Here is a 69,886-nt window from a genome sequence, read left to right on the forward strand (position 1 = left end):
CAGGTCTGTGTGCCTTCCTCCTGGAGTCCCTGCTGATCATCTGCAGCAAAGTCCCTGCTGGTGGCGCCTCCGGCCTTGACTTTCGCCTTTTGGATTATTTGTGTTCATTAGCATCCAAGCAAGAGGTGGCACCCACAACAACCCATCCTCCCAATGCCTGCCGGCCTTACAGAAGGAGGGGGGGAGGGCAGAGGAGGGCAGAGGAGGAGAGAGTCTGGAATCACTGCTTAAAATGAGGTTAAAAACGCCAGCCCCAGCATTCTGTTCTGCTCTTCATCTCTTTCCAGGACACAAGTTGCCAGGAATTGGCTCAAAGACATTTCCAGGAAGACGGCGGTACTGACCCCTGCTCTGACCAGGTGCCCTTAGGGGCACCTGGGGGATCAACTCTCCCTTCCTTTGAATAGCAGCTAATACCAGACACATGACGGCGAGCAAAGGCCACCTGCCTCTCCACGGCCCCAGTGGCATAGGAGGAACAGCCCACGCAGACCAGGGCCCTCGGGTTCTTGGTGGCACCGTGGCAGAGGAAACGTCAGAGACAGAAACAAGACTCCGAGTAGTGATAAAATAAATCGCTTTAATGGGCTGTTTTCTGAGATGCTAAATTTTTTTTTTTTTGCTCTCAGCCTGCCAATTTCCCCTCCCTGAGGTTTGTTGGGGGTGCACTGGCTGAGCCCCCAGCCCCACAGGAAGCGAGGACAGTACTCTGACCCCACGCTCAGTCCCTCCAGGGACCTGGGCGTGCAAGTCCTCCCATTAGCAGACTGGAGTTAGGCGGCAGTCAGTCCAGAGACGCCGCGCTTCTGTGTGTGCAGGGCTGAGGTGGGGGAGAGGGGCTTCGCTTTCTGCTTCAGGTGTTTCTCTGGGGGGAGGGGACAGTCACTTTGGAAATTTCAACTCTGACCTTTACACAGAAAACACGTAGACGCTTTAGTATTATATACAGGGCAGAGGGGAGCGACACAGAGGGAAATTGCACTTAATTACAGTAGTTTACAGTTTATACCCATTGGACAAATTTACTTCTTTAAAAGAAATCTCGAGATCATCTGGGACGGAGCAGGGGAGGGAGTCTGTGGATATTTACAGTGTGTCTGGCTCAGTTCAACAGCGGGCGTCCCCCTCTCCTCGCCTCAGTAACAGATTCAAGTTTTCCCATCGGTTTGTTCGATGAAGGATCCCAGGGTGGACGTGACCGCTTTCTCTCTTCCTCTGTCTCCCGCCTCCAGGTCACACAGGAGGACTGGACATCCCGGGAGAGGCATCAGGACAATACTGCACAGAAAGGAAGCTGGGCTTCAGCCGGCACCTCCTGAGCGTGCGCAGGACGTCGTGTAGGCGCAGGGACCTCTCCCACGTGCTGGGCAGGTCACTGGGCTTCTCCATGACAGCTGCCCGGAGGGTGACGGTGTGGAAAACAGGGTCCTTGTTGCTGGGCACAAAGTGAGTGATGTGTGGGCATCACCAGGCTTGCAGGGGACACTGCAGAGAGAGAGGGGAGAGAGCTCAGCTGTGTGCATTCGGTAGGGTCATGGGTCATGAGCCAAGGGAGCTGCCCCCCAACTCAGGCAGCAGGGAAGGGGGCTCGGTGCTGGTCCCTGTTCTGCAATGCTGGCCCTGCAACATCTACTTCCGTTAGGGAAGTCTTGGAGCTGGCTTTCCTAGACACTTCGGAAGACAGAAGGGAATAGCTGAAGATCTGGTGAGCTTAATCCTGAAGCTGGGCTCCACTTTCTCGGACGGTGATTTTTACAGAGTGCTTGTGTGGTTGCAAAGGCAGCTGGGTGGAAGCGGGGTTTCCGAGTTCCCCAGACCGCCACTTCCCAAACTTACATGGAGCCACGACCGTTCCCAGAGAACCCGTTAAAATGTAGCCTTTTGATTCGGATTCAACGGCCTGGGGCAGGCACAGGAAGCTGCAGTTCTAATAACCTTGATCAGCACTGTGCCAAGGCTGCTGAGCTTGGAGCAGCAAGTCCAGGAGCCCGTGAGAAAACCGCCACTTTCTCCAACTCCCCAGCAGGGAAGCCGCTCGGGAACTGCAAGGTGCGTTCCGAGGTTCCTGACCATGGGGGACCAGGGGAAGGGTCCTGGGGCTGTCCTGCCCAGTGGGCCAGGGGCTGGAGGCCCCGAATGGCTGGGAAGCACTCTGCGAAGAACCACAGCGCCCTCAGGGACCCTCCAGTCCCAGAGCCTGCCCCTCGCTCCTCTGAACATCGTGAACACCGTAGCTCTCCTCCTGACTTGCCTTGGTCTCTTCCCTCCCTTTCGCTTGGGTCAGCCCTGAAGATTCTGTCTTAAGGCTCGGGGGCTTCTCTCAGATTGTTCCCCCACCCAACACACACACACTCCTACCACTATCACCTCATGAACCAGGGCTGCCAACCACAGCCCGACAGGAAGGGACGAGCGTGTCCATTTTACAGATTAGGTAAATGAGGCTCAGAGAGTTGGTGAACTGTCCCAGAGTTCAGAATTGGGAGGCTGTGAGCCAGAGTCGAACAGTTCCCAGCAGCCCCTGGCTGTGTTCCCGAGGTGCTCTGCGGTCAGTGTGCCCCCTACTCAGCGTGGTGCTCTGGGTCAAGCCTCAGGCCTCAGTTTCTCCACCTGTAAAACGGAGGCTGCCGTGGATTAGACGAGGCGATAGACAGAAGTCCTTAGACTGGCGGTCGGCACCGGCAGGCCCTCCTACTCTCGGGGGGCGGGCCCGAGCCGCGTGCTTACGTGAGGAGCGAGGTCGCTGACCCTTCTACATTCTTGAGGCTGTGGTCAGGGCCCCCTAATGCCCGCCCTTTGCCTCCTCTTCCTCCCTCCGCCCACCCCCATTCTCAAGTCTCTCTGCCTGCCACTCTCGGCCTTTCCCAATTTTCAGATTTCAGGTGGAGGAGAGAGAAAATGGCTTGTGACCTTGCAGGTTTCAATAGAAGAGCAAACAAGAAGAGCAGATAAGGCGACGCCAGCGGGATTCTATGGCCTGTCGTTAGGGATGGGCTTCCCAGCTATCACATGTTTGCTCACATAATAAAATGGTGGCAGGGCCCGAAATGTTGTCAAAGGGACTAGAGTTATTTGCCCCCTTCAGAGTCTAAACACAAACATCTGATAAGGGGTACACTGGGGGCCCTCGGAGCTAGGGGCCCAGCACCCCCAGCCCCGCTCAGCCTGGCCCTGAGGATCCCTGAGGATCCCTGAGCGCCTTGGTCTGAGACAGCTGGCAGAGGAGGGCTCCGCCCCATCGTCTGGGGCAGGAGGCCCTACTGTGTGCCAGGGGCCGTGCTGAGGGCTTTGCACACATCCGTGCCTTTAATTCTTCCACGGCTGTCATTTATTCATTTCACATCGCTGGGGCTCGGGGCTGCAGCTGCAAACAAGATCTCCACCACCTCACAGAGGCCACTTCCTAGTCAGGGATTTGAGCAGAGCACAAATAAGCCAGTGTGCCTGTGTGCACAGAGAGGAGCACGCCACAGGGCGGCGAGCGCTGTTAACCTGAGGGAAGAGGGCAGCACCAGGGGAGGGCCATCGGGGCAGGCCTCGAAGGCGGCAGCGTTGGAGCAAGCAGGCAAAGCCGGCAGGAGGGAGTGTCCGGGCCAGAGGCTGCAGGTGCAGGTGCCCCGGGGCCGCTGCGGTGCAGCCAGCCAGGCACGAGAGTGGCGACACTGGCAGCGTGCTGATCACACACCAGTCTCCATTCACGGAAAACTACCAGGAAGATTCACGCAGGGAAAGATCGCTCTGGCCGCTGCAGAGCAAGGGCGGGAGCAGGAAAAAAGTTCAGGGCCACGGAAGGAGAAGAGCAAGACAAGGAGGGACCTGGGCTTGGCTGAGGACAGTCCACCGGAAGTGGTGGGGAATGGTCAGATGCAGGCTGTACGTCAAAGCCCTCCCCTCCCCCAGCCAAACCTGCCAATGCCCTGCCAGTGTGGGGTGCAGCAAAAGACCCAGAGCGACTGAGGGGCACTGTCACTTCCTAAGAAGGGAGCGACTCGGGCAAACCGCGGAGCTCCTATCTCAGCTACATGCGATTTGGAAGGCTTATGAGATCTACGAGGGACTTCAACGCTTCCTGGATTAAAAGAGGACACCCATCTTCCACGAACATGTTGAAATAACCTCGCGCTCGGCACACATACGACCCTGCCACAGATGCACCAGGTTCATGAGTGGGCACTCAGTGGGCAGGACTGGCATGGGGACAGGATTATTGATCCAGAGCCAGGGGACTGAAGGAGACCCTCCCGCCCCCAGGCGTGAGCACAGGTGAGAGGAGGCCGAAGAATGAGCCCTAGGGCCGTGCAGCTCCCACCCGCTGGGAAGTTGAGCTGCCGGCTCAGCGGACGGGCAGCTGCCAGTCGTGCCACAGGAGAACCGGGAGCGGCAGTGTCCCATAACCCAAGGGTCAAAAGCGGGAAGTGACTGGCTGTGTCACAGACGGAGGCTGAACAGGGAGCATTGGATGCAGGGAGGCCGGGGTCAGGGAGTGGGACCCCGTGCGGTTTGAGGACAGAGGCCATCGGCAGGAGGACGTGGCCAAAGCCAGTGCAGGTAACTGTCTTCTGATACTATGAACCCAGGGAAGACGGCGGTAGCTCTGCTAGTGAAACGTGATGACTGTGCCTCCCACGTCACAGATGAGCCAAGTGGGGCTGAAAGAGGCACTGAGTGACTTAGCAAAGCCTGGGCTGTTAAGTCTCTCCTGGACCACCTGCTTCTGCCTTCCGAGTGGGGCAACGTGGGGACAGAAATGCTCCTTGTCATTTGAAAACCTCCCCCACAGGCTCTCCACACACTCAGGGGAAGCTGAGTGGGAGCCGGTTCCGCTGCCTGGGTATTCCCCAAGCAAAGTGGTGACGAGTCCTCTGGCAATGAGTCCTTCCAACAAGCAGGTGCAAAACCATCCTCCTCCTCTTTGGGCAGGTAAAGATGCTCAGACGCTTTGCTGAGGCCGTACAGGTAGAAACTGGGGGACTCTTGTGCTGGCACCTGCCTGACTCCCAGGTCAGTGCTCCTAATCCTCGCCTCACCACCCCGGGGGGAGGAAGGCTGGGGGCGGGAGCTGCCAGGGGTTTATGGTGGGGCTGCTCAACTGTGACGGGTCAGCCCCCTGGCCTGGCGAATCCTCTGGGGGTCCTCTCTTGCCCTCTCCATAAACTAGGAAGTGAAGCAGTGGGCAGAGAAAGTTGTGGCAACAGCAGTCAGCTCAAAGCCTGCCCACACTTGTTCTTACGGAAGTCAGGGCTCGCTGTGGTCTTGTCTCCAGCGGGGAGGGCGTTGCCATGCAAGAGCTCGGGCACAAACCCACTCTGATGGTAACTTGCTCGCACCCCAGCGCCGAGGACGAGAGGCGGGCACAAGCCCTGCAAAGGCCACACGGCAGTGGCTGCAGGAGGATTCTTGGCAGCAGACAAGTCCCAGCCTGGGGTTCCTGAGCCGCCATCCCCAAGGCCCCGAAGGCATGTCTGTGTTGACAACACAGGCACAAGTTCAAATCCTGGCTTTGGCCTCCTGCCTGTATAACCTTGGGTCATTGTTATGGGTGCTTAAAAATAGATCCTGGAAGGTGAGTGGTGGTTAACGGATTTGGAGTAAGAAGGAAGACTACAGCCTGGAAGTACAGCCCCGGAATGTATCATCTCTGTCAACTTGACCACACCTGCTCCTCCCCCATCTCAGATTCTGTTCACTGCTCTGTAAATCAGGCCTAAAAATATCTACCTTGCAGGACGAATGAGAGAGTTGGCCAGGGAAGGTAAGATAGAGAAGCAGTTGGAGTGCTGCCTGGAAAGTGGGAGTCCATCTGAAAATACTGGTTCTGAATTCATACGTCTGTCCATCCCGTATTTCTTGAACAGCTACTATAGCCCAGGCATTTGGCTAAACACAAAAGGGCTCATGTGCTTTTGAGAAGCCCCCCACTGCTTGCTTTGATCCTGGGAGGTAGGTGACAGAGTACTTGTGTGTCAACAGGAAAATGGAAACAGGAGTCTGGAGTCCTGGCCCAGGAGGCGGGACGCACTTGAGAGGCGTCCTAGCCCTCAGCAATGTTATCCTCACAACCTCCTCTGCCCACGGGTGGACCTAGCAACAAGCTAAGTAGCGGAGGAGTGGGAGGAAGGAGAGACGGCTGTCTCCCACGCGATCCCACACAGAAGGGACAGGGATGGGGAGCAGCAGATACCCCATTAGGTACTTCAAACATTTTGTGGAGGTGGGATTGCCCCCATTCATAGGTGCAGACACTGCGTCTCGCCGTGGAGAGGCAACTGCCCAAGGTCACGTGGCAGGGAGTGAGGGAGCTGGGAGGGGCCCAGGGCTGTGGGCTTATCCTGTCACCTTTGCCCACGATGGGGGCTCTCTGACCCCAGCACGGGGCGTGCTGGTTCCCGCTTCGGTACAGCCACCAGTGTTCTGAGGAGCCCTGCCCAGCGGTGTTCCACTCTGTTCAACACAGCGGTCCCCGCACGCATTTGACCAAAGACTCCTTCTCTCTCCGCACCCCAGCTGCCCGTGGATACCCAGCGGTGGTCTTGAGATCTCTTTTGGAAGATCGTACTTTAAAACAAACAAAAGGCAGAACTGCGGGCAGATCTCTTTGGGGTATCATGTCTAAGCCTTAGGAGCAGAGTCTGCACAAACAGTGGACTACCTTTGCCGTCAGGAGCGTGCCCCCCCTTTCATGTCATTCTGCCTTCACTAGTCCTTCTTCAGATTGCAGGAACGAAGTGTCCCGCTTGGAATACAGCACCTGGGCCCAATTTCTACTCCTGTCCTTGATCATGGGAGCCAAGGAGAGCAGCAGGAGTTAGCAGGGGAATTTCAAAGCTGAGTCCTGGACGGCAGGTGCTGTGCAGGCGGAAGGAGCCCAGGATGTGGAGTCAAAGGCCAAAGTCTGGAGGTCCAGGTCTAGAATTTATCACCCGTGTGACCTTGGGCAGGTCACTCACTATCTCTGAGTCTCAGTTTATTTCTTTGTACTTTGAAGGTGGCAATAAAATGATGTGATCGTGTCCCTGAGAAGCATAAGCTGCCAAGTGCTACATGAGTGTTTTGGGTTTTAATCCCTCCTAAGCAAGCATAATCCTCCTCATCAAAGAAATGCTTCTACTGCCGGATCCCTGCCATGTCCGAGCACTTGGGGTGGTTCTAGAAGGCTGCCCGTCAGCTTCAGGATCGGCTGCCACTCCGTGCAACGGAGGGGAGAAGCCAGCCGGGGGCTGCTGGGCAGCGACTCTGAGAGCATCTTGAAGCATTTTGATTAAGAGACCATTTCCTGAATCCAGAGGACTTGTTTCAGCAAGCAAGCATCAAAGTCAACTTGGGAAAGACAGGAATAATTAATCACGGTGCTGTCTGGGGCTGACTGAGCGGCAGATGGATTGATAAACCTTTCAAAGGGGACGGTATTCCCAAGCAGGGCCGCTGCGCCTGGCTGCCCCCCGGATTGAGATTTGTGAGCACAGATAAATGTTTTCCCTGCTCACTACAAAGAGTGGGAAATCGCACGGGAGGCGGAGGGGAGGGTGGTGGGGGGTTGTCCTTTCATCTTCCATTGGGTGATTGGGTGAGAGAACAGGGGCCAGGCAGGTCCCACACACCTCGCCCTCTGCCCCCGACTCCAGAGCCTGGCCCGCCAGGCTGTGTGCATGTTCCAGTGCCCAAGTTGTGCCAGGTGCTTAATCCACCTGGGCCGGCTGCATCTTTAGGAGAAGGACACCTTACAAAGCTCATTTTACAGATGAAAAAACAAAGGTTCAGAGAGGCCAAGGTGACCGAGAGAATGGCAGGACCGAGCCTAGAACCAGCTGCTCCACCATGCGCTACGGCTGGGAGGAGATGGGGGGAAGGGCAGAGCAAGCCCATGAACGAAATGACCCAGAAACACATGGTGGTGGATGGAATGTGATTGGCAGGGCTCAGATGGGAAAAAGGCCATCACTGAGACCAAATCCTGCTGAGAGCCTCTGATATGAAGTTCAAGGCTGTTGCTTACTTATCTAGGAATCGATAAAGGCCAAACAGTTCCCACATTGCACAGACCCCAGCTGCTAAAAGGTCTTATTGTGTTGCTCTGGAACCGTGTTCAGACATCTCGTCCTGCTTTCTAACTTCCTGTTTTCTAACTCAGTGTCCCCCTTGCAGCCCGCCTGCCCAGGAGACAGCGATGAGCCTGGCTGCTGGCCATCTGTTTCTATGGCTTTGTCACCTGGACAAGGAGGTGGGAATCAGTCATCCGGCAAAATGATGACTAAGCCGCTAGATTCCCCACTTTCAGCACACCAGGAAGTGGACTCCAAGCTTCCTGATAAAACACCAGGCGAATGCGGACCCTGGAAAGACCTGGCTGCTTCCTGGGGAGCCCCCATGGAAGCTCCCTCGGAGTAGACAGAGTTCTGGGTCCAGCAGGGGTCCTGGCCGGGGAGGGTCAGCCCTGGGGCTGACTCTCTACTCTCTCACTACTTTGTGGACCTGCAAGGATCCTTCCTGCAAAGCATGGAACTCAGCAGGGGGTCTACCCACCTCCCCCAGACCTCTTTCCTAGTCATCAGTCGATCACTGGGCACTCACTACGCATTCTCAGTGCCTAACAGCTGCACGTCATCCAGGCTCCAGTAACCATCAGACTTCACTGCTCACGTAGCACGCCCGCTAGTCTTTCTGCAAGTAACTCACAGAGCCTTGGGAGGGGGCCCCCAGAGAGACACGCTTGCTGCCTCTGTGCCATGTCCACAGCCTTGAGTCATCACCCCCAGCCCCGGACCCGTCTTGCCCGCATTACCTGTTTGCTGGAAGACATGTTGGTGAGCGTACTGATGCTGCTGGTGTCTGAGACCACCATGGCCGACGGAAACCGGGAAGTATGGGAATACTGGGGGGGTTCCTGCTTGTGTGTGTACACTGTAGAGACAGAGTGGGGACAAAGTCAAGGTGCACATCTAGGCACACACCCCCACACACACCTAGTCCCCTCCCCCTGACCCTCCACATAGCTCCTCTTTCCCTGGGTAGATGGAAGTGGGTGATGGTCACCTGTGCAGGGGTGGTGCAACGTGGCTAAATCTGCGCTCCTTAGTCAAGTGACTCAACCTCAGTCTCCTCATCTATAAAATGGGGATGCTATTTGTTGCCGGCTTACAAGACGCTATGCTTAAAGTACTTTGTACCAGGTTAATAAATAGCCTTGCCTAGTGTAAATGCTCCCCCGACCCTCTATAAAATATAGGTGTCAAGGCTTCAGCAAGTGCCCCGTGGGCACGTGTGGTGCCTTTGAGATTTGAAGCCTAAAGGAGTTCTATGTAACGGGCAGATGTGAATTCCCTGGCCAAGACAAGAATGCCAGGTCTCAGGGCAGCAGCTGTCGACTGAGCAACAATTTCAATCAGACACGGGATAATTGGTTGCATCATTCTGAGCTGATGCAGTTTGCATAAAATGGTACCAAAGCTTTATGACATCACAGCAGCTTTATGACATCACAGAGACGTAAGACAATGGCCCAAAGAAGACTGGATTGAGAATGAAATTCTGGGAGCACAGAATTTGAGTTTCAGTGGTTTTTAGTGCTTCTCCACAAGTCTGGAGCTTCTGCATGCCTGGGAGCTGTCCCTGAGCCTCGTGCAAATTCCAGTCACATGACCAAATGACAGATGCACGTGGGCGCTTGGTGTGACGCAGGGCCCAAGGGATCCCAGGACACGGAGCCCACCGAGGAGTCCTCCAGTATCGACCAACTGGGCTGAAGGTCACGGGCCTGCCTCTGCTTGCCCTTCCCATGCAGGGAGGCTGGGCACTGCCTGGTCCACGGCCTCAGCTGTCCCACCTAGGCCTGGCCACCGAGGGAGACTGCCCGGGGCAGTGGGCAAGTGGGAGTCACACTGCCAGGCTGCGGCAGATCTCAGAAGCTGCAAAAACGTGACTGGAATGCGAGCCGGGGCTCAGGAAGCAGCTCCCCTGCCTGCACGGGGGACTGAGCCCTAGGGACGAAGACAGACAGAATCTGCTGTGCTCCCTCAGCGTGCTACCTGCTGGAGTCAGGAGTCCAGTCTGGCCCCAGGCTAACTCCACACCGCACACTTCCCTTTGGTCCCGAAGAAGAGGAGAGCACAGGATGTCCGCCTGCTCCAAGGCTCCTTCCCAAGCTCCTAGGCTGGGGTGGGGGCCATGGCTGGAGGACCAGGGGCCTGGGGTTCAGGATGGAAGGCAAAAAACAGGTAGACAATGGGGAGGTGCAGAAATGGGGAGCAGCCTCTGTGTCAGGAGCAGACACCCAGGATGACACACAGGTGGCGTTTTGCACCTAGGTCCAGGGCTCCTGGTTAGAGATGTGTGTGGTGGATAAACTGGAGGGCAGAGTTACTCTAGAAAGTCTTCTATTTTAGGCAGGCAAACAGGATGCCAATTAAAGGGCAACCTTGATTATCTGGAAGTAGCTTTTTGCAGATTGAATTTTGGATTCAAAAAGCTAAGTTGAGGCTCGTTGGGAAAGGGTGCTTTGGCCTATTGGTGATGTCTCTTCCCTGGGTGCTGGAATGGCAAACTGGCATGTGCTCCACCTGCCATCTGTCTCCCAGCCCTTTACAGGTGGGCCCATGCTGCTGCCACACCAAACCTTGCCCTGGGCACCTGAGGCTAGGCAAGAGGACTAGAACGGGCACAACAACATGGAAGAATTACGGTTGAGAAATTGACTGGCTTGGTTGTTGGCAGGGAGCAAGCCTGCTCCTTTCTGAGGAAATGCACAACCAGGGAGGGAAGTGGCGGTGAGGGGGGGAGGGGCTCCATCCCCTGGCCCGCTCGTGTCCTTACTGTGCGAGTTCTGTAGCTGGGTCACAGCAGCCATGAAGGGCTGCTGGGCCATGTGGCTGCCGGGGCTCTGCTGCATGAGGGGCTGCTGGTGGGGGCTGTGCAGCTGCTGGGAGAACTGCACGGGCTGCAAGGCTGCCAGGCTGCCGGCCACACTGTTGATGACGGGGACGCTCTGGGCTTGGGACGAGTTGAGGCCTGTGGGAGCAAGAGGGAGAGGTCAGCAAGGCTGCATGCGAGTCTGTGGAGCGGGGAGCGGCTGGTGACACCGCCGAATGCTGGGCTGAGTGCCTGAGCACACCATCATTTGGGAAGGGACTTCAGGGGCAGAGACGCAGAGGCTGGGAGAGATCAATCAGCTTGCTACGAAGTCACGGGGAGCTGTGGCACGGACCTGACCACAGCCTGAGAGTCTCCCAGAGGCATCCTGTGACCGCCCAGACTCAGCCCGGGGAAAGCTGACTCTACCTGCCCACTGCCCCCATGCCACACTGGGCAAAGCTGAAGCTGGGCACCCTAGGGCACAGCGCACTGCCCGGATCTATGTTTCCAGTAGAGGGCAGGAGGGTGCAGGCACCTGCAAATTGATTGACAGCAAAACTACTCCCACAATCCTGGGAGTCTGGAGACTCTCATTAGGAGGCTGTGCCAAGACCCTGGGAAAGGTTTTGAGTCCCTCAGGAGCTGGGAACTCAATCTGGGCCTCCAACGTGGGCCCCCAAGTGTGCACATTGGCAGGAAGCTGGAATCAGGAGCAGAGCTGGGACTGGAACCCAGGCTGTCCCATTCAGGATATGGGAATCCTGAGTGGCATCTTCACTGCAAGACCCTGCCCCTGAAATGGGCAGATCGCATCTGGTAGCATCAAGAGGCCCAGGTCTTGGACGGGGGAAGCAGTAGATTACAGGTTGGCCCTTGGCAGTTGCAGGCTTGCCATCTCTGGCACTGTGGCTATCCCCTGAGCCTCTGGACACTGCACACCGCCCCCATGAGGACTGGGTCCCCTGGTACCCAAGCCTTTTATCTTCTCCCTGGGCAGGACCCTGGGGAAGGCAGCTGAGGTTGGGTTGGAGTGAGGACTAGAGGACCAGGAGATGAGAAACTCGGACCGCTGTCCAGGAACTGCCAATGTTCCTTTGTTCTTGCTTTCAGGAAAGGGGCGAGGGGTGGAGAATGGGATGAAGAAAGAAATCCAGGAGAAGGCCTCTGTCTGGGCAGATGCAGAGGGACACCTCGAGAGCCTTCGTGAAAGGGAGCCGGCTGCACCAGCAGCTCCCAGGGAAGTCCACTCGCTTCCCCCCAGCCAGCATCTCCTGGCACCCTGCTATCCTGTTTCACTTCCACACCTCTCACTTAGCATCTCCCTGTCCTAGGAGCTAGAACTTGCTGGTCTCCCCCCCCCCCCCCCAGAAGCCATGGCTGCTGCCCTGTTTAGAAAATGTCTGTCAAGAAGAGCAAATTAGGGTCTGGTGCTGTGGCACAGCAGGTTAACACCCTTGCCTGAAGCACTGGCATCCCCTATGGGTGCTGGTTCAAGACCCGGTTGCTCCACTTCCAGTCCAGTTCTCTGCTATGGCCTGGGAAAGCAGTAGAAGATTTGGGCCCTTGCACCTGTGTGGGAGACCCAGAAGAAGCTCCTGGCTCCTGGCTTCAGATCAGCACAGCTCTGGCCATTGCTGCCATCTGGGGAGTGAACCAGCGGATGGAAGACCTCTCCTCTGCCTCTCCTTCCCTCTCTCCGTCATTCTGACTTTCAAATAAATAAATAAATCTTTAAAAAAAAAAAGAAGAAGAAGAGTAAATTATCCTGCGCAGAGCACATGGCATTTGAAGACTGAGTTTTTTGGGTTTTAGTTTGCTTGTTTAGATTCATTTTATTTGAAAAGCAGAGTGACAGGGAAAGAGGGGAGAGACAGAGAATTTTCAATCAACTGGTTCAATCCCCAAATGGCCACTCTAGGGTGGGGCTGGGCCAGGCCAAAGCTAAGAGCCAGGAACTCTATCCGGGTCTCCCACATGGGTGGCAGGAGACCAAGTACTTAGGCCATCATCTGCTGCTTTCCCAGGCACATTAATAGGGAGCCAGATCGGAAGCAGAGTGGCCCGGACTCAAATCGGTACTCTGATGTGGGATGCCAGCAACGCAGGCTGCAGTTCAAACCCGCTACACCACAGTGCTGGCCCGGAATCATCCGGGAGAGCTCTGAAAGAGACACACACTCTTGGGCACCGCCCAGGACTTGATGAGTCAGCACCTTCCCTCTCTTCCAGGATCCAGGCTGATGTCATCCTGGCTCAGCAGGGGTGTGGGTGTTGGCCTCTTCCTTTGTTTTTGGGGGCTGGGTGCCTGCTTCAGTAGCCTGCCACCCAGTCCAGCAGGAAAGCAGAGAGTGAGGACTGGGCACCGCCAAGTGATGTGCTGTCCCTGTCGCTTCCTCTGTGGGCCCTGCAGAGCTGGGGCAGGACCCCTGAACCCCACAACTTCTGAATCAGCGAAATGAGGATGCCACAACCAACTCTCCATCCCAGCACCTCACAGGCGGGGCCACTGTGTCTCCACCAAGCTCCTCACCCTTCATTCTCTGTCCACCCCAAGCATGTATGCAACACACACCCGCCCCTCTGTGGCTGGGACACACTCCAGTCTGGCCCATCTGCAGCAGGAGATGAAGGTCATTGTGAGAAGGCAGGGAAGCAGGGGTGGGGGAAATAGGAGGAAAAAACTAAAAACTAAGGACCAGCCGCAGGGAAAATGCTAGTCAGATGATGCCTAAAAAAGAAAGAACAGGTAACTGTGCCTTTCAGTGTGGGGGCCGGCGCTGTGGCACAGCAGGTAAAGCCGCCGCCTGCAGTGCCAGCATCCCCTATAGGTGCCGGTTCGAGTCCCGGCTGCTCTACTTCCAATCCAGCTCCCTGCTATGGCCTAGGAAAGCAGTAGAGGATGACCCAAGTGCTTGGGCCCCTGCACCCACATGGGAGATTCAGAAGAAGCTCCTGGCTCCTGGCTTCTGATAGGTGCAGCTCCAGCGGTTGTGGCCAATTGGGGAGTGAACCAGTGGATGGAAGACCTCTCTCTTTCTCTCTCTCTGCCTCTCCTTCTCTCTCTCCATAACTCTGACTTTCAAATAAATAAATAAATCTTAAAAAAAAAAAGCTTCTTGTGGGAAAAAGGAAGGTAAGTGGGGCACTCTGCGGGTTTGTGGATGGCGCTGGTTGTAGAAATACAGAAGTGGGATAGCTTATCCATGAGCCTTTTACTCGAATCTTCCAGAAGGCAAGCACGCTGTTTTCAGGTATCCTGGTACTACTAAGGTTACCACATTCCATATACCAGGGCCCCAGAGAAAAGGCAGTAAATTCAAAATCATTTTGTATTTTGTGAGTCCTCTAAAGGCTTCTCCATTCCCATTCTCCTGCAAAACCATCAGCAGAGTGCGTCCACTTCCAAGCAGCTAGGGGCAGAGCGAGAGCCACACTCACTCATTGAACACACTTGCGTGTCTCCTGTGTTCACTCCATTCTGCCCTAACACATGTAAGTCATCCTTTTCAGCTGCGATCTAGGCGCCATCTCAGGGACAGCAGAGGGAAGGAAAGGAAAAGGCGGGACGGAAACAGAGACAGCGCCACCGGCACCAGACACGAGGGAGGCCAAGAGGACAAGGAGGCAACACCAGGCCCAAAGCAAGAGACTCATGTCATGGGCCAGCGGCAGGCCTCCCGCAAGCCATTTCGGGACAGTTTCCAAGGGTCACGGTGATGCTTTCCAGAAGCCAGGACCTGCCCTGAGCTGTCATAGCGCAGCTGAAAATACACCGAACACTCATGGACACTGAGGCTCTCAGAGAAGGGGCAGGTGTCACAGCACAGCAGGCTGACCACAGCTTGGAACGCCCACATCCCAGATCAGAGTGTGGGTTCGAGTCCCAGCTGTTCTGCTTCTGACCCAAGTCCCGGCAAATGCACCCGGGAGGCAGTGGATGACAGCTCAAGTCCTTGAGTTCCTGCCACCCAGGTAGGAGACCTGGATGGAGTTCCTGGTTCCTGACTTCAGCGTGGTCCTGTCCCAGCTGTTGCAGCCATCTGAGGGGTGAATCAGCAGATGGAAACTTTCTCTCTCCCTCTGCCTTTCAAATAAATAAATAAATCTTTTTTTTTTTTTTTTTTGACAGGCAGAGTTAGACAGTGAAAGAGAGACAGAGAGAAAGGTCTTCCTTTCCTTTCCGTTGGTTCACCCCCGAAACGGCTGCCACGGCCAGCGCGCTGCGCCGATCCGAAGCCAGGAGCCAGGTGCTTCCTCCTGGTCTCCCATGTGGGTGCAGGGCCCAAGCACTTGGGCCATCCTCCACTGCACTCCCGGGCCACAGCAGAGAACTGGACTGGAAGAGGAGCAACTGGGACAGAATCCGGCGCCCCTACCGGGACTAGAACCCCGTGTGCCGGCGCCGCAGGCAGAGGATTAGCCTAGTGAGCCGCGGCACTGGCCTAAATAAATAAATCTTTAAAAAAATCAATAAGCAACCTCTTAGAAAGACAGCAACAGCTGGAGCCTGCTTCAGCCTCCCCACGGCCTGCACCGGCCCGTCTGCGGTGGGGCACAGCCCTGGTGCAGAGCAGCAGGGAGGCCCCAGCCTGCTCACCTGTCTGCAGGCACGTGTGCAAGCAGCCTAGTTGTCTTTAAAGTTTTCAAAGCCCAGAGACACTACGACAGCCTCCCTTGGGTCCTCCTGCAGTGCAACTTCAGCTCTGCTTATGGAGTCTGGAACACCACGCAAACTCCCCATTTAGGAGGAAGCCCGTCACACCTTGCTCCATCTTTATCAGCACGAAGAACCTTCTGGAAAATACACTGCATGCCGAGGGACAGGAATGAACACAAAAGCAGACAATGCTTTACACATTTATAGATTCCCTGTCATGTGATTACCTCAATAGGTCATTCTACAAAATAGGTATTTACAGGGATGGTGCTGTGGTGCCGCAGGTAAAGCCGCTGCCTGCGATGCCAGCACCCCTTATAGGCGCTGGTTTGAGTCCTGGCTGCTCTACTTCCAATCCAGCTCCCTGCTAATCAACCCAGGAAAGCAGCAGAAGATGGCCTAAGTGCTTGGGCCCCTGCACCCACGTGAGAGACCTGGAAGAAGCTCCTGGCTCCTGGCTTCGGATCAGTCCAGCTCCCTCCAATGCAGCCATGTAGGGAGTGAACCAGCGGATGGAAGACCTCTCTGTCTTTCCCTCTCTAACTTTGCCTTTCAAATAAATCTTAAAACAAACAAACAAACAAACAAAAAAACCAGTTATTTATTTGAAAGGCACAGAGACACAAAGAGCGACAGACAGAGAGGTCTCCTTCTATCTGCTGGTTCACTCCCCAGGTAGCAGCAACCAGGCTGGGCTGGGCCAGGCTGAGGCCAGGAACCAGGAACTTAATCCAGGTCTTCCAGGTGGACAGCAAGACCCAGCTACTTGAACAATCCCAGGGTGCACATCAGCAGAAGCGGAACTCAGGAGAGCAGAGCTGGGACTTGAACCCAAGCCTCTGATATGGAGCTCGGGCATCCCGGATGGCATCTAAACCCCTTTGTCCGCCCCTCAACAACCCATTTTACCAATAAGGAAATTGAGCCACATGACGGTTCAGTGATTCGACCCATGACACACAGCTATTGAACCGTGACTGAGATTCCAATCTATCCCATAATTTTCTCTTGTTTTAGGCTAAACAATCCAAGTATTGCTGAGGGGAGAGGTGAGAAACTAAAGAAGTTAAATCAAGTGCACGAGTCGTGGGTGAGATCCAAGGGGACCTCCCGCACTGCTTCCCACCACGCCAGCTGGCTCCCCGCTCTTCTCCCGGCCGCCGCATGTTCTGACCGATGAGGAACTTACTTTGTGCAATGGCCATGACTCCAGAGAGGGGGGTCATGATGAGGTTCTGAGACTGCTGGGGGTTATGGTGGGAGAGGCTGTGGATGTTTGTCAAGGTGCTGACGGGGGGCAAACCTCCTCCGGAGACTGAGATCTGCTAGAGAGAGGAAACAAGAACGGCGTAAGTGGACCAGAACCACCCAGGACACTTCCCGCGTGGCACAGCTAACTCCCTGACTCACGCGTTCACTCACTGACCATCAGTGAGCACCACAAATGCTCATGCGCTCTCGCGGCGTGCGGCCCCTGTTCTGCCTTCTGCGCGTTACGGGTGCTAGAGACGCATAACTGCTAAAAATAACTGCAGACGTGGGCTGGGGTGCCCCAGTGAGAGCAGGTTAGGGGCCAGCAGGAGCACGGGGATGCTCTTGCTGCTCCAGGATGCGCTACTCGTGCGTGAACTGAAACCACACCGCAGTCCCACGCAGTGGTGGAGACTTCTGTCGGTCCCATTTCACAGAGGGGTAAACTGAGGCTCAGAGTAGGCATCCGTGCTGCCAAAGATTCCGTAACTAGGCAATAGTACACCCGCTATTCAAACCCAGGTCTGTCTGACCCCAGAACATAAGTTTTGATCGGTTATGTAGGACTACTAAGGGCTGGGGACACCAGCCATGACTGGGGATCCTTTTCCAGATTTGTAAATGCAAATCCACCCCTCCCCCTTTGTTCATTCAAGGAACTGATGATGTAATGACAAAGCTATTACATGAGTCTTGAACACCCTCCACTCAGTTTCACCATTATATATATATATATATATTTTTTTTTTTTGACAGGCAGAGTGGACAGTGAGAGAGAGAGACAGAGAGAAAGGTCTTCCTTTGCCGTTGGTTCACCCTCCAATGGCCGCCGCGGCCGGCGCGCTGCGGCCGGCGCACCGCGCTGATCCGATGGCAGGAGCCAGGAGCCAGGTGCTTTTCCTGGTCTCCCATGGGGTGCAGGGCCCAAGCACCTGGGCCATCCTCCACTGCACTCCCTGGCCACAGCAGAGAGCTGGCCTGGAAGAGGGGCAACCGGGACAGAATCCGGCGCCCCGACCGGGACTAGAACCCGGTGTGCCGGCGCCGCTAGGCAGAGGATTAGCCTAGTGAGCCGCGGCGCCGGCCTCACCATTATATTTAAGACACAGTTTAGGAAGGAAAGCTACTGATTTTGTATATTCTCTTTCTGCCCATTTTTTAAAATTTATTCCTACTAGCGTCTTTTCCTCGCTGATTTTGTTTTCATGTTCCCAAGCGCCTGACTGTATCATGAGACTATAATGTTAACAGGGCCCCTCTTTCTTGCTGATAGCAATCTATCTTCATGTCTTAATACATTGGTTAGAACTTTCTAGGTAGTAAAAACAGTAGCAGCTGGGGCTGGTGTTGTGGCATAGCAGGTAAAGCCGCCGCCTGTAGAGCCGGCCTCCCATATGGGCACCACTCTGAGTCCTGGCTGTTCTACTTCTGATCCAGCTCTCTGCTGTGGCCTGGGAAAGCAGTAGAAGATGGCCCAAGTCCTTGGGCCCCCGCACCCGTATAGGAGACCTGGAAGAAGCTCCTGGCTCCTGGCTTCGGGTCAGTGCAGCTCCAGCCATTGTGGCCATCTGGGGAGTGAACCAGTGGGTGGAAGACCTCTCTCTCTCTCTGCCTCTACTTCTCTGTAACTCTGCCTTTCAAATAAATAAAACAAATCTTAAAAAAACAGTAGCAGCTGTAACAGATGCACTTGTTATGTTTCTGACATCATCAGAAATGTTTCAAATGTGCTCTGGTTAATTATAATTCTAAAGATGCTATCATTATTTTATTTTATTTTATTTTATTTTTGACAGGCAGAGTGGACAGTGAGAGAGAGAGACAGAGAGAAAGGTCTTCCTTTGCCGTTGGTTCACCCTCCAATGGCTGCCGCGGCTGGCGCGCTGCGGCTGGCGCACCGCGCTGATCCGAAGACAGGAGCCAGGTGCTTATCCTGGTCTCCCATGGGGTGCAGGGCCCAAGCACCTGGGCCATCCTCCACTGCACTCCCTGGCCACAGCAGAGAGCTGGCCTGGAAGAGGGGCAACCGGGACAGAATTCGGCGCCCCTACCGGGACTAGAACCCGGTGTGCCAGCGCCGCAAGGCGGAGGATTAGCCTAGAGAGCCGTGGCGCTGGCCAAGATGCTATCATTTTATATATACATTATTTTTCATAGTAGTTTCTTTTGTATAGTTTTATTTTTTTATTTAAAAAGTTATGCATTTATTTTCATTTTATTTGAGAGACAGAGAAAAAAATCTTCCATCTGCTGGTTCACTCCCCAAAGGCCTACAACAGCCAGAAGCCAGGAGCTCCATCCTGGTTTTCCACATGGGTGGCAGGGACCCAAGTGCTTGAGCCGTCACCTGCTGCTTCCCCGGGGGCTGAATGAGCAGGAAGCTGGGCGGGAAGCAGAGCAGTCGGAACTCAGACAGGGCTTTCCCACGTGCGAGTTGGGCGTCTCAAGCGGTGGCTTCACCACCACATCACATGCCTGCCCCACGTACAGTTTTCAACTAACTTTCCCAATTATTATTCAGCAACACCCCCCCCCCCCCGCCCCCCGCCCTGACACTGCGGCAAGCACCAGGACCCTTGAGAGGGGCTTTCAGAGTAATCCAGCTTCTCTGTTTTTCTGCCACCCAGGGCTCTTTCAGCTTTGACGGCTAACACCAGCACCCAGGTACCAGATACCCTGCCCTCTGGCCAACCCCACAGCCTCCAAGGTTAATTTGAAAAAAGAAAAGAAAGGAAAAGCCAAACAGGTTTGTTTGTGTTTTTCAAATGAGCATCAAGAAATGAGGTAGAGGTCACATGACCAAGAAAGAATTCCAACCGCATGGAACAGGAGAGAACCGGCCTGTTGGCCAGACTTGTTTTTCAGAGATGTCAGAGTCATAAAAAACAGCAGGGATCTGCCCTCCAACTGACTCCCTTGGGTAATGGAGTCCTTCGGGGATCTCTGGGCTGTTTCAACCTGGAGGCCAACGATTAAGACAGCCTGCACGCGTGGCTTCAGTTTGTCCAGTGTGCTCCCCAAGTGTGCTCCGTAGAGAATGCCGCCCACAGGGCAGGCCAAGGAACCAGTCCTCCAGCAAGTGGGGGCCGGGTTTACTGGAGTTCAAGCCCCGCCCACTTTCTGTGTTGGACTCCACAAAGTCCCAAGGGTACTGGGCACAGACTGGACAGCTGGGAGAGCCCAAAAGCCATCAGCGTGCGTCCCCCCCCCCCCCGACCCACGGGGTTTCTAATCATTGCCCCTGCTTTGCAGCCTGGGAAATGGAAGCTGAGAAAAGTTAAACAAGGCTAGGCTTCTCATCATGAGGCCATGCTACTTGGTACTATGAAACTATCCAATACGTGCTTTTCCTAAAACAAAACAAACAAAAAACTGCAAACCTCAGCCTGACTCCTCCCCACCCCTTTAAAATCAAAATTTACCATTTGGGTACAGAGTATGGAGACTGGGGGAGGGAGCAACAGCACCACAGGGAGTGCTAACAGATTGGCTTTATTTCCACAATTCCCTGCAGGAAGATTCCCACCCCCACCTGACTGAAAGCCAGCCCTGAGACTGTCACTCCAGGAACAGGGCTTACCCCACCACGGAGCCACAGGGCCACCAGCCGTGCTCAGACCTGTCTGTGATGTTCTCACTCTCCATTTCCCAGACAAACAAAGCGATCGCTGCGCCCTCCCACTGGGAAATGACAGAATCAGGACCTGCACACCCGGGTTCTTTTTGAGCCACACTCCTCTCCTGCCTTGCCCGACCAAGCTCACAGGGACGTGTTACACATTAACAGAGAACAGACTCTTGAATTTGGGCATCCAGGGGTAGTGTCACATCATAGGAGCCAGGGTGTTAGGGACAGGTGAAAAGCTGCGCCTGCAAACAGGTTCCAGATGTTTGCTAACGTTTGAGGTGTGCTGGCTGGGTCAATCATCAATCCAGTAATATACGGCCCAGGCTGGGCAGTGCTGAGCAGAACAGGAAGCAAAAGGCACGTCTTCAGGCTGGGTCTGGAGCACCCTCAGCCTGGGGGAGGCAGCCTGCCTCCTGGAAGGAAGAGCAGGAGAGCTCAAAGGGGAAGCCCCAGGACCCGCAGGCAGCAGACCTGTCCCCCAGGGCTCCCTTCCCTGGGAAGCCTGCGTATTCCCCCGTATTCCCCGACCCTGACTTGTTTGGGTCTCAATGTGGACTCTGGAGAAATCGCTAAGCGTGGTCTGCAGCGGACCTGCACTGGTTTTCAGGAAGTGGAATCTCTGTTAAGGTTTGGAAGAAGGCAAGGGGACTCCAAGATGCCCCCCCCCTTCAAAGTGCCCTTTCGATTTTTTTATTTAATCACTATTTACTTATTGAGAGACGGAGTGCTCCCATCCACTGGTTCCCTCCCCCAAATTCTCACAATTGGAGTGGGGGTGGGGGGAGGTTGGGACTGGAGAAGGAGAGGAGGGAGGGGGCTGGAGGCCAGACCTGGAAGCCTCGAACGTGATTCGGGCCTCCCAAGTGGGTGACAGAAACCCAAACACTTGAGCCATCGCCGCTCCCCGCTCCCTCCCAGGCTCTGCATCGGCAGGAGTCAGGAGCCAGAGCTGGGGACTGACCCCGGACTCCCGTCTGGGACTCAGGCGTCTTAGCTGCCCTGCCTTTTCACCTCTGTTTGCAGAGACCACTCCAGAGACAGCAGCTCAGGGCCCCTGAAACCAGGGTTGGCCGGGCCAGCGCTCTCCTCAGAAGCCACACTTTGTTTGTCCTGTGGGCAGCCAGGGACCTGATTGCCTGTGACTCACTATTCCTGTGTTGCCTACACAGCACACACACGTCAAGGTCTAGAATGGCAAGTGCTCTCCACCCCCTCCCCCTCCCCCGCGCCCTCTCGCCTCTGGCTCAGACACTGTGTGTGCGTGCGTGCGTGCGTGCGGGAATGTGTGCAGCTCCACCTCGGGCTTGGGAATTGGGAACCCTCGGCTCCTCCCTCCCCTGAAACACAGAGCATGACCCAAAGAATGAAGTTTTCCATTTCTGACCCTGGCAGGGGTCAAAATGCTCCTGTTTCGCCATAGGAGCAGGTCCTTGGGCGTTGGCACTGTCCCTCCCTCCCCAAGTGGGCCACACGCACATCTGGTGCAGGGCCGTGTAGAGGAACACAGGAGCGTCATTCGGTGACCACAGCACTGCTATTAACATAACAATGCTGCCATTTATTGCGCACTGCCCAGGCGGGCTCTGTGCCGAGCGCTAGCACCCTGGGTCCCCCAACAACACTGCTGCTATTACCTCTACTTTATAGACGAGGAAAAGAGACCTACAGTGGCTCAGCAACCTGCCCAAGGCCGCACAGCTATTAAGTGTCCCAGCTGGGACCCCACGGCACTGTCGCTTCAAAGCCCTGTGTCTCTTTCCGGAAGTGGTGTCCCACCCCACCTGCGACCCTGACTCCTGCTGCTGCTGACTGCTCACCAGTACCAAGGGGGCTCGGTGGGGAGGGAGCATGGTGGGGGGGCTTGTCGCAAAGTGAGGTGCTCCCTGGGCTGTGGAGGCCTTGGAGAGGGGGATGAATGAACATTTTATCAACACAAATGTCATTGGCAGCCCCAAAACAAATAGTGTCCCACCCGGCTTGCTCCTTTATGAGGCATTCAATCAATAAAATGAGAGCAGAGCTCTGTCAGATTTATTGGCTGGGTTCAAACCGAACAGCTCTTCCACCCGCCAAAGGCTGGCTCGGGCTCTGCCTTTCCGTCCCGCCTCTGGCCGGCCCCCATTTTCCCCTGTGGGGCTACAATGGTTCATTGTTTGAGGCAGGCCTTGTGAGAAGTCCTGTTTGTTTTGCCTCTTATCTTATCAGCCCCAGAGCCACAATGGCCCAGGTGTACTCACCATTTTACCATCAGGTGAGAGGAGATTGTGGCCTGGGTCCAGGCTGGCTGGGGAGACTTGCTGTAAAACCGCCTGGCTGGTCACCATGGCGCTGTTGCCATGGTGACTGATGGTTGAGGAGGAAGTGACCTCATTGTTTCCTTGCTGGCTGTAGCGCACTCCTGCAAAACAATACAGACCCCACAGGGAACATTAGTGTCACCTGGACCCAGGAAACTGACTCAGCTCCCCTGTGTTTTCCAGGGTGGATGAGGAGAAAATCAAGTTGCTCTGGGCTTCCCTGTCCACCTGTCCATCAGCTGTCCTCCTCTGGGCTGAAGATGCTACGGTCTCTGCTTTCATTCTAGAATGGAAGCGCCATCCCGTTCACTGCCACGCGCCTGTGCCTCGGCACTTGGTAGCTGCTCACTAAACATCTAATGAATGAACGGGTAAGTTCTGTTTGCCACTGCTTCAGCGCCGTTCTTCCAGGATTTAGGGGCCGAGCTTGGCCTTCCTCTTCCCGGCTGCAGTATTTGATTTTTCCCAAAGCTTTCCAGCAATGTTCCCCTGGCAGCCCCAGTCCTGTGGGACTGCAAAGTAGAGGTAACCAACTTTACAAAGAGGAGGTACTTGTCTGGGGACTCCAGGAAGAACCATGGCTTATGCATCTGTGACACTTACCCCTATTTTTGGCCAATCCTGAGGCTAAGGGACACAGACAGCTCAAGACAGGGACAGGGCTGGGGGCTGTGGCTCTGGAACTCACATCCCTTCAATGGAGTCTCGTTTGGCTGACTTCTTGGACACAGGGAAAGGCATGCCTGCTGGGCGGTGGGGTAGGCAGCACACACAGGTGGGAGGTGGGTACTCAGTTTGTCCTGCAAGGGAGGGCGGGAACCAAGCAGGTGGATGACCTCGCCCTCCTGTCTCCCTCTTGCTCAGGAACCCAAGCAGAGCTCTGTTCTCAGTGGAGGGAACGTGCTGGACAGGGACCGGCAGGAAGCGGAAGGGTGCAGAACCCAGCTCCGCTTTGCAGAGGTTTCAGCATCCTGCTTGACGTGCCCACGACACAGCCCAGGAAGAGCTTGGGGGTACTCGGTGGCATCGCACCCTAAACTCAGAGCTTAGGAAGACAGTGTCCTTGGTTCTTGCCACGGCTTGTCAAACAGGTGTGGGGGACCCAAGCCTCCAAGGAACAGAGACCAAATGCGCTTGGCATGGAGTCATTTGGAAACCTGGGGCAGCTCTTTGGCTATACTTCTCCTTTTGCCCAGTTTTCCAGGAAGAACCATCCTTGAACTCTGTTCCCCACCCTGCCCCGCCTCTTTCTAGAGCAGGTTACAGAAGCCCCCAGGAGCCAGGCCAGCGGCCCTACCCAGCAGCCTCTAACTCACCAAGCTAGAGCTCACTGAGGAGAGATCCAAGCCAGCATCCCCTGGCTTTACCCAAGGTTCTCAGGTCCTAGGACGCCAGAGGGCCAGGGAGAGAACAAACGAACGCTAAAGCAGGCTTCGAACCTGCAAGAGCACCTGGTTTGACTAGGAAGGGGCTTGTTGCTTGCTCTATAGGCTTTTTCTGCTGGTGGGTGTCCTGGTTTGTTGATGCAAGGGGCTCTGGGAGGATAGTGTCAGGACCGGAATTCACTGGTTATTGGCCTTGGGCACTACAATGTGGGGGAACAGCAACAACCATGAAGTTAAAGGAGGCGTGGCTTCCACATCTCCCAGTCAAAAGCTCTGCCCTGGCCTTCTTCCTCTGCACCTGTCTGCAGCTCCTGGGTCTCCTAGTCACCACCCTCTATTCCATCCATTGGATTCAATGAAGTTCTGTTTCTCCACTCCAGTGGGATGCTTCTGATAGTTCAAAGAGCTGTGATAGAGAAGAGGAAAGAGATGCGAACCCTGTGAACTCCAAAGGCAGAGTGAGGTCCAATGGAAAAGAGAAAGGCAGATTTCTGATGAATAAAAGGAAGAATTTCCCAATGAGGTGGGGGTGGTGGGAAGGCTGGGGAGGGGGGAGGCTCTGGGAGTAGACAGACTTGGGTTCACATCCTGACTTTGCTCTTAGGAGATGTGTGATCATAGGAAGGTTACTTTCCCTCGCCTTGATTTACAGCCATAAAGTATGGAGAATATGTGCCCCATGGGGCTCTTTGGGGGTACAGGTAACATTGACACAGCTCCTAGCATGATGCCAAATAACTATTGGCACCATAGGCAGGGATGCGGGGAGCAGGAGAGCTGGCACAGGGGTGTATCCCAAGACATATGCTCTAGGGTATGCCAATTCTAGACAACTTCAGGCAGGTCTAAGCACTGAGTAGCCTTACCTTTCTATAACAAGCAGTTTCCACAGGACCCTGCCCTTTGCAGAACCCCTGATGCCTTGTCCTGCAAGCAACCTGGGGAGAGGCCTGGCCACTGCCCTCCCCCACCTTTTGGAGGAACTGGATGGCATCCTGTTTGTCTCCTGCTTTTTCTGATTCCTTGACCAGCTGTTTGCCTTCCCAGGATGCTCTGCTCCTGGGAGAGCGGTGATAACACCGGGAGTCAGGTGTGTTGTCACCTCCCAGCCAGTCCCCATCATCGATTCTGCCTCAAGTCAAACAGTCTCTGGATTTAGCCTATTTAATTTGGCTGCAGGAAATGGGCCAGCCCTCTGATGATCAAATATAGGTCACAGGGAGGCTTCTCCCCTACCACAGGCTGCGCAAGTATTTATTTAAAAATAATTAACCCAGGACATCCGCAGGGAACAAAAGCCTTCTTCACCGGCAAGAGAGCGTCCAGGGCTGTCTGTGAGAAGCCCGGCAGTGGAGCCCAAGGGTGCTATGGTTTTTATACTGGGGCTTTGGTCCCAACAAAACTTCATTACATGAAAAATATCACGGGGGCCAGCACTGTGGTGCAGCAGGTTAAAGCCCTGGCCTGAAGCCTCGGTATCCCATATGGGCACTGGTTCTAGTTCTGGCTGCTCTTCTTCCAATCCAGCTCTCTGCTATAGCCTGGGAAAGCAGTAAAAGATGGCCCAAGTGCTTGGGCCCCTGCACCTGCGTGGGAGACCCAGAAGAAATTCCCGCCTCCTGGTTTTGGATTGGCACAGCTCTGGCTGTTGTGGCCAATTGGGGAGTGAGTGAACCATGGGATGGAAGACCTCTCTCTCTCTCTCTGCCTCTCTCTGTAACTCTTTCAAATAAATAAAATAATCTTAAAAAAAAAAAAAAAGAAAAATATCACAGAGGAGCTGCTCTGTTTAAAGACAGGTGGGCCCAGACCTTCAAAATTCCCTTTAAAACCTCTGGCTGGGAGCCGGCATCATGGCGCAGCAGGTGAAGCTGCAGCCTGCATTCCCATCCAGGTGCTGGTTTGTGTCCCGGCTGCTCCACTTCTGATTCAGCTTCCTGCCAATGCACCTGCAAAAGCAGCAGAGGATGGCCCTGGTGCTTGGGCCCTGCCATTCACACAGGGGACATGGATGTTGTTCCTGACTCCTGGCTTTGGCTTGGCTGAGCCCTGGCATATTGCAGCCCTGTGGGGAACCAGTGGATGGAAGATTTCTCTTTCTAACTCCGCCTTTCGAAGAAATCAATCTTAAAAACAAAAACAAAGGAAAAACCCTCTGGTTGGAGGCAAACATTGGGTGCAGTGGTTAAGATGCTGCTTGGGACGCCCACATCAGAGTGCCTGGGTTCAAGTCCCTCCTCCACTCCCAATTCTACTTCCTGCTAATGCATACTCTGGGAGGCAGCAAGCAACGGCTCAAGTACATGGGTCCCTGGATTAAGTTCCTGGCTCTTGGCTTGTGTCTGTCTCTGTCTCTTATTTAAAGGATGATTTAACTTCAAAATTAAATTGAAATCTCTGGCTAAGGACTAGAGACCTGGCTGGGAATGAGGAGATTATGTTCATCATGACTTTGCCACCCATTTAATGGGTGAGCTCCAGCTTCCTCAACTATAAGCCAGAGAACCACCTGCTGCAGGGAGAGGACCGCTGTTCTGAAGCCTTTTGGGAGCAAGCCCTGGAGTGCTCATCAGACCAGAGTCTTCCTGCCCCAGGGTCTAGGCAATTATGAGATCCCAAGCAGCCGCTGGTCTTACAGGGAGGTGTGTGTGTGGGGTGGTGCAGGGTGTGTTACGGGTGTCTGCAGGTGACACCATAAATAGGTGCTCATGTTAGAGGAAGCAGAGACCAAGTCCTTTCACATTTCACAAACTCAGAAGAGCACTCGAAATGAGAACAAAAGTGGAGCTCAGAGTGTGGGGACCTGAATTGAAATCACGCCTCATCACCTAAGAGCTGTGTGACCTTGGGGAAGTTGTTTAACCCCCCTGAGCTTCCATTCCTCATCATTAACAATCCCCACCCTTAGGTCATTGGGAAGAAATCTGACCGAGTTAATGGTTTGAAATTCCCAGACCATGCTTAACACATAACAGTTGCTCAAAACACATCCTCCTACTTTGGGACTGCTTTTGTCTCAAAGACACATCGAGGCAGGCTGAGAGCATAGAGCTTACTGAGCATCTGCTAAATGCCTTGCACCAGACTAAGGAGCCTGCCCTAAGACTAGAATGAGGCTTCCTTCCTCCTTCACCCGGGCCTGCAAGCTATGAAAGTGAATGCCTATGGGGCCGGCGCTGTGGCATAGCAGGTAAAGCTGCCGCCTGCAGTACCGGCAACCCCTATGGGCACTGGTTCAAGTCCCAGCTACTCCACTTCCGATCCAGCTCTCTGCTATGGCCTGGGAAAGCAGTAGAAGATGGCCCAGGACCTTGGGCCCCTGCACCCACGTGGGAGACCTGGAAGAAGCTCCTGGCTTCATTACAGCCATCTGGGAGTGAACCAGCAGATGGAAGATCTCTCTGCCTCTGCCTCTCTGTAACTCTTTCAAATAAATAAATAAATCTTTAAAAAAAAAAAGAAAAAAGAAAAAAAGAAAGTGAATGTCCAAGGTTTAACACTGACTGGCCAGAGCTGCCGGGCTAACAGCCACAGGGACCCCAGAAGAAATGACCATGGCAGACGGTGGCAGCATCTTCCATCATGTCCAGGCTCAAACCACTAACTGGCCACATCCCCATCACCAGCCATCGGAACTACAACAAGCAGCAGAAGGCATCCCGGGAGGAGTCTAGAGACCCTGTGAGGTCATCTCCGCTCCCCATTCCCAGGCCTCAACATCCTGGGCCCTGCGTTACTGTTAAATTCCCAACGCCATCGGGGACAGATGCAGACTGTATGGTTTCTATTCTATATGATCAGAAGCTTCAAAAACAGAGAGAAACCTACGGTTCCAGGAAGCCAGCACCACTTCCCTGCCTTCCTGGTCCAGCAGCATTCTTTGCATTGCTGCAGCCTGCACTTCTAAAACAGAATCATCCCAGCTCACTGCCCTGCTGGGGAACCTGTGACAGCCAGCTCCTCACTACGTTCTGGGAGAGCCCAGCGTCCGGGACAGGCAGCAGCGGTCCAAGTCGCCTCCCGTGCCTCATCTCTCCCTGCATCCCACGCACAGCGCCTGCCCCTTCTCCAGGGGGCCTGCTGTCTCCTGCCTCTGCGCTGGTCCCTCTGCCTGAAGCGCTCTGCCCATCTTCTCCCTGTCACATCCTCTAAGAGGACTGACTGTGGCCTCGTCCGTGAGTGAGGCTGGCAGTCCTCTGGCCCGTCCTTTGTAGTTTCCATGCTCTAGCGACTCTCACAGGAGGAGTCAGCCCCCCGGGAAGCGGATGGTAAATGTACCTCTTTCTCCCCTCCTTTAAGAAAGGGACGGCTTTTGCACACTCTGCCTGCCTGGTGGAGTGCCAGGCACTGGGAATGGCTGTTGATCAAAGGAAGGAGACCTCAGCTGCCTTGGCTACCCACGCCCGAGGATAAGCAGCGTCACTTCTAGCAGGAGAAAATGCAGTCAGTTCTGTGGTGCTGATTGCATTGAAAGGGCGATTCTAGGGGCTGCTGGTGTGGCACAGTGGGTTAAGCCACCCCCTGTGATGCTGGCGTTCAATATGGACAGCGGTTCGAGTCCTGGCTGCTACGCTTCCGATCTAGCTCTCTGCTAGTACACAGGGAAAGCAGGGAAGTGAACCAGTGGATGGAAGATTTCATTCTCTCTCTCTCCCTCTCTCTCTTTCAAATAAATAAGTAAATATTTTAAAAACTGTGATTCTGTCCTATTTGCACTGACAGATTACACTTGAGTGTAACTGAGTTTGTCATTGGAGACACATTAGGTAAATTCCAAAATCTGCATCGCGTTGAATGGAGTTGCAAAGGCATGCAGTCAATGGGCCTGTGCACACACACAGCGCCCTCACCTCACTGCAGGTGCTGTGTGCCATGGCAACCTTCGCTCCGCCCACCACTCAAGTGACCTGACAGCCCATAACCTTTCCAACACCCACCTCCTTGGGCAAGCTTCAGGACTTCCCCCAGCTCAAGTGCCGGATGTATTGTTACAGAGCATTTATGTGCTTTCCAACCATCTCACAGGCTGGATTCTCGTCTGTTGAGGACTGTCACTGATGGAGTTTGCCCTCAGCCCTGTATCTTCCCCTAAGCCTGGTGGTTTCTTGTTGCACGACTTTGCGAAGCGTCGCGACATTTAGGACGTGCTTGTTGAGGTCCACAGAACTGACTGTGCATGTGTGCTCAAAGGCAGACACAAGCCCCTTACAGCAGGGGCCCCGGAGAGAGGCTCCACACGGGGACTGTTAAGAACAGAGACGTTTTAGAGACCTGGTGGTGGGCTTAGAATGACAACTCAGAGTGCCCTGGATCTAATTCAGCACTCAGAGTGTTTTGAAAAACAGCTGAGACCTCAGCTCCACGATTCCAGTGATCCACAGGGGCCCAAGCTTCCAGAAATGGTCCCAAACACCCCCCCTTTATCTGCCTTAGCTCTCTCAGAGCTAAGGGGACCGGTCCCCTTTGGTGGCATTTTGGTCTGTAAAATGGGCAGAGCTAGAATGATGCACAAATAACATCAGAGAGGCACTGGGCTCAGCCGGCTGAGCAAAAGAGAGCTGTCTCAGTGAGGATAAGATGATGAAGATGATGAGGGAATCAGGACCCCCGGGCACCGTGGTGCTCAGCCGGCCCTGCGTGCGTCCCCTGCACCAGGGTCTGAGCACCACACCCAGAATCTGGAGGGATGCTGGTCACCCTTGACATTTCAGAGCCAACCTCTCATCCTTGATAATGCAGGAATGTGCCTCTGGCCGGTGGACCTGTGCCAGCCCCAAGAGTGTGCGTCCCGGCCACCAACAGAGTAAACATTACTCAACCAGCCAGGCCCTGTCACACACATTCTTCCCCTGTGTTCCTAACCTCATGCAGAGCGCAGCCCAACCCCGCGGGGTCTGCAAAATTTAAGCTCAGGCGGCAGGGAGCGTGCGAAGGAGAAGGAGCCGCCAAGAGGAAACAGGCACGTCCACAAATTACCAGTAGCAGAGCTGTCTTCCCCGCGAAGCCGGGGCTGTTGGGGAGAGCGCGGTGGGGGTGAGGTCGGTTGGGGAGGGCCCAGGACCGCGTCCTGATCGCCACCCCCTCCCCTGGAACTTGGATGGGGCAGAGAGACAAATGATCCCGTCTGGGGATCTTCTGAGACCTCACTCCACTCGGGATGGAAGAATGTGAATGCCTTCCCAGCTGCAAACTGGGAGCTGGGAAAATGAAAGTATTCGGATGAGTTAGCACGGCTGCCTCGGTTCCCTCATTTGTAACCCCGTCCTTATTAACCTTTCCTCCTCTCTAAGGGTAAAGATTAATGCTTGCAAAGAGCTGGGGAGATTAAAAACCTGAAAGCCAGGAGGACAAGGCTGATGCAGGGGGAAAGCAATTTCAACACTGGGCAGGCTTCCATTCCAGGTCCCTTCCTACCTGCGGTGCCTGCATTAGGAGCTCGGGTCACAAGAACAGAAACACAGACAGGCCTGTGGGGACGGCAAACATTCTTGACTCAAGGAGTAAAAGCTGAGTGATACTTAAGGGAAGCCCACAAACTGGTTTTCTTATAAAAATCAAAGCAAGTGTAATCAAGAGAAGAAGAAAAAAATCGAGTCTTCCATTTCCATCCAAAGCACCTTGACTGAGAACAGAAGCTAATATGCACAGTGCACCTGGTAAGACTGCCCACGCAGAAGCCTTGGGTGTCCTCCCCAAAGCTCGCCAGGGAGCCACCGCTGCAGGCAAACATCACGTGCACTACAACCAACTCTTCAGCCTGCAGACGGCTGGCGCAGGTCAAAGGAACAGGCCTGGCACTCGAGGGCCTGAGCACCGGCTGCCGCTCCGAGTGTCACCGATGCCCATTTGGGTGGAAAGCTGAGAGACAAGGGCCACAGTCCAGCCAGGGGTCTCCCAGCTGTCAGCCCTCTTTCAAAGCTAAGCATCTCGGGCTTCCCCGTCAGCCCCTCGCAGGTTGAAGCTCCCCACCATGGCCCACTTAGAGTGTGCAGTGCTGTTGGGGGGTGGCTTATGTCTTAGCTGCACCTCTCACCAGAACCCAGGTCCCACGAGAGCAGGACTTTGCCTTCTTCATTGTCTCCCAGGGCCTTGCACAGAGCCTGGGCTTGTGCTAGGCTCTCAACCAATGTTTGTTGAACTGGGAAGTGATGAGTGAACGGCCCACACCTGCACCGTGCGAGCTCCACGCTGGCTTGCGTTTATCTGTTGTGTTGGGTGGTAGGGAAACGCCTGTGCGATACACGTGTCCTCTACATCTCCTGGCTTTTCTGGGGTGGTCGGTTGGGGGGAGGCAATTTTTTTTAAGGGAGGAAGAGGAGAGAGGAGACAAAAGTGGAACCAAGGTTGAAGAAACAGTGTTAGCAGGTCTGGGTGATCTCCCGTTGAAGGCACAGGTCTGTATGTCAAGTGGCCCAAATGACACACCAGGGCCACCTCCTCAGGCTGCAGACTTGGACAGCGCTTTGCCTGGTGCATAGAGGGCGGATGGGCTGCCTGCAGGGTGCCCACCGATTCTCTTCTTCTTAGAGTCTAAGCATAACACCTAGTACCCAGGGCTCGCTAAGGGGCTGGGGAGTGGGCACTTCTGCTAGCACAGGCCAACCCCACTTTTTTTTCTTCTTTTATTTACTGGAAAGGCAGAGAGAGAGAGAGACAAAGAGAGAGAGAATGTCTCATCTGCTGGTTCATTCCCCAGAGGTGTGCAACAGCTGGGGCTGGGCCAGGCTGAAGCCAGGAGCCAGGAACTCCATCCAGGTCTCCCACATGGGTGGCAAGGACTCAACTAATTGAATGACCTGGTGCCTCCCTGAGTGTGTGTGAGCAGGAAGCTAGACTTGGGGGCAGGGCTGAGACTCGAACCCAGGCACTCCGATGTGGATGCAGGGGTCTCAAGTGGCATCTTAACTGCTGCACCCAACACCCACCATGTAAGAAGCCAGTTTGGGGCACACTGGATTGGTCCCAGGGTAAGGAGAGGGGTCACTTCATGGGGCTGGGCAGCCTCAGTGCCGCTTTCTCCTACAGCACGAGGGTGAGACTGAGAAGGGTTAACAGTGGCCATCGCGAGGCCTAAAGGCTGGGGCCAGACGCCCCTGCGCAGTCTGACTCCTGGGGTCTGGTCTTTTCTGAGAGCCTGCCTTTGCGGGCAGGGGTGATCCATCTGCAACAAAGGCCCCCGGGTTTGGTCGAGGAGAATGGTGATGCTCCTAGCGGACCTGAGCACTGGGAGAGCTGTAAAGCCATTGACAGACGCAGCCACTGGGTGTCCGTACAAAAGCAGAGTCCTATAAACAGACCTCTGCATTGTGTCTTAAGGGCCAATAAAGTGGCCTTAGAAAAGAGAGGTTTTCTACTGTGGCCTATTCAGAAACAGGGCCCTACTGGGAGATGATAGCCACGGGGAAGTTCCTTTGAGGCCTGGCAAGTATCCGAGCTGCCTCATTAAGGGGGTCTGCCCAGCCAGACCCCAGCCTCTTCATCACCATTGCTGAGGGCAATGCATCAGCATCAGCATCATCATCACCATCACCATCATCATCATCACCATCATCACCATCATCATCATGACAGACAGCCACTGATGACCCGGCAGGCTCAAGGATGCCGGGCCCAGCAAGCACCTTGGAAGGTGGCTGGCTGGCTGCTGGCTTCCAGACAGGAGCACCAGGGACTGCTGGCTGCCTAGGGCGGGGCAGTTTTGCTCCTGTCTCAACAGGTGACTCCAGTTTGCAGTGAGTCCAATCCCTTCTCTACACCTCAGCACACTCTGCAGAAGCCCAGGAAGGCTAGTTGTCACTCTTCTCTTGCCCAAGGAGTTCTGGTAAGTAACGATAAAAAACTAAACTAACAGAACATCAGGGAGAGAGACTCATAATAGGTTCTTTGAAAGCTTGCTGGAAGCATTGAACGCTGACCTTATCCAGCCTCCCTTTAAGCAGTGCTAAGAGGGATGGAACTGGATGACACTGTGTCCACAGAAGGAAAATATGTTTTAAATGACACGTAAATTGAAACTCATGCCACGCTCAGTTTTACTCTAAAACTGAACAACAAACTTAGAAAACAGGAGATTTATGCACCAAGCCTTTGGACAGGAAGCTCTCTACAATAGGTATCCTTATTCCATAAACAGAAGGGGTGCCTGCCACAGGCTATGTGGAAAAGCCACCAGGGCTCAGATGTTGGAACAGCCCACAGTTCTACTACTCAGGATTCATACCTAGGGAGAGAAGCGGTTAGAGACTTCTCAGGGATTTTCTTCACAGGGAGAATAAGTCTTGCTTTCTTTCTTTTAAAGTTTATTTATTTAAAAGGGAGGAAGGGAGAGAGGAAAGGAGAGAGACAGACAGACAGAAATCTCCCACTTGCAGGTTCACTCCCCAAACACCTGCAACAGCCAGCGCTGCCCCAGGCTGAAGCCAGGAGCCAGCAACTCAGTCCAGGCTTCGCTCGCATACAGGTGCAGGAACCCAACTACTTGACCTAGTGCCTCCAAGGTGTGCATTAGTAGGAAGCTGGACTGGAGAGCAGAGCTGGGGCTGGAACCAGGCACTCTGAGATGAGATGCTGACATCCAAAGGGATTGCTTAAGTGCTGTGCCAAACGCCCCCCTCATTTCTTTTTCTTTGATAAATGGGGACGCAACCCCAGTGCTGCACCTGGCAGAGGAGTCTGAGCACCCAGGAGGGTGGGCTGCTCATGGTCGTTTCTATCCACGAAACACCTTGAGACAAATCCAGCGCTTCCTTTGCACCTACCGTGCAGACCGATGTGACACACAAAAGGAGACTTTGTTTACAGGTTTTTCTAAGAACTCACTTGGCTTCATTGCCAATCCAACCTAACCGGTGCCAGCCAGGAAGAGGCACCTGCAGTGGACAGGGCCATGAGGTATGGGCATGCAAGCTGCCACTCAAAGGCCCCGAAAGTGTTAACCTCCAGCAGTGATAGGTGTCTTGTTTACACCCATTATAAATCTGGTCCCTGTGACTGGCCCCGCCCAATCTGCTGGTGCTGTAAATCTCTGATGAGCCCTAATAAAGGTGGAGGGCACCTAACAGCATGCAGTTCCTGCAGTGGGGAAGCAGCGAGGCGCTGAGCGAGAGAAGGAGGGAGAGAGACAGATGACGAGCTCCACAATAAAATATCACAATGGCAAACCTCCCTCTGCACTTCAGGCAGCAGAGTCCTGAGCCCCAAAGCTGATGTGAATCCCAGTCTCCAAATAATAATCCTGGAGAGCTGGCGGGCTATTTGCCAGAATCCCCGAGATGCTAAGTGCTTCATCCAAAGTCACCCCTGCTTGTCCCTGGCCCTAGCCCCCTGGCCCCTGAAGCCCAGTCCAGGTTTCTCACTGCAGCAGCGTCTCTGGCCCAGTTCAGCAAGGCGCTGTCAGGATCACCCCGGGACCCAGGGACGTCTGCCCCTGGCTGTGCATCTACATCGCTTAGAGAACTGTTGAAGCCCCCAGGCCTGAACCATCTCCAATGCTGATCCTAAAGGGGTGTGGGTGGGCTGGAGGTTGAGGGTGCCATGTCCGTTTTGAGCGAGCTCCCCAGATGACTGGCAGGTGGTCGAGGGAGATTTCAGAACCACCGAACCTGCCACTCTATTGGCTTCAGTGTTTTTGATGCCTGAAGTCACAACTAGGGCATGATCATGGCAGGGGAAATCCCCCCAGGACGAAACTACAAAGCCGCACCCTTGTCAAGAACCCCGGGGAGGGCCACAGCCGCCACTCTGACCACGCCCTGAGTCAGCCCACTCACTGGGCAGTGGCAGCCACCCCTCCCTCCTCGTCAGGCACCGGCTATGTTGATCACCTTGAAGCTTCACAACAGCCCTAGGAGACAGGTATCATGAGCCCTACTTTACAGATGGACAAACTGAGGTCAAGGCTAATAATATCAGATAATATCAGAACCACAGTTCAAGCCAAGCCTGTCTGGGGTGCTGCACCTCGCCACCTGGCCACGCCCACCGGAGGCTGGTGCCGAGAAGCGTCCATCTGTAACCAGCATGCCCTGGGTCACATCGACGCTCCCTGGATAAGTCACTGAACACCAAAGGCCATCTCAACAGTGCTCCTCCAGCGTGGGAGGAACGCGCATGGTCCCAGATCTGAGAAAGCTGATTCCTCCAGAGAACAGGAGAGACCAAGTCTTCCCTGGCTGGCCGACTCCTCAGTGGCTAGACTCACACAGGTGCGCTATTGGCAAGGGTGCTGGCGTCAGACCATAGAGGCATGTTAAGCAGATAGGTACACATAAGGCGAGGGAAGTCACTTCCAGAAAATCAGCTCTCGGCAGCAACTGAGGTTTCCCAATGCTCATGTGGGTTGCATCCACCCTCCCTTTCCTTCCACTCCACTGCCTGAAGTTTGGGGGGCTTCCCTTCTCCAAAGAAAGGCAGGCCAGCTTCTCAGAAGTGACCTCCACTGGAATAGCACCCCACCCCCTGGAACTGACAAGTTCCCAGTGCTAGTTACCAACGAGCAATGCTCACAAGCAAGGTTCCCTCCCATAATTAAAGGAGAAAAGATGCCCTGTTAGGTATGGGAAAGTTACGGTCATCTTGAGAACCTGACTTCCTACGTGGACATCAGCCTACCACCCACCCCCACCCCAGCCCTGCCGATCCCCGGGGCTCCCTCTCTCTCTTTCCTCTACTTGTGCTAAGGACTCGTGACACTGGATATGGCCGTGATGTCACAGAGCGGCCCTTCTAGGAGGAGTGGGAAACTGCCTTGTGCCCCATGCACTATTGCAAGGCAGCCTGAGTCTGCTGAAGATCTCAAGATGGGCAGCAGGAAATACTCAAATTCTCTAAACATCAGCACTGACCAAAACCTCCAAGAGAGCAGGAAAATGGAGGGGAGAGGGACCCCAGCAAAGCTCCGCAGGACTAACAGCTCCTGCTTGTGAGAGCCTGCTGCATCAGGGTGCCTCACAGACATACGTGTCCCCCATTTTACACACTGAGAAACTGAGGCTCGGAGACTTGTCCGGGATCACACAGCCACAGGTGGCCAAGCTGAGGCTGGAATTCAGGTCTGCCTCCACAGCTCCTGACTTTGTTGCTACGCGCACTGGCTCTATAAGAGCATTTCCCCCAAAGCACCTTTAGGATGTGCTTGGTGATGAGGTTGGTGACATTCAGACAGGGAGAAATGAATGCTCATGGGGTGGCTCCAAGATCCCCCAGGACACAGAGTGCGGTCCCTGGTCCATCTGCTCCAATACCACCTGACAAGTTGTCAAAAAATCCAGGCCTCATTCCCAGACTGAGAGTCAGAGTCCACATTCTCACACATCCCATGTGCTCAGAGCTCTCAGACTTGGCTGCACGCTGGTGTCACCTGCAAAGTCTTAGCCACAACCCTCTCCTCAGGGACTTGGATTCAACAGGCGGGGGTGCAGCCTGGGCCCTGGGACTTCTAGATGTCCCCCCCACGGGTGCTTCTGAACCGCTGTTGCACAGCGGGGTCAGCCAAGGGCAGTGTATGTGCCACAGCCAGCTGCTGGCGGACAACACGTGAGCCAAGACTGGGTTTTATATATTTTGAAACAGTTGGGGGAAAAATGCAAAGAATATGTTGTGATATGGAGAAACTATATGAAATTCAAATTTCAGTGCCTGGAAATAAAGTTTGCTGGAAAAGCCAGCCACATGCATTCATCGACATATGATCTAGGGCTGTTCTGGTTTACAAGGCCTGAGTTTTGGAGCTGGGACTGGGACGACACAGGCCTGAAATGTTTATAAACTGACACTACAGAAAGAGCTAGCCGAACCCCTGTTCCAGACTACCCAGGAACAGCCAGGATGAGAACCAGGACTGGGTGCTTCATTCGTCTTTATTTGTAGCTAAGTTACACATACAAAGAGTACTTCATAAGGTTCACGGCAAAATGGAATGAGAAGATAAATCCTGCTGCAAAAATTATTTGAAATTCAGGCATTGTTTTTTTTCACAATATGTGATGAACAAAGATACTTTCTACTCACTTTCTTTTTTTTTTTTAAGATTTTGCTTACATTTGTATTTTCCTTTTCTCTATTGCATTATTTGTTTTTTTTTTTTTTATTACTTTTTTTTTTTTTTTTTTTTTTTTTTTTTTTTTTTTGACAGGCAGAGTGGACAGTGAGAGAGAGAGACAGAGAGAAAGTTCTTCCTTTGCCGTTGGTTCACCCTCCAATGGCCGCCGCGGCCGGCGCGCTGCGGCCGGCGCACCGCGCTGATCCGATGGCAGGAGCCAGGAGCCAGGTGCTTTTCCTGGTCTCCCATGGGGTGCAGGGCCCAAGCACCTGGGCCATCCTCCACTGCACTCCCGGGCCACAGCAGAGAGCTGGCCTGGAAGAGGGGCGACCGGGACAGAATCCGGCGCCCCAACCGGGACTAGAACCCGGTGTGCCGGCGCCGCTAGGCGGAGGATTAGCCTAGTGAGCCGCGGCGCCGGCCGCATTATTTGTTTTTTAAAAATATTTTTATTTTTGTTCAAAAGGCAGAATTATGGGGGATAGGGGTGAGCGAGTGAGCTCCTATCCGCTATTTCACTCCCCAAATAGCTACAATGGCTGGGGCTGGACCAGGCTGAAGCCAGGAACCAAGAGCTTCCTCCAGGTCTCCTACCTGGGTGCAGGGGACTAAGCTGTTGGGGCATCCTTTGGTGCTTTCCCAGGTGCATTAGCAGGGAGCTGGATCAGAAGTGGAGTAGCAGGGCCTTGAACCAGTGTCCAGATGAGATGCTGGCACCACAGATGATGGCTTTGCTCACTATGCCACAATGCCAGCCCCCCATTCACTTTCTTAACAAAATGTATTTGAAAGACAGTGAGAGAGAGAGAGAGAGAGAGGAATCTTCCTTCTACTGATTCATACGACAGCCAGGGCTGGGCCAAGCTGAAGCCAGAAACCAGGAACTCCATCCTGGTCTCCCACATGGGTGGCAGGGGCCCAAGTACTTGAGGCATCCTCCACTGCCTTCCCTGGTACATGAGTAGAAAGCTGTATTAGAAGCCCAGTAGCTGGGACTCGAGCCAGCGCTCCAATATGGGATGCCAGCGTTGCAAGTCGCTTAACCTGCTGCACCACAACGCTGGCCTTTCCACTCACCTTTGGAAGATCCCTTGTATGGATTTCAAAATTTGAGGGCACCAAAATAAGCTAATTTTTTAATTCCATTTTCCACACACGTGTGGCACACCCTCTGTGTGTGTGTGTGTGCTTGTGTGTGTGTGTGTGTGCCTATTCTGCCCCTCTCCCTCATTTGTGTTTTTATTTCCCTTGCCAAGCAGGCAGAGAGGTAAGGCCAGACCCTGCGCCTCCACTTATGCAGGTAGCCTCAAGGTCTTTGTAGGGATCTCTGCCTCTTTCTGTACCTCTGGCACTGAGGCTTCCCATCAAACTTTAGCAAACAGATTCCAAGAGCACTTCTCCCACCAGCGGCAGGCGGCTTCCTTCCTCCTGGAGGCAGTAAGGAGTCTTCAAATCTCTAAGCACCCTTCAAGGGGATTAGCCAGCAGGGCTACCTTGGATGATAGGACCCAGCTATCTCCCGGCCCCTTTGTGTGAGGAGCTCTGAGCACCCCCAGCCCCAGCCAGGTTTCTTTGTATGGAGACCAAGGTGGGTCTCCTATCAGTGGAATGCTTTGAGGGCCTGGCCTCTGAATGGCATTAATATCCTGATTGTCTTCCCCAATCTCGTGGGAGCCCATGGGGTGGTGCCCACAGATAAAATTACCTTCATATCCAAGAGATAGAGGGCAGGCAGATAAAGTCCCTAGGAGGACAATCCAGCCGCCTGCCCCAAGGAAGCCACAGCAGCTCCTAGGGGACAATGGGGATCTGAATATTTGTACAACTGCCCTCATAAACCCCTCCCTCTGTCTGCTGCCCAGGGAGGGGCGGAGCTCACAGAGGCAAGCTAAGGTGCCTGCCCCGACTCATTAAGTTGTTAACAGGCATTTAGTGCCCCAGACAGGGCCCAATGCAAGGGCAGTTCAAATCCCCACTGGGATGGGGAAGGGGTCCTGGGGGAGGGGCTTCCATCTTATCCCACAGAATGCACCTTGGCCAGGGGCAACACTGGGGAGGAAGCAGTAAAGCAGCCCCTGGCTGCCCGACTGCTTTCAGCATCTGCATGGAGCAGAGAGGCACAGGGCACGCCAGCTCCAAGCTCTGTCTGAACTAGGGCAAAGGACTTCAGCATACACAGAGGTCCCACCCTAGGAGCTGGTTGTGCAGGTTCAGTAAGTGATGCCCCGGGCTCAGGAAGTGCTCCGTCAGTACTCCCTGTCCCGATTCTTCACATTGATGCACAGCCTCACCACTGCCACTGGGGACGGCGGGGCCTTCCTCAGTCCTGCAGATTGCGGTGTCAGGGACAACAGTGGGAGCGACCCAGGCACAGTGTCCTGGAGTCCACTTCATCCAGGGCCAGGGGTTAGATTCATGCCAACAGCGTGGGAGGGGCTGGGAGGGGCAGCCAGGGAGGCAGGAGGATCCTCCGTTTCTGCAGCTCTCATCTACTGTCAGGGAAGTCAGATCCACTGGGCTTGCAGAGGGAGGAGCAGCGGCCACAGACACAAAAGCCTCCTCCTGTGGCACAGGAGGCCTGGGTGTTATCCTGGGCAGGCAGCTTCTCTTCTCCGTGCCCTCCTCTGCCCAGGGGCAGGTGTCCCCACTTCCTTCTCCAAAGGGATTGCCACAGGGAGCAGGGGCTGCACGGCCACGGCTGAGGGCAGGCTGGGGAAGACTGCGTGCCCCTCCCCTGCCTCCCGAGGCAGTGGCCGGGAGAGTTCGCCTGACTGGAGCGAAGGGTGCAGCGAGCAAGGCCACCACTGATCACGCAGCAGATACTGCGGCTGGGGCCGAGAGGTGAGCCCAGCTTCCGTCCCGTGCCAACTTCCTCCTCCTCTCCTTGGGCCAATCAATACGCACACCAGTCTCGGGCCAGTCCCTTGTCTTACTGTAGCCCTGCCCTCTGACCTTCTAGGGGCCTTTCTCTTGATTCAGCTCCAGAATGGAGTTAGAGGCCATCACTCGGGGCCTGCTCAATGGCCTCAGAACCGGCTGTCACGGGGCCTATAACCAGGGACAGCTCCTGCTGGCGCAAGCTGGGATGGGGTGGAGTGCAGATAAAGGCCGTCCAGGCCGAAGATAAATGGCCGCCTGCAGCCTGCTCCAGCGACTCCAGGCCCCCGAGAAGAGCAAACAAAGGGTGCCCCTGTGACACTCCCTGGAAAGATGAAGGCCCATCAGCCAGAGCCAGGCTGGTTCAAAGCCCCAACTTAATTGTCAATTAGGCATGCATAAGGGGGACAAAGCCATGACAACGGCGGGCTGCATGCTGGTGTGTGATTGTAGGGCAGCTGATTCTGCTGACAGTGTGCTTGTGGAGCACCTTGTAACCAATCAGCTGCTGACAGCGGCACAGGGCTCCTCCTGCCACCCCTACTGGGCCGGACATTCCAGGACCAGGGTCACACCGTGGTCATCGTGGGCGAGTGGGCCACTCGGCGCTGAGCGTGGCTGGGAGGCGAGGGGAGAGCAGACACTGTGCCCCTGCAGGAAGGGGCTCTGGGAAACACTCGTCTCCCAGCTGCTGGTGCCCGGGGAAGGGCAGAGGGGTCTCATCTGCCCCCTTGCTCCAGCTCAGCCCGAGATCGGCTGGCTCTGGATGTTGGTTTCTCCTTAGTGACTCAAACTCCTTTTGCATCTTGCATTTGGTTATGTCTGGGCTTTTACAGACTGGACCTTGGTCATGGGTACCGTGAGGCTCTGCGGACCAAAGCCCACCCTGAGCACCAGGCTCCAGCCTAGGAATGCCAACGCAACTCCAGGCAGCCTGAGGCGGGGACATGAGCCTCCAAGCCCAGGCACAGGTGCACTGGCTGCCTCTGCCTCTATCCCAGGACCAGGACAGCTCCTAGGAATAACGCCCTGGCCCGGTGTGTGGAATTAAGCAAGCAGATCTCCGTGGCCTGCCCTTCTTCCCGCTGCCAACATCCAGCGCTCTGTGATGACTGTAGTAGGCATGATGAAAACACAGCTTACTGGGCAAGGTGACATCTATCCACTCCCATGTTGAATCCTCACACAGACCCTGGGAGGCAGGTACCGTGTCTGCATTCTACAGGGAGGTTTTGAGAACTCAGCACATTGATAAGTTGGCTGTTTAAAGCCAAGATTCTAAACTATACCTAGAGAATCCAGTGTGTGGGCGAAGACGAGGGCAGCCACTGGAAGTATACAGTGTCCCATAATTGTTGCAGGAATAGCGCAGGGCATCTCCCTCCCTGGAAAGATCCACGCAGTCCTGAACGATAACCCGGATGCCCCACTGGTTCTGAGGCCTGCAGGGTGGCAGCCTCAGCTCCGGTTACAGCACGCTGCCCGGGCCTGGGAGGCACGCAGTGGGAATCAGCAGACCCAAGTTTGCGGCTTTGTTTTGCTACCACTGCACTGCGTAACTCTGGCTAATCACTGCCTCCCTCTGGGACCCAGCTTCTGGGAAGTCCTGGCGAGCGCTGACTTTCTGTGACTTGTTACAAGGCGCACACCTCTGGGGCATCCCAGCAAACCCTCTTCCAGCTGGGACAGACGGTGCTCAGGCTGCCATCACTGGGCTGTGCCTCCCGCCCACCCTGCCCGGTTTCCAGTACCTGCTCGGCCGCCCTGCTGCCCCAGCCCTCAGTGGTCCCCTTAGCTAGCGACCCCGAGGTGACCTCTGCACAACCCCAGCTTGTCAGAAAGCTGCTGGGCCTTTGTTTGGCTTGCAGGCTCCCTGGCTTTGGAGTGGAGATCACAGGTCCCAGCACAATGGCCATTGTCTTCTCAATAATGCCTCTTGCCCCAGCCACGCCCCCCGCAGCTCCCAGATTCAGCTCTGTGGCAGGCACACGGCTGGCCCGCCACACGCCTGCTCCTGCCTGCTCTGAGTTTCCAGAGGAGCTAAGTGACTCAGTGACTGCAGTCAGGTCAGTATTTGCCTGGGGGCTTCTCTGTCACTTTCTCCCTGGGCGTCTGAGCCCTTGCTTTCCCTGGGAGTGGGACCCAGAGCGACTGCTCACCCAGCTCCTTGCTAGACATGATCCTGCTCTCAGATACCCCCCAAGTGACAATGCATGGAACAAACACTGCATACTGCCTGCCAGCTTGGGGCTCTGAGCCTGTCCCGGGGGCACGGTCACCCTAACACGTGGGTCAGCTGCCAGCTCTCTGGCCCTATCCATCCAAAGGGGCGAGTGGCCAGTGAGGGGAGGAACAGGTTGCAGAATCGCCCCAGAGTTAGAAACCATTCCTGGTTTCCCTCTTCCAAGCACTTCCACAGAGTGGGCAGGATACTGCTCCAGGCTTGACCAGCTGGGTGTGCAGGAGACCTCAGCAAGCACACAAGCTCTAGGCAGCCCCAGGAGGAGACGTGCTCAACCCCAGCCTGTGCCCACCACGACGCTCAGCCAAAGGGCTGGTGTCCCACAGCGAGCACAGACGATTCCATCCCGACCAACCCAAGTCCCCCCAGCAGAGGTGGGCTCGCCCAGCCAGCACCTGGCATGCAGCAGGGACCGGGTCAGTTCTGGCCAACTCCTCACTGCAAACACTGCAGGTGACAGACCCTACCCAGCCCTGATGGAGCAGAGGTGCCAACCGTAGAGGTTGCCGGGAGACTGGCCCTTTCCGAAAGGCTCCTGGGCCTCCCTTGCTGGAGCCAGATAGAGCAGCTGGGGCTAGGAGACGGCCAGAGTGACTGGTGACGCCTGTCTGCAGTGTAGACCCAGCCTACCAACAAGGCAGCCTGCTCAGTGGATAATCCCATGGCTGGCCTGATCTGCTGAGCCAGCAGCCACCCAGGTAGAAGAAAGGGGATGAAGGGCTCCCTGGAGGTGGCATCATCCCTCACACTGTGATGCCTGAATAAAGAGTTGCAGGGGATCACCAGAGCCACACACTGTTTTCAAGAGAATATTCTGGCCTTGGGAGGGGACCAGCCCTCGCACCAGCCCCAAGAGTTTGCTCCTCTGAAAAAGTCTTGAGCCAGATGAGCCACATGGGAGAGGCAGGGGCATGAGGCTACGGGACCCCGCTTACCTGACAGCTTGTTTGGAGGAGAGGCGCTGGGCTGGTGGTGGGGGGAGCTGTGAGCCAGCAGGGGGTTCAGGCTGTGCGTCTGGTTGGAACTATAGGCGTCCATGGCCAGTTTTTGCCGGAAGGCCTCCTCCTTCCTGCGGTTTGCAAACCAGTTGTAGACACGAACCTCTGTGACCAAGTTGGAGCCCAGGCCGTGGGCCTTGGACGGGGACACGCCTCGCTGCAAGCACTCGGCCCTGGAACGGAGGGAGGGGAGAGGCTGGGTGAGGGTGGCCGCTCTGCTGGCGGGGGCTCGGCCCTACCCTCCACGTCGCCATCCTCAAGCCAACCCAAAGGCCTTAGGAGCACGCGGAGGCCCAGGACTGAGCGGGGAGTGGGGAGGAAGGCCATCCTGAGCAAATGCCAACCTGTGCCATCGTGGGGTGAGGGTGGTCAGCCAGGGGCCTGAACCCCGCACAGAGCAAGCTGGGCCACCCTGGAAGTCAGCGGCCCAGGCCTTGGAGGAGAGAGCAGGCATGGGCGGGCGGGCAGCTCAGCGGCAAGGCCCTGCTTGTGCCCCCAACACCTCCTGTTTTGCCTTTCTTCCCCCCTACTCTAAAGGCAGGGTCCTTTGCCAGCTTGGCCGAGTCCCTTCAAGGAACTCGGAGGGCATCTCTGGGCCCAAGGACACCCGGACACCAGAAAAGGTGCTGAGGCAGCCGGAGTCCTTATTCACACCCAGAAGCCCCTGCGAAAAGCAGGCTGGGTAGGATGGCGGCCACACACAGCTGCGCCTCTATTCATCACGGCTGCCAAAACCCAATCCAGGTACGAGAGATGCTGCCAGACCCCACCTGGGGCTCCGCGTCAGCAGGGGCCAGAGTACAGCCTGAGCGTGCTGCGCCCTGTGCGGGCCAATTACTCTGCCTCCCCACTTCCTGGCCACATCTGTCCACAGCCAAAGCTGACCTTGCTCAGAGCTGGAGAAAGGGCCAGAGGCCATGGTCAGCAACCAAGGGCAGAGTTTGTAGAGAGCCAATACTGGAGTCAGGGAGGACTGGGCAAGAAGACACCCCACAGATGTCCAACTGCTTTGTTGCTTTGTAAGTTACACACAGGTGTCAATGTTGAGGTGTTGAGGCCCAGGGCATGAAGCTGCTGCCTGTGACACTGGTATCCTGTATCAGAGCACCGAGTCAAGCGCTAGCTGCTCTGCTTCCGATCCAGCTCCCTGCGAATGCGCCTGGGAAAACAGCAGAAGATGGCCCAGGTACTTGGGTCTCTGCCACCCAAGTGGGAGACCTGGATGGAATTCTGGGCTCCCAGCTTTAGCCTGGCTGTTGCTGGCATTTGGGGGGACTGAACCAGCAGATGGAAGATGTCTCTGTTTCTTTCTCTCTCTCTCTCTCCCTTATCACTCTGCCTTTCAAATAAATAGATAGATACTTTAAAGTGCTCTTCTGAGTCACTGTGGCAGAATGGACGGAACAGATCCCACCAATTCCCAGTCTCTGCCAAGTTTCCTTCTGGGCCAGAGGGGGTATGTATCACAGTGAGTGAAGGCAGAGCCAGAGTCTGTGGCTAGAGGAGTGGTTTTGCTCTGGCCTGTGTGGAGGGCGAACACACGAATTGCCCTTTGCTGCGTCATCTTTTACATGCTGGGGCGTGAGTCAGCATTCCACAGGAGGAAACGTCCATGGGCGACAGCCAGGCCAGCATGGCGCAGGAGGGCTCTGCACTACAGGGCTTCGCCCGGACTGACCATGACCAGTCATCTCTCGCGGGGACCCCTCCGAGGAAGGAGCCACACGACGCTGCTCAACTATGCTTATTCACATCTTGAAATTGGGGGCTCTGTGGGACACACTTGGGGACACTCTGATTTGCCCGCACTTATCTGGAAAACCAGTGCCTCCACGGCCCTGGGCTGAGGGCGTGGCCAGCCCTCGCAGGCGCTCCCGCCTGCCCCTGGGCTCTCGGTGTTACCTGTTGCACTCCTCCACTAGGGCCTCCCTCTCCTCCTTGCTGGGGTTCTTTTGCCGGTCGTAGGCCTGGTACAAGATTTGCTGGGACGCGGGCCCCCACTTGAAGCGATTGCGACGCATCTTCTTATTGGTGGGCTCGGAGCAGGCGTCATCGGACTGCCCGGGGCCCTGGCTCTGCTGACTGAACTCTGGAAAGAGAAACAGCAGCTGATCCTGACTGCTTTTGTCTGTGAGATTTCCAGAACTCTGCACTGTCTGGTTGAACTCTGAAAAGAGAAAGGAGTAGATTTGATAGGGTCTGTAGCCTTCCCTCGGCACACAGACAGACAGACAGACAGACAAAGACACCTGTACTCCTCTCCCCTGAGCTTTGCCGCCTGCCTTTGCCCCGCGTGGGGCTACAGAGGGGGCCTCTGCGCCCCCTCGGGTGTTCCAGCAAAGTCACCCTTCTTCTCCCTTCAAGGAGCTCCACCACGGCCAACCAGTGCTTTGGGAAGAATTATTGTCTTTGCTTTCGGCTCATGGCCCTTGGACATGAAGCAACACTCTGGATCCCATGCCCTTGTATTTTGTTGTCAAAGGGAGGTGCTTAACCAAGTGCTTAACCTAGGGGGAGACTGCTCAGAGGCCCAGTTTACACTTAGACAAAATATTCAGACACTTTAAAGAGCTCACTCCACCCTTCTCTCGTCCTGTATCTGCCATATCCATGTATTATAACATAAAGTTCTTAGAACAACATGGAACACAGAAGTCTTGGAATAAGACTAAAATAAACACGAGCAGAGTTTTGCAGTGGAAAGAGAAGACGCTCTTTAGATTTAAAGTGATTTAAAGGCTTTGGTGTGTATGTGTCCAGGGGTCAGTTTCTGAGACAGCCAGCCAGAGAGGGAAAAGTCTGACAGATCCACCCACCAATCTGAAAATGGGCAGGTGCAGAAGTCAGCAAACACGGGACGTTCCTGGGGAAGGCGTTGAATGAGCAATGCAAATGGAATGGTGCTCCCTGTCTGTCTGCTTCCCAAAGCCCAGGCCTCTCCTGACCCTCAACATGTTTTTGTGGGGCCCACGCTGTGGTTAAGCCACCCCCTTCAATGCTGGCATCCTACATCGGAGTACCAGTTTGAATCCTGTCTACTCCACTTCTGATCTAGCTTCCTGCTAATGTGCCTGGGCAAAGCAGCAGAGGATGGTCCAAGTGCTTGGGCCCCTACACCCATGTGGGAGACCCAGACGGAGTTCCTGGCTCCTGGCTTCAGGCTGGTCTAGACCTCACTGTTGTGGTCATTTGGAGAGTGAACCAGCAGATGGGAGATCTCTCTTTCTCTGTCTCCAACCCGCTGCCCCATTTGCTCTACCTATTGAATATATAAATAAATATCTAAGTACACATATTTAATTTTTGTTGAACAAATGGAAGAGAGACTGCAGCTGGGCCCGAGGGTGATACCTAGGCCTATACGGCTTCTCCGAGAGTGAGACTGACTTTGCCGAAGACAGAACTGTGTCGTCTTCCTCACATCTGTGAGGAGCAGGGCCCATCAGGTGATTCATCCATTTTACAGATGAACAAGCAGAGGTCAGGCACTCTGCTGAGCAAGGCCACTTGAATCCATTTCCCAGCTCCGGGCCCAAGTCCTGGACCTTGGTTCTTGGAGTCATCTCGCAGGTCTCTGAGTGTCCAAGGAGCCCTGGAGTGTGAGTCTAGATGTGCCAGCATTGTCCTTTGGACAGCTGGGTCCCAAATCCTCAAAGTTCAAAAGTCAGGCCAGGCCTTAACGTTAAAGTCCCCTCTACAACACCCACCCCGGGGGCCGTCCAGTCTGTATTTCTCCTGCAGCTGGGAACTTCCTACTAAGGATTTATTTGGTCCACCACAAGGGAGCCATGAGCCCCTAATCAACCTGGACTTAGGGTCCCAGTGGCAGGTGGTGGTGGGCTTCACTCAGCCAGCTGCTGATCAGAAAGTCTGCGCACAGTGGCTCACTGAGCTTGTCCCTGGGGTCTTTGATTTGGGCCTCACTCACTTTGGGTGGTCCTCAGGACACCTGAGGTACACAACAATGCCTTTGGAGACCTGGGCTGTATCTGTCACAGGCCCCAGGGCATAAGGCGGGGTCACAGCCAGTGCCTTAATCCCCCAGTCCCTCAGCTTCCCCACCTGTGGAATGGGCCTGGCTGAAAGCGGCAGGGCACTAATTAGTTAGAACACCTCCGCCCCGACCGACCCCAGTCTTCACACCTCTGCGATTACTTGGTCAGCTCCACAGAGCTCTGGGTGCAGCCACCTGAAGGCCACCAGAGAGCCTCCCTGCCCCGGCAGCCATTTGGCACAGTAGTTAAGACGAGGGCTGGACGCTCACATGCTGGGTTCAAGTCCTAACTCCGGCTCCCAATGCCCACTTCTTGCCAATGCACACCCTAGGGGGAAACAGGTGCTGCCTGGAGTATTTGGGTCCCTGTTACCCAGGCAGAAGTCCTGGATTGAGTTCCTGGGCCCTGGCCCTGGCTCCTGGCTTCAACCTGGCCCAGCCTCAGCTGTTGCAGGCATTTGGAGAAGTGAACCAGCAGACCGGAGCTCTGTCGGTCTCTCTCTCCCTCACTGCCTCTCAAATACGTAAAACCAAAGGAAAAGCAAGGCCCTGCTCAGTGTGTGTGGAATCTGTTCTTGGTGTCTCCTCCTGGTGGGCCCCGGCGGCACCTGTGAAGTTGGAATGGATGGTCCAAGGGCTGGGGTCAACGTAAGGTCTTCCACTTGACGTGAACAGGAGTGCGGGCAGCTGGCCCGCGTCTCGCGCCAGGCCAAGGCCCCCATGCACCATCCCCACTCTCCACCTGAGCACTGCGTCTCCACTGCACAGATGAGGGGACTTGGGTCAAGTGACTTGGGGCCGGGGCCAGGATGCCAACCCAGCCTGTGGGCTTTGGGCTCCCGCCCACCACTCCTCACTTAGGAACCCGACCCCGGCAGCGATGCTGGCCGTGGGCCTGGGGGCCGCTCACAGTTGCCCCGGAGGGTGGGGGGCACCTCTGTCTCTTGCTTGCCTCGGAGGAGGGAGCAACCTGAACGCTGTTCAGAGCCCAGTGCAGGCCTCCACCTGCCTGCCGGTCCTATCGACCCCAGGGCCTAGCCTCCCGGCTCTTGGAACTGGAGAGCTGGACTCCTCCGTGCCCTGAGTCACCATCAATTTCCGCTTTCTCCCGGATGAACAGAAAAGCTCTCCTGCCCGTGCCATCTAACTTGGGGAGCTGGCTTCAGCACCTCTTCACAGACTTGGCAGCCAGCCTGGAGGAGCAGACTCTATGGACGTATATATGGATATGACCGCTCCTTATTTTCAGATTTTCAAGAAAATGCATCATCACCTATAATCTTTTAAAATCTCTCCCCCCTTTCTCCTGCTACTCACCTCATTCATATATGTCCCTCGTTTATCTATCTCACTTCCTAATTTTTACCCCATGCTTACAAGTATCACCTCCCCTGGAAAGCCCTCCGGGATGTCTCCAAGCAATTTAATGTCCTCTGCTGCCCCTTGTGTATATATTTATAACACTTTTTAGAGAGCGGCTGCTGTTATTTACTCAAATTTCAACTCCCTCACTGGACTGGAAGTCCCTGGAGCAAAGGGCCTGTGCAGTCACAGCCTAGCACGGTATCTGGCACAAACAGGTGCTTGTACAATATTTACAGAAGGGAGAAATGTTCCTTAGGCTTTGTGTCTCTTGTGACTCTAAAACAACAATAACAATAACAATATAACCAAAAAGATCCCTGGAAGAGATTGCCCTAAATTTTTGTAAAATGTCCTTTCTCAAGCTTCTGGAAACACTTGCTGGGGTGTTTGTTTTTCTTCTAGAAGGTTCCAGCCTCCCTCTCCCCTCCTTGAACGCAGAGCTTGGGTTTGGCCAGTGGCAGGACTTCTCCGGCCGTCAGAGACACGCTCCTGAGAACTTTTCTCAAGTTTTCCAGGAACCAGAGAGTTGCTTCATGTCAGGGACACACATTCTTGAAGAGCCAGTCACCACGATGGGGGTCGGCCCCACCTTAAAATCCTCCTCTGGGAGGGAGCAAACGGCCCTGCTCAGCGTCCTCTGCTCTGCCCACTGAGTGCCTCCACCAGAGGACTCCACCACCCCTGCCTTCCCAGCCTGGGACCCCGAGACACTAAGCCCGAAGCATGTGGCAGAACACAAGAGGGATTTTTAAAAAGCGCCCATCCGTGGGAGTGGAAAAAACAAAACCCAACTTCCGCCCTGGCGGCAGCTAAACACAGGGCGGAGACAGTCGGCGGCCCGGGGAGCACAGGCAGGGAGGAGGCAGACACCCCAAGTTTCCCTGGGGAGAGGGCTGGCTCAAAATAGGTCAGGGGATTCCTCCCTACAATCACGCCCCTCACGCTTCTGTCATTCCCACACAGTCCAATCCCCCCCAAGACTTCGAAACCAAAACCTCGGTATCAGTATCGGTATCGGGGGAAGAACTCTCGGGACAAAAGGAAAACTCCAGGATGGGGTTGGGAGTGACAGGAAGTGGTGGGACAGGGCTCAAAACGAAGGCACTTTGTGCCTTGCCTTGGCCAGCGGCAGCCTCTTCACTGGGGCCGCCAGTGGCACTCCCCACACTCTGCCAAGTCTGGTGAACTGACTTCAGCCCCCAGCCCCCTGCCCAGCCTGCTGGGTCCTGGACCCCTCTCCCCGCATGAACAAATGTCTTCTATTTTTGGCTGCTTTTTGCCGCAGGGAGGAAAGTGATGGAATGACCCCCATTAACCGGCTGCCAATGCAGTGTCTTCTCTGATGCCAGACTCTGACCTGTGGCTAGGGATCTAGAGGGGATGTCCCCTGGGGGACATGGTCCACTCCATCACCTGAGTGGTTCCAAAGCGAGGGTGTGGGAAGGAGAGACAGGGACAGTGCAGACTCTCAAAGGCTTGTCACAGCATCGGGGGAGAGAAAGAGGTGGCACAGCCGAGCCGCTGCATGCCAAGGGTACCTGCCACCTTCCTTGCATCCGCCCGCGCTCACTAAGGCCTTGGGAACTGAGGCAGCCCAAGGGGGTTGGCACGCGGGCCCAGGGCACTGCAGGTTGAGGCAGAGGCAGGAGGGAATCACTTACGTCGCAGGATCTCCCGCTGCTTTCTGACGTACCAGGTGTACAGGGCCGCGCGCTTCTGGGTCTTCATCGGGGTGCCCTTGTTGAGATGCTGGGAGAGATGGGACTGGTTCAGGCCCGTGACGTCCACCACCTCCCTCTGGGGGATGTTGTGTTGCTGCATGTAGCCCTTGATCATTTTGGCGGCCCTCCAAGGGTCCTCACTGCACAGAGAAGCAGATGGTTAGGGTGTGAGCATGCCCTGCTGGGAGAAATGGTCTTTGTGCCACTTGTTGCTCTACCTGTCCAAGCTACAACCTTGGGGCAGGTGTGTGGCCAAAACACAACCTAGACAGGAGAGGTGCAGGGCAGGTGGTGGGGTGGCCAGTCCCGTCCACTCTCCATCCTTTTCTCCCGAGATCTCCAGGGCAAGAAGATGACTTTCCCCTTTTGGGGAATGAGAGAGTGCTCACTGCCCTCTCTCTCCCCCTCCCTCCCTCCTTCCCTCCTTCTCTTCTCTCTCTCTCTTTCTCCCTCCCTCTCTCCTTCTCCTCTCTCTCTCCCCCTCCCTCCCTCCCTCCCTCCCTCCTCTCTCTTCTCTCTCTCTCCCCCTCCTCCCTCCTTCCCTCCTTCTCTTCTCTCTCTCTCTTGCTTCCTCTTGCTTTCCTTCTTTTTCCAGGACTGGGCGAGAGGTAAAAGGCCAGCAGCCCCCTGGACAGTGCAGACGACAGGAGCCTGAGGCTGGGCTGACCAATTCTGCAACCACAGGGGCTGGTATCAGTTTTCAAATTCACTCGATTTTGCCCTCAGCCTCTCCCACGTTATTTTCCTTTTGAGTGGGTGTCTCCGTCCCTTCAAGGAGAGGGGTGAAATGTGCATGTCCACCTCCTGAGAACCACGGAGGGCTCCCCGTCACAGTGCTCAGAATTTCCGAAGAGTGCTCAGAAGTGGTGAGGCTGTTCTTCCCTGGGACTGCAGGATCTCTGCCACCACCACCGCTGCCGCCGAGGGAAGAAGGTGCTACCTGAGCCCCGCCTCCCCAGCACAGCCTGGTGGGGAGGAGTAACTCCAGTTCTGGAGTGAGATATGAACCGTCTCCAACGCCTGGCTTTCTTGTACTCTCACATCGCCCCCCCCCCCCCCCGCAAGGTAAGAGTGGCTGGAAGGTGATGTTTCTCATAAATCTCAAGCCCAGGCTAAGATCATGCTTAGACTTTTCATTTTGTTTTGCACAGGTATGCAAAACAAAATCTTGGACTGGGGCCATTGAATTTTATTTATTTAAAATGTTTTCAACATTGTCAGTACCTTTTCTTGCCTATTGAAAAAGTGACTTAAATGTGAGAGAGAAGAAATTATGAATGCATAACACAAAAATATTACAGAAGCAATACAGCCATTCACATATACTACTTATTAACTTATTAACTTATTTATTATCATTAACGTACACAACATCCCTTTACTGAATGTTTACGTGTATATCAGTTTGGCAGGACACGAAAATTAGTTTCCAGTGAAACAATAAAAAAAATGGTGTCAAAGCAAGATCCAGATTATAGTGTTGTCATGTAATAGTCAACTTATTTCTAAATGATTCCTTTCAGGCATCCGATAAAATTATTTTTGTTTCATGAATAAAATAATCAAATAGAGATTTTGTTAGCCCGTGAGTAGTTGCGATTATTTTAGCAAGTCCCCGACTTTGAAGGAATTGCTCTTGGGAAACGAAAACTTTTGAGTTTTAATTATATTTAAGTCAGTAATCACATCTCTCAAGTATTTAGGAAGGTGCTTACTAAATATGAAGTATTTAGTATGAGGAAGCAGCAAGGATCAACAAGAAAACTCGCTGCACTTTCAAACGTGAATTCACCTTGAGCCAAAGAAAAAGAACGCCACGAACATTTTCGCCTGTCCGTGTAAATGCCAGAGACGTTTTAAAAGTTTATTTCTGGCGAATACTCGTGTATTCCCACAGAGAGTTTTAAGGCGGAAAAACACTTTCCCCAGATAAGGAACAACCGCGTCAAAAGTCGGAAGGAAGCCCTCGGTTCTTAAAGTTCGCACGACATCGCTAGAGCAGACTTCGCTTTTGTTCAAACGTCGTTACCTGTGCACGTCCTGTGCGCCCAGAAACCGAGCGAACGGCTGCAGTGCTGCAGTGTGAGTGGTTTTGTGAACACAGCGAACGCGCCCCACAACTAAGAAGGTTTGTAAAAGTAAAGAAAAAGCCCAGAGAAACCTTTTAAACCCGGCCCAAGGCTTGAAGCCCGAACGGAAAGGCCGGAGTTGGGGGTAAGATGGCGCAGGTGCACCTTTCTGGCTTCCCGGCCCCGGGATTCTCCTGCGTTCCCGGAGAAGGGCCCGGACAGCGGGCCACGGCGTTGGACAGGAAAATCCCTCTCACTTTCAGGGGTTCTCAACCCTTGCCAGGACACGCGTCCCGGGCCGCGCGCCGGGCCACGGAGCCCGAGCGCAGGTGTCGACTCCGCCCGAGGGCGAACAATGACCTCGCGGCCCAGCGGCACGAACGCCCCGGATCCCGGCGCTGTCGGCGGCGCGCGGGGCCCCGCAGCCCCGGCTTGGGCCCGCGAGGCCGCAGTCGCAGTTCCAGACTCGCTCTCCCACCCCAACCCACAACGCGCGCCCTCCCGCCGGGGCGCGACCCGCAGCGCGCAGTCCCCAGCCCGCCTCCCTAGCCCTTCTCTGCCGAACTGCGCATCCGGCCGCTCCGCACCGCGACCTTTCTTCCCGCCTTAGAGGAACAGAGCGAGTGCCCGGCGCTCGGGACCTGCTGTGCGGCGACTGGGATCGCCAGCCGGAGTCCTAGAAAAATTAGTTTCATAAAAGCCGAACACCCCCGGGGGGCGGGGAGGGACTGCGGCTGACCCGGCCACGGGGGAAAGGCCTCGGGGTTTGTCCCGAGCCCCCGAGCTCCGCGAGACGGTCTCCAGCTCCCGCGCCCCGCGCCCTAGCCCGCTTTGGGGACGAAAAGAGGCCAAGGCCGGGGAGCCAGGGCCGGACCTGGGGGCGTCGGCCGCGCCGGAGCTCCGCCGGGGCCGCGGCTCTCGGGCAGCCCGGGTCTGCCCCGCGTCCGCGTCTCGGGTGCCGTCCCCCGCTAAGCCGTGTTTACGACTGCACCAATGAATAACCCGCCTCTCTTTTCAGCCTAATCGCCGTGCTTTGTGTATCTTTCTGTTGATGATTTATAGAAATAAATTAATAACACCCCAACTCCACGTGCTGCGGTTTTGTTAGTTCTCGGCTGCGTCCAGTCCGGCACCTGGCCGGGTATGTGGGGGGCTTCCCAGACGTCCGCAGGGGCGCCTCCCAGGCGGGGAGAAATTACCGCCACGCGGGGAAGCCTCTCATCTATGAATTATAGCAAAAATACCTTTTAAAAAATCCAGAAGTGCCCCCAGTCGTCCTGGCTGGCGGGCAAGGCGCCGGGTCCGTCCCGAAGCGCAAATTCAAATGCAAGGTCACCTCCCACCCGAGCCGCCGCCGCCGGCCAGCGGCCCAGCCCGCCCGGAGTCCCCGGCGCGACTTCAGTCCCGGCCCCCCGCAGCTGAGACCGCCGTGCTTCGGGGTCGCAGGCCCAGCCGGGGGCTCGGTCCCGCAGCAGAGAGGCCTGAGAGCAGCGTGCGGCGCTGGGCACCGCTCGGCTCCCTGGATAATTAGTAACCAGCTGTCAACGCGGGGCCGGCCGCGACGACCGGCAGGCGATCCCGGCCCGGCGTCGATAGTCAGTCCGCCTGAATCCGGCCCCGGGAATAGAGGGGCCCCGGCTCAGAACGCGCTCCTGGGCTCAGACGCAGACCGGATCCCGCTGCGAGCCCGGGGCTTACTCGCACCAGCCCCAGGCAACACCTGCTGGCTTATGCATTCGCGGCTCCTTTTGCCCCGCGCGGGTCCACCCCGACCGTACACACAAACATTCTCCCTTTGCAAATCTAGACTGGTTTAGGGGACTCCGGGACCCTCCACCGGCCCTGCAGATTCGAGCGCCTACCTGAGACCTCGCTTCCCAGACCCCCTTCCGGCTGCGGCCTGCCCCTCGGCGGAGGACGGAGGGTCGCCGCGCCCCAGGCCTCCCCGCCACTTCCCGAACCCGAGACAGCGCCGGGAGAGATGCGTGGGACTGGAGGCTTGCGGGCACGCGGGCTCCCGAGAAACCTCAGCTGTCTCGCCGCACCCACCCGCGCCTTCGGCCGCGTGGGCAAACCTCCTGGCCAAGGGGCCCCGGGCCGAGCCCCAATGGGAAGGCCCTTGGGCACAGGACGCTGGCGTGGGCCGAGAGGGGGAAGGCTCGGGACCCCCGGGCGGCCTGGCTGCGGGACCGCGAAGGGTCGGGGTGTCGGAGCAGAGGCGGCGCGCCCCTCGGGGTCTTCTCTGGCGGGGACCTGGCGTGGCGGGCGCAGGGGCCCGGAGCCCAAGGCTCGGGCGCGCCCTCTCCGCCTCGCTCGGCGCCTACCTGAGCATCCGGTCCACCTCGGCCCGCTGCTCGGCCGCCTCCTCGGTGTTGAGCGCCTGCAGCTCCTTGAGGATGGGAGGGGTGTCATAGTCGTCGCCGTCCTCCGAGCCCTCGTCCCCGGACAGGCGGCCCTTGGCGTGGCCGTTGGTGAGCGTGTGGAAGACCGGCTTGGTGTCGGGCTCTGGCCCGCTCCCGGGGGACAGGGGCAGCGATTCCAGCTTCACCCCGAAGTTCGGGGACGGCAGCAGCTCCTCCAGGGCCTGCACCAGCACTTCCTTGGTGACCCCGGAGCTCAGTAGGGCGCTCAGGAGTTCTTGCTGTAGCGACGTGAGCTTGGACACCATTTTCCAAGGACGCAGAAAGAAGGGGGTGCGGGGGTGGGCGGGTGCGCCAGAGGAGGGTGGAGGGGAGTTTCACGAGTGACCCCAGAGTCCGGCGGCCCCTCCACCCTTCAGCCTCCAGACACCTGTTACTCCCCGGGGTCCCGGAGTCTCCTCCGAGAGGAGTCAGAAAACTTCTAACTTGCCATGATCGCCACCATTAGGCCATATAAGACATGCAAATGAGTGGGAAGGGCCCGGCTCTCGGCTGGATGCAAATGGTGGTGGGGTGGGGGGAAAACCAAGAGAGAGGGCGAGCCGAGCTGGAGGGGCAGATGTGCGCCACAGGCGCGCGGGGCGGGCGCGGGGCCGCCCAGGCCCGCGGCGCGCACGCCGGGGGGCCCGGGACCCGCGCTCCCCGGCTGTGTTTGCCGGGCCACGCGCGCTTGAGCTCTACCCTTGGTCTGGGCGCGGGGGGCTTTTCTACCGGCCGCCCTGCGGGCCCGGAGAGAAGAAACTGCGCTCCGTGGGGTCCAGGTGAGAGCCGGAGAAAGCTGGGGTGCGCTTGGAAGAAGCGGGTAAGGAGGTGGCAGAGAGGAGAGCCCCTCCGAGGCGCTGCGGGTAGAGGCGATGTCGACACCCTGGGGCGGCGCTAGGCCGGGTAAGCGAGTCTAGGAGGGGACCCGTTGCCTGCCACTGCTCGCCGCCTAGCAGGCGACCGGTCCTGGCCTTTGGGTTTGCGGCAGTGCGGCCGGGATCACAGGCACCGGGCGAGGAGGCCGGCCGGAGCGAGCAGCTTGGTAAAGCAGAGCCCCCCCAGCAGCAGGCCCGCCAGGCTCTCCGATTCCAAGAGAATCCAAGCTGGACGGCTTTGGAGGCAAAACCAGGACTGCGGGAACTCCTCCGGAGCGGCGAAGGCGGAGCTCGGTCCGCGACTGGCTTGGCCCACTCATTTCTGGTTCCCAGACCCCCGCGGTGCTTGGGCGCTGCGGAAGCCAGGTCACTGCGGCAGTGGCTACGGCAAAGGCGCGCGAGGAAAGAAGGCCTTGTCTACCCAGGCCTTCCAGTCGCTGCTCTCCGGGCAGCCGGGGAAAGGAAGGAGGAAAGAGGCCAGCCTGGGACCTGGCCTGCGCAAGAACACGGGAAGCCCAGCTCTTGGACCCACAGCGCCTGGAACAGAGGCAGGCCCTCCCCGGTCCGAGCCTCTGCTTCTCATCTGTGCAGTGGCGACACTGCTGACACCTGTAGTGCAGGGGGTCCGGGTTGGCTGCATGAGACCACCTGTGCAGCCCCTAGGTCTGACCAAAGTGTTCCCTTGCCTGTCTAGGGAGGCAGGAGGCCCGGTTTCCCAGGTAAAATCTGGCTGGAAGCTTAGGGTTCTCAGAACCAAGAAGAGCCAGGGCTGGGGTTGGAGGGAGTGAGGCATTTAGTTCAAAAATTCAGAATCGAAAATTCAGAATCAGCAAGAAAATGGCCAAGGAGCTCCTGAACCTGTCGTCCTTGCTCTCCCACCTATCAACCTTATTAGGCGGAGTTTGGGGTGAGGTTAGGGAGAGAGAGGGATTCCGGCTGAGGAGCTAGGACAACTCTTTCAAATACAGGATCTGCTACTCGCGCTGGAGCCACCTATACTGGGGCCAGAAAGAAGGGGGTGCTCCGTGCGTTGAGCCCTGGGGCAGGCTTCTGCCTAGTTCAGCTGGTATTTCCCCGAGAAAGGGCCAGTGCATGCATGGGAATCAGGCCTGCCATGTCACCTTGCTGTCTTGTTGGGACCTCTGGCAGACCCTGCGCCTTGTAGCCCCCCAGCCCTGCGGTAGGTCTTTCCCCGCTTCCCCAAGCCTCCCTTCAAGCAGGATAGCAAAGTGCTCATCCAAAACATCCCTGGAGAACCAGCTGTTTCTGTCTCTCCCTCACTATCGTGAAAGAAGCCTCAAGGGTAATGAAACTTAGTTTCTGTGTCAAGCTGGGAAAACCCATTATTAAAAAACCAGCCATCACTTCCCTTTTAACCACCAAGCTTTGCTTTGTAGTTCCAACCGCTGTCCGCCCTGCCCCTCTGTCTCTGTCTCTGTCTCTCTCAGAATTGACCTGTCTGTAATCCCTTTCTTCTTCCAACCCCAGCCAGCCATGTGAAGGTACAAGGAGCTTCACACAGAGGGGAGACTCTGAGTGTCCAGGTGTATCTTCCAGGTAATCTGGCCGCTTCTACTCAGCTATTCCTGTAATCCTCCTGCCCAGACCTACCTGTCTGTGCCACTCAGTGCAGTGCAGGTGCTCACCAGTTAGGCACAGATACCGATCTGTGAGCAGATGCGATCCTTTCACATGGAAATTTTTACAGCATGTAAGCAGTCCAACAGACAGCCCTTCTGGATATGGGTCATCACTTGTGAGCTCCGTGAGCTGGCCCATAAAACCCCTCTCATTTAAGCTTCCCCCCGACAGAGGGAGATGGCATAGGACTGAAATAATCTTTGTCTATGCTTCACATAGGGACAAAGTGGTGACAGACTGATACAGCAATCCCAGTTCAAAGTTGAGAAAATGAGACATGGGACAGGCCTAAGGAGATTGTTGGTAACCGCCGGAGTAAGTTCATGGAAGGGCTGTGATCTGGGCTCAGGACTTTTGAGCAAGACTTAGGATAAAAGTGGAAGATCTGTTTTCCTTGTGTCAGGGGAGGAGATGCTGAAAGGGAGATGCAGTGGGGACAAGGTGGAGGACACACGATAGGGAACAATGGGCAGGCCTTGGAGTCAGAACAGACCCACGTGTGCAGAAGGATAGTGCTAGGCTACCGTGTTTTTGTGATTACCTGTATTAGTAACTGCAGGTTCTGCAGTGAGGTGGACTCTCACACATTTACGATGAGCAGGCTCATCACGGACGCTTGCTCAGAGGCCGGACAACTGATTTCCTGGGGCCCTTGAACTCCCGGCTGGGTTTTAAGAGTTTGTGGATTTGAAGAGACTACATTAGACTATTGCACTCAAATGATGATTTTGTAGTTCATATCTCAAGGTTTTGGAGGATGCAGTCCCGGGTGCAAACGAATGTAAAATCCATTGGTTCATTGCTCCGTGAGGGCCCACTGAGTACCACACCAGCAATGTCACAGCACGCATGGTGGCTGCTGTGGACCCGGCCACGTGATATTTCTTTGCTGCTCTGTGCACAGTCTATCCCTCCCCCTGTTCCATGGTTATGTCTACAGAAGGGAGACCCTGCTCATTTCTGTCCTCAGATGCTCCACTTTCCAAGGCTTTCCTGCTGGTTCAGTAGAGTGTCTGTCAAGTCATCTCCAGAGTAAACGGAAACACCACCTTGTCCTGGTCCGTAACGTGCTGGGGGCTTATGTCACACAGCGGTACCGCAGCCTGGAGAACGGCCTCGACTTGAGGGTCACAGGCCCAAGTCCCTAGTTCTGGCTACAATACCCCTTTCTGGGTGACTGCTCACCCCCAAAGGCTTTGGGGGGCAGCTTCTCTAGGGCTTTGACACTGCTGCTGACCATTTAAATCGCTCAACACTCCTATGATTTAAGATTCCTAAGATGTCTTACTTTACTGGGATGTTTGTTTCCAAGTCTTTGGGCAGGTGGTCCAAGAACTCAGGGCACACCTGAGCACGTGACTTGTTTTACCCGTGAAAAAATACAGCAGAGACTGGAAGCTCCACAGAGGGCAGGAGCCTCCTCCTGAGTTCCTCGTCACGGCCTGGCGAGATGCCTGTACATAGTAGATGCTCAATAAAGCACTTGCTGAAGCAAAGCATGAGTGTGTGTCTGGTGGTGATGCTGTGAGGGATATTTGCACTTCTCAGACTTTTTAATTTGTCAGGAATGAGATTGTAGTTTACAAATGACCACAGAAGAACTCACTTATATGCAGTTTAAAAGTGCAACTTTTAAACTTTTTATATGCAGTTTAAAAGTAGGAGAATGAGCCCATGGTGACAGAGGCACCTGAGATCCTAGACGGCTTCTGTATTCTGGGGGGGATGGTGGAGCCGTCACTGGGCTGTCTATGTGGGACTTGTGCGTGTGGCTGTGTGTAGGTTACAACTCAGTACGAAGCCAATTCAAGAATCCATTCCAAGGTGGGAAATGACCCGCCTCAGCCACTGCAGCTGATGTGTGGCTCGCTGATTCTTCCCCCGTGGCCACGTGTAAGACCTGCAGCCCAGTGTGCTCCAGCACCCCGCAAGCCTTTTCTATCAAGGGCCAGGGAGCGGATGGTACAGACTCTGTGGGCCATGTGGTCTCTGCCTCAGCTGTTCAACCTCACTTTCCTAGACAACACATAAATGAGTATGTGTGACTGTGTTCCAGTAAAAACTTATTCACAAAGGCAGCGCACTGGCTGGACTCGGCCCCTGGGACACAGTTAGTCAGACGCTAGATAAAGTACTTACGCAGGTAGCAGTAGAAGTCATCTCACTTCCCTTCTTCCTCTTCGGGATAAGGAAGTGGATTCTGTGGGTAGGGGCAGGGCGGGGAGTGGCTCTCCCAAGAGATCCGGCACACGACACCAGGGAGACCCTGGCTGTGGAGTCAGGTGGACCAGCTGCTTTCTGGGGTGGGGGGAGAGGGGGTGTGGGCATGCCTTGGGGCAAGTTACTTAATGCTTTTCCGTCTTTATATTATCGCCATATGTTAACTGTTGAGATTAGTGGAATTTATGCCTCATAGGGTTGTTGGAAGAATTAAAAGAGGTGACACAGAAAACACCGCACATCAGGGCTGGCACAAATTGAGTGCTTGCTTGGTCATAGCTCAGGGACTCCCTTCCTTCTAAATGCACAATTTCTGGGTCAAGTTCACTAGCAAACACCACTAGGCATTGACTGTGTGTGAAGCCCTCTGGGGTGCACAGCAAGGGAATAGCCAAGTGGTATAGGGAGACCACAAATCCCCCCTCTCTAGAAACCCCGACCAGTTTAGAGGGTTGTTGCCCAGACACGCTGATATCAGATGATCCGTGCCAGGGAAAGTCCTAGGGGTCGAGATTTCTCTCATTTTGATTCAACGAGCTGCCTCCTCTCGCTGGGTCATTTTTAGAACTAGGGTGTTCCCAGTCACTTGTAAAAGATTAAATTAAGAGCCAGTGGCCTAGTACGATATTAAACGAACAAATACTACACCTAGGATGGGCAGCAGCCACGGCAGAGCAGCGCCTGCTTCTACTGCGTCAAGAGCGCAGGGGGCTCAGCACACGGGAAGGGCTCCATCATGTGATGAGCCCAGCACGCAGCAGGTGCCCCAGAAATGCTGCTGCGTGCGTGATACGGGCTAGGCTATGAGAGTTAAGGCGAAAAAATACCAATCTTTGCTGAAATGTCCCAGAAGCTGTTTTCAGGTTAATATTGCAGGGAGTATCACTGAGATGCCTGGCTACCTCCCTTCTCATAAGCCGAGGACAGAGCCGGTATCAGCCCTCTTCAGTGCTGAGGGAATGGAAGCCGCGAGAGCGTCAGGGTCGGCCCGAGGACCCACAAACATCTAAGGGGTGGAACCTTGAACTTGGACTGAGGACGCCTCGTCCCATGTTAGGAGCCTCACTTCTGGTGCTCTTGTAGCTTTCAAGCTCTCTACCCACCCACCCAGAGGGCGATGCAGGAGCAGCCTGGGGTGGGGGTGGGGGTGGGAGAGGGAGTAATAGAGAGAGAGAGAAACTCAAGGTCTGCTCTGTCAAAGAAGTCACCTTGCACATGAACTACAACACCTGTGCAGGATTTTACGGTGTGCAAAGAGCCTTCTCCCTCCACTTGATTCCCCTAACAGTGCTACAAGGCAGGAGGCACTCCTGTCCACACTGCACAGGTGTGGGAACTGGGGCTGCGAGAGGAAAAATGACCCCCAAAAGGTGTCAGGCCCACCAGCTTGTGACCAAGAGGGGCCCAGACGTCCACCCACGTTGATGTCGCCCTGTGGCTGCCCCACTGGTGTCTCCCCTCCTTGCATCCTAGAGTTGATCGTTATGGACAGGTGTGGGCTGGGCTGGGTGTATCCGCCCAGGAGTACTGTCCACGGGCTCGCAGCCCTGGGGGGAAGGGCGGGGCAGGGCTGCTGAATCCATGCAGCACTAAAACCAACCTTGCCTGAGCACCCACTGTGCGCTGGGCCCTGCGACAGGAAGATCACTTCCTGCTCTCAGGAGCTGGTTCTAGGACAAGGGACACAGACATGCACACCCTTACCTCTGCGGCTAGGACAGGGCAGACTTTATTGTGTGCGGAGATGGACACCATTACATCGTCTGAGGTGAGCCTTGTTACTGTGTCCTACAAAACTGAGCGACGTGGTTATACCTGGAGTCAAATCACTAGGATTGAGGTGTTGGGCTCCCGACTCACCATGTATAGACAATTCATGAAATTTGTCTGTGCCTCAGTGTTCCCATCTTTAAAGTGGGGGTAGAGATAGGCCTTACTCAGAGGGAGGCTGCAATGAGCAAATGAGCCAGGGAGTGGAAGAGAGGCTGCCAGCAAGTTCTTCATAATTTCCAGTTATGATGCTGGTTATTTAAAACAATTTTTATTTATTTGAAAGGCAGGGAGAGAGAGAGAAAGGTCCAGTCCACTGGCTCACACCCCTAAATGCTCACAACAGCCAGGGCCAGGCCAGGCCAAAACCCAGAGCCTGAAGCTCCATCCTGGCTCCTGCATGGGTGGCAGGAACCCAAGCACTTGGGCGTGCATTAGCAAGAAGCTGGACTAGGGAGTGGGGCTGGGCCTGTGCCCAGGTGCTTTGCTACGGGGTGTGGACATCCAAGCAGTGTCTCTAGCCACAGCGCCAAAGCCATCCACAGTGATGGTGGTCACTGCCTAAGGTGGCACATGGAGAGGGGGTGACCCAGTAGGTTCTATGCTGGGGGCTCTCCCTCTCCAGGGAGACCTCACCCTTCTGCAGGCAGGAGGTGGGGGACAGTCCACAGCAGGGCAGTACAGAGGGGACAGCAGCCAGGGTCAGAGGAGGTCCCTGTGGAAGGGGCCTCAGCGGCATCCATCCCCAGGGAACTCAGGCAGCTGAGGCTCAGGCCAATGCAAGGGAGGCCCAGAGGCAAAGCAACGCCTCAGAAGCCACGGCAGAGCTGTGGGAAAGTCCAGACATCATCTGAGTGAGATTACGGGCCCCTCCCACCTTTCCTCTCATCACCCACCCACCTACCCCCCCCCCCACACACACACACGCCCTGCAAACCAGCCTCCCTGGAGACCTCTAGGACCCCGGTTCATTTCCACTTGTGCACCTGTCCACCTGCCACTTCCTCTACTTGGAAGGGCTGCTTCCTGCCAAGTCAGACTCTGCAGCTTCCCTGAAAATTTGTTTTAAAATCCCTGAGCTGCCGGAAGCTTTCTTGATGGGTTCTGCCCCTTCTGATTCCTTTTCCCTCTGTAACTTTCTGGGAGCTGCTGAGGGCAAGCCCTTTAGGATGCCAGCTGACCCCAGGTGGAGTTGTTAACTGGTGCTTCTCTCCTGGTCATGGTTTTGGCCCCCAGTGGGGACTTGCCAATGTCTGGCAGGGCCAGCTTCGTGGGTGGGCCTGGGATTTAAGGCTTGGTAATTGCCATCTTGAAGTTCCCAGTGTTTTTTCTTTGCATTTCTGATTTGTCCATGAAGTCTGATGGGGGTAGTGGGGCATTGCCAGGGGTTCACAGTCTCAGGTTAGGCCATCCCACCCCTTTTGCCTCCCTGCCTTTGAGGATGGGTCTTAGGCCTTAACTCTCCCAATCTCTGGTGTCCCCTGTCCGGCCAGGCTTCTCTCTCCAATCCCATTTAGCAATCCTGCAGCCCTCTGCCCTTGGGGGGCTGTGCATGGGCCTGGGGAGGTTGGACAGGGTGCTCTTATCCCGTGGAATCTCTGGATGGGCACGGCGGTGGCCAACCCTGCCTGAGGCTGGCAGTGCCCTGGGGCATCAGGCAGTGACTCTTTGGAAGCAAGCCTGTTGCCCACCCTTAATCAAAGGGTGTCCCGAGGCCCAGGCCCCAATGCCCTGGGGGCTAGCCATCTGCCACGGCCCGGAGAAGCACAGAGGGAAGGAGAGACACCCAGCTTGGTCCTGTGCTCGGCTGGGGCGTTGCATGGTCTGGTGGCTGCTCCGCGGGGAGCGGCTGGAGGACCACAGAGTGTAGACGGAGTCACGAGCAGGTCTGCACGTATCTGTGGGGCTGCACTTGCCCTGCTAGTGTTCCTGTCCCCTAGGAGTGAAGATGCTTTGTATTTCAGTACCTGTAGTGGCATTTTTTGTTGTTGTTGCTTTTTGAACAAGGGGTCCCTCGTTTTATTTTTGCATTGGGTCTCACAACGATGTGGTTGACCCTAATGTCTAGAGAGATTTTTAGTTGTCAGGATGGGAGCTTGCTATAGGCCTGTAGTAGGCAGAGGCCAAGGCTGTTGCTACACATCGTGTCGTACACTGGACAGCCCCAGGACAGGGAAGGATCCAGTGAAAATGCCCTTGGGACTGACCTCACCACCTGTCTGGACCCAAATTCTTTAGGAGTAAAGTTGCATTTTGGTTCATCTTGGCAGTACTAGGATCTAAGGCAGTAAGTTTGCAAGACTTGTCAACTGGACTTACCCTGTCACACTTTAACTTCTTATTTTGTGTTTATCATCACCGCCTGCAGCTGTTCTTAGGGCCTTATATGATTGCTTGTTTTACCTTCCCTGCACGCACTGCACATTCCTAAAGCACAGGGAGCAAACTTCCTACATCTCCTCTGTGGCTCACTGCATGCAGTAGGTGTCCTATAGGTGCTTGCCTATTTCTTTGCTCTGTGCTGATCCCACCTTTCTGATGTCCAGATTTCATTCATTCATTCATTCAACAAACCACCATTACTTGATGTGAAATGCTGGGGATTTACAGACGTTAAAGATAAAATTTCTGCTCTCATGGAATTGAGACTGGCCACGGAGGTAGAGAAAGTTTTCACTCAGCGTGGTTAAGCATCCCAGCTTCTGTGAAATCAGCCTTCTGAAATGAACGGTCAGGAAGAGAGGAGGGAAGACAGTGACCTTATTCTAACAGAAACCCCTCGAGCCTTGCTGGGGACTCTAAACCGCTCTGCACAGCTCTGCAAGTCCACGTCCACGTCCACGTCCACACTGCTGCAGGTGTGGGAGATGCAGCGGGCGGCTAAAGCTGAGAAAGGTCCAGCCTCCCAGAGCTTGCTGTCTGGAGTCGGACGGATGGATGGCAGCTAAATACACAGGCTGCGCCCCGGGGAGGGGGGAAGGGCAGGGGCAGGGGCAGGGCAGGGCAGTGCAGTGGCCCTGCTGTGACGGAGGGGCCTCCCCAGGCAGGCGGCTGGGGCTCCTGCTCAGCGTGGCCTCTTGGGGTGCCACGTCCCTGCGTGAGCCCAGAAATTCCCTCTGAGCTGCAGACTGCAAACAGCCAGGAGTTGAAGCAAGGGCTACTCAGTTTCCCAGGGCTTTTCTTTATTTTTTTTGTTTTTTGTTTTATTATTATTATTTTTTTTTTGGACAGGCAGAGTGGACAGTGAGAGAGAGAGACAGAGAGAAAGGTCTTCTTTTCCGTTGGTTCACCCTCCAATGGCCGCCACGGCCGGCGCACCGTGCTGATCCGATGGCAGGAGCCAGGTACTTCTCCTGGTCTCCCATGGGGTGCAGGGCCCAAGGACTTGGGCCATCCTCCACTGCACTCCCTGGCCACAGCAGAGAGCTGGCCTGGAAGAGGGGGCAACCGGGACAGAATCCGGCGCCCCGACTGGGACTAGAACCCGGTGTGCCGGCGCCGCAAGGCGGAGGATTCCCGGGGCTTTTCTTTAAAGCAGAGAAGTCTGTGATTATTTTTTCCGAAGTTACTGCTCTCAGCTAAAGCGGAGCCTGAGCACCTGGTTCCCGTGACTTGTGCTAATTAATGAGTGAACACTGGATACGTGCCTGCCGGGCTAGTATGCCGTGCTCACTAAGGAAAAGGAACAAACTGCGAGGATGGAGTTCACGTAAATGGGAAAACGAGACCCAAGAGTGGCCATCCTGGTCCCCACCCCCTGCCAGGAGGCTGGTGCGCCCCTGCTCGGGAGCCCCAGATCCAACGTAGGAAACGGCCAGGCTTTGTTTTGGGGTGAACAGAGACCCGGCTTGAGGTCACCAACAGCTGCCCCTCGGGAAATTAACTGAAAGTACAGGAAGAGAGAAAGGAAAAAGGGCTATAAGGAGAACAAGCTAAGGGAAGGAAGCTTAAAAAAAAAAAAAAGGAAGAAAGAAGGGACAGACAGAAGGATGATGAAAGAAAGAAATGGGGAGGGTGTTCGGCACAGAGGTTATGACGCTGCCTGGCAAGCCTGCGTCACTTATTGGAGGGCCTGGGATCCAACACAGCTTCCTGCCAATGCTCACCCCGGGACGCAGTGGCGATGGCTCAATTACTCGGGTCCCTGCATTGGAGCTCCTGGCTCCTGGCTTCGGCCTGGCCCCGCCCCAGCTCTTGCAGGCATTCGGGGAATGAACAAATAAAATACATAAAAGATTTCTTAGCAAAAGAAGAAATATAGGAGATTCATCAATCCTACTACTGGGTATAGACCCAAAAGACATGAACCCATTGTATCAGAGATACCTGCACCACCATGTTTATAGCAGCACTGTTCACAAGAACCAAAATATGGACACAACTGTGGTGTCCAAGACCAGATGAATGAAGAAAATGTGATGCATATATACTTATTTACAATGGAATATTGTTTAGTTATAACACTACTCCTATCATTTGCAGAATTTTAACTGGTTAGTCAGATAATGAGGGATAAATATCACCTGTTCTCCCTTATATGCAGAGCTAAAATTAAAGGACCAAAAAAAAAAAAAAAAGAAAAAAAGAAAGAAAGAAAGCAATGCCCGTGTGTATCAGCTTTGCTGCAAATCTAATGTGCTGTCAATTCTGCTTTCATTCCTGTCAGACTGATAGGGGTGCTCTCTCACGACAGTGTGAATGATTTCCGACTGTGGTGGAGTTGACACGCATGAAGTTGAACGTCTTCTCATTTGGTGACTGTCGCCCTCGCCTGCCCTCCTGTAGGAGTACCCGCCTTTTACTTTCTGCTTGTTGAACTCCGCTTTTAGCAGAGCCATGATGCCTTTGATCATCATGTAAGTTAAAAATATGTTGTCTAACCGGCGCCTTGGCTCAATAGGCTAATCCTCTGCCTGTGGTGCCGGCACACCAGGTTCTACTCCCGGTCGGGGCACCGGATTCTGTCCCGGTTGCTCCTCTTCCAGGCCAGTTCTCTGCTGTGGCCCGGGAGTGCAGTGGAGGATGGCCCAAGTGCTTGGGCCCTGCACCCGCACGGGAGACCAGGAGAAGCACCTGGCTCCTAGCTTCAGATCAGCGCGGTGCGCCAGCCCCAGCGGCCATTGTGGGGTGAACCAACGAAAAAGGAAGACCTTTCTCTCTGTCTCTGTCTCTCACTGTCCACTCTGTCTGTCAAAAAAAAAAAATGTTGTCTCAAAAAAATAAAGTATTGTTAAAAAAAGAAAACTTCCAATCAAAAAAAATAAAAGTGCAGGTTCTAGAATAAGACAGTAAAAGGAAAAAATAACAATTATGATTCTTATCATAGAAAATCCAGAATGGAGAGAGAGTGATTGCATTTCTATAGTGTTTTCTGAAGGCAAGGCAAAGATTTCATAAACTGGGGAATAAAAAGATAACATTATTTCAAACATACGTATTTCATTATAAAAATTATACAAATGCTACATGAAAGTTATAAAATAGGAAAAGGAGGAGAGAGGCAGAGAGAGAAGGAAAAGCCCCCCTCCCCCGCCAGGCGCCGCTGGCCAGAGCCGGCCTTTGCTCCGGCCTCTCGCCCGTGCGGTAGGAGTGTTCTGTCACAGTCTATAGGCTGGACCTTGGCCTCTTTCCACACATCCAGCGCCCCTGGCTAACGATGTGGGCATTGCTTTCTGGTCCGTGTCTCTGACCCTATAGCCAGTTCCCTGGCGTGGCCCTGCGTGGCGGTGGTGTCGGCAGTGGTGGAGAGCCTGACCTCCTCCCATCACTGTCCAGCAACCCCTCCTCACAGCTGGGCGACCAGGGTGGAGTGGACAGGCTGACAGGTTCCACAGAGAGCAGAGCCGCACACGGTTTCCTAGAGGTCGGGGACCCGGGAGCTCCCTCCTGCAGGACACGGGCTGCAACTGGATGTCTGAGCTGTGCTCCAAGCCCTTGGAGAACCCCAAGTGCTTGGTTCTGCTTAGATGCCCCTTCATAAAGAAAGGACTGAGACAAGGTGCTTCAACGCGAGGCAGATCAGATCAAACAAAACCACATAAAGTAAACACACACGCAGTGCCTCTTCAAGGGAATGCTCCAATTTCTAATCTGATCAAACTCTAAGCCGGGGGCGTGGAGTATTTGTTGAATGAATATGTGTGTGTATGAGTGAGTGGTGAATCTCCCAAGAATCCTCTGCTAGTGGCGTCTTCACGGAACTAACAAGACCCAGGCCCCAAGCCCAGGAAGTCAAGTGCCCAGGGCCCTGTGGGGGGTGAGCAGGTGGCCCTGTCCCATGTCACCAGGGCCACTGCTTCTAGGCAGTCTTTTTTTTTTTTTTTTTTTTTTTATTTCCATTTGGGAGAATTTGTCACTTGCCCAGATGTTCTGGGAAGCTCTTCCTTTAGTTTACACACACTGAGCACCCATATAAAGACTGGCTCGGTGCTGGGTGCCTGTGCAGCGGGGCTCGAAGCCCCTAAGCTGGCTGCTGCCCCTAGGGAGCTCCCGCACCTGCAGGGACCCTGACGCCTCTTGTTTTCACTCTTGTTCCCTGTCTCCTTATTGAATCCCTTTCTTTTCTAAGATAACACTCCTTTTTATTTTTTTTTTTAATTTATTTTATTTGAAAGACAGAGTTACCGAGCCGGCGCCGTGGCTCAATAGGCTAATCCTCCACCTTGCGGCGCCGGCACACCGGGTTCTAGTCCCGGTTGGGGCGCCGGATTCTGTCCCGGTTGCCCCTCTTCCAGGCCAGCTCTCTGCTATGGCCAGGGAGTGCAGTGGAGGATGGCCCAGGTGCTTGGGCCCTGCACCCCATGGGAGACCAGGAAAAGCACCTGGCTCCTGGCTCCTGCCAGGATCAGCGCGGTGCGCCGGCTGCAGCGGCGGCCATTGGAGGGTGAACCAACGGCAAAGGAAGACCTTTCTCTCTGTCTCTCTCTCTCACTGTCCACTCTGCCTGTCAAAAAAAAAAAAAAAAAAAAAAAGACAGAGTTACAGAGAGAGGTAGAGACAGAGAGAGAGGTCTTCCATCTGCTGGTTCACTCCCCAGATGGCTGGGTCCAGCTGGGCCTATCTGAAGCCAGGAGTCAGGAGCTTCTTCCCGGTCTCCCACATGGGTGCAGGAGCCCAAGGACTTGGGCCATCTTCTACTGCTTTCCCAGGCCACAGCAGAGAGCTGGATTGGAAGTAAAGCAGCCGGGACTCAGACCAGTGCCCGTATGGGATACCGGTACTTCAGGCAGCAGCTTTAACACACTGCACCACAGTGCCCGCCCCCAAGCACTCCCTTTTTTAAAAAAAAGGGCTTTTTATTTTTTAAGTGACAGAACTAATGCATACCAAGAGATATTTGTACAGCAGCATGATTCACAACAGACAAAACGTGCAAGCGAGCCAGGTGCCCACGGACAAGTGAATGGATGGACAAAACGCCGTGGAGGCGGCCTTTGAAGGAAGGAAGGAGCGGGCGCTTGGGCTGGGTTAAGGCACCAGGTCCACGTGCGAGGGCCCGGCTGTGATTCCCGGCTCCGGCTCCCGACTCCAGCTCCCCACCAGCAGACCCTGGGACGCAGCAGGTGATGGCTCAAACAACTGAGTTCCCGCCTCCCATGTGGGAGACCCCGCGGAGTTCCCACTTCAGGCTCCGTCCCCGCCTCAGCCACGGCAGGCATTTGGGAAATGAACCAGCCGTTGAGAGCTGTCTGTGTCCTGACTCTGTCTCTCAGATAAATACAACAAAGTTTGAGAATGAATGAAATCCTGACACAGACCCTGGCACACGTGGACTTTGAAAACACGCTCAGTGAAACAAGATGGACACACAGGGCTGGGCATCGCGGGGCCCCACTCACGCGGGGTCTGCAGGGCAGGGGGCCGGGCCAGGTTCTGGGGCTGCTGCCTGTGACTTCCGTGATGTAAGCTTTGCCCACAGCGGCTGGGATTCCAGGCCCCACACCTCTCTCCCCTTGGACCCCCCACTCCCCGCCGCTCCTGACAGCCTGCTAGCACAGGAGGGCACGGCGCCTCCTTCCCGCTCTGCCAACCACAGGGAACCCCGGCTCCGAACCAGGACCGCCTCACAACGCCACAGCAAAACACCTTTGCCCATTTGATCAAGTCCCAAAGTCTTTCCCGTTCCCCTTCCGAAAATTAAAATATTGCTTTTGCAATGCTTGGGACAGATCAAGAGACACTAAGTTTTGTTTTTGAACTTTAAAAGTTATTTTTTAAAACAGCAATTGCTGGGTCCTGGGACAGCTACACACACACACTCACACTCACCACACATCCACAGAGACATACACACTCAAACACACTCACAAAGACACACACACACACTCACACACACTACACCTCCCAGCTTTTGGCGAATAATATAAATAACACTGTGACTTTAACCACAAAAAAAGGTGTCACTTTTTAGGTTGCATTTGAGGTTTCCCTTCTCAAAGCACTTTGGAGGAAGCTGAGTTTTGGTTTTGTGTTCTGCGCTGAGCCCTGCTGCGGGCCCAAGGACTTCAGGCTGTTTACCCGGGGGAGCTTTAGATACGGTTATTTGTATGGCATTGTATCGGGGCCTTCAAATATTTGCCGGGAGGTTTGGTGGAAAGTGTCTAGACCAGC

The 69,886-nt window shown here is 55.0% G+C and overlaps 1 protein-coding gene across 10 annotated transcripts; it reads right to left on the minus strand.

Moving 5' to 3' along the window:
- Nucleotides 1-560: 560 nt before the first annotated feature.
- On the minus strand, nucleotides 561-58,777 carry HNF1B (HNF1 homeobox B). 10 transcript variants are annotated; one of them, XM_008271145.5, is made up of 9 exons: nucleotides 54,693-58,777; nucleotides 50,240-50,439; nucleotides 45,122-45,308; nucleotides 43,157-43,392; nucleotides 22,619-22,779; nucleotides 16,692-16,824; nucleotides 10,807-11,001; nucleotides 8,780-8,898; nucleotides 561-1,485 (listed from the first exon to the last, which is right to left on the minus strand). In XM_008271145.5, exons 1-9 carry the CDS (start codon nucleotides 55,034-55,036, stop codon nucleotides 1,465-1,467), a joined length of 1,596 nt encoding a protein of 531 aa, XP_008269367.2. In that variant the 5' UTR covers nucleotides 55,037-58,777; the 3' UTR covers nucleotides 561-1,464. The 10 variants fall into 10 exon arrangements, with proteins under 10 accessions (XP_008269367.2, XP_008269366.2, XP_008269365.2 ...); XM_008271144.5 differs by having other exon boundaries at nucleotides 16,692-16,827; XM_008271143.5 differs by having other exon boundaries at nucleotides 45,122-45,386.
- Between the last annotated feature and the right edge of the window lie 11,109 nt (nucleotides 58,778-69,886).

This window comes from Oryctolagus cuniculus, chromosome 17 (assembly GCF_051225735.1).
Source record: "Oryctolagus cuniculus isolate XC-2025 breed Fujian yellow rabbit chromosome 17, ASM5122573v1, whole genome shotgun sequence".
Lineage (NCBI taxonomy): Eukaryota > Metazoa > Chordata > Mammalia > Lagomorpha > Leporidae > Oryctolagus > Oryctolagus cuniculus.

Coding starts and splice junctions, on each gene's coding strand:
- HNF1B (XM_008271142.5), bottom strand. CDS start 55,036: ATGGTGTCCAAGCTCACGTCGCTACAGCAAGAACTCCTGAGCGCCCTA. Junction 22,780..43,156: donor TCCTCCAAACAAGCTGTCAG/GTAAGCGGGGTC, acceptor ATTGTTTTGCAG/GAGTGCGCTACAGCCAGCAA. Junction 11,002..16,691: donor AGTCATGGCCATTGCACAAA/GTAAGTTCCTCA, acceptor TTGCTCCCACAG/GCCTCAACTCGTCCCAAGCC.